Source organism: Scyliorhinus canicula, chromosome 14 (assembly GCF_902713615.1).
Source record: "Scyliorhinus canicula chromosome 14, sScyCan1.1, whole genome shotgun sequence".
Lineage (NCBI taxonomy): Eukaryota > Metazoa > Chordata > Chondrichthyes > Carcharhiniformes > Scyliorhinidae > Scyliorhinus > Scyliorhinus canicula.
In genome coordinates this window covers 115267660-115339748 of record NC_052159.1, presented here as the reverse complement: position 1 = coordinate 115339748, position 72089 = coordinate 115267660, and the positions used below count along the sequence as shown (strand labels likewise).

The 72089-nt window shown below is 46.0% G+C and overlaps 1 long non-coding RNA gene across 1 annotated transcript; it reads right to left on the bottom strand.

The window, feature by feature from the left end:
- Nucleotides 1–16788: 16788 nt before the first annotated feature.
- Nucleotides 16789–50232, bottom strand: LOC119977883. Its single transcript, XR_005463308.1, has 3 exons — nt 50198–50232; nt 17583–17646; nt 16789–16843 (listed from the first exon to the last, which is right to left on the bottom strand). It is a non-coding gene; the product is annotated as an uncharacterized LOC119977883 (long non-coding RNA).
- Between the last annotated feature and the right edge of the window lie 21857 nt (nt 50233–72089).

The following is a 72089-nucleotide window of genomic DNA, read 5'->3' as shown; positions in this document are numbered from 1 at the left end:
TTTAGGTAAGAATGCTTCTTTGATTTTTTCTTCAATTGTCCATGGTTTTTATCGTGTAGTCTCTGAGAAAGTTTGAGTTGTTCAATTTGCTGCCACCACGTTGTAGGTGTTGGGAGTAGTTGGGTGAATCTATTAAGTTGTTTATAGTCTCAGATAGTTCAACAGTAAGTGTTTATTAAGCACTAGAAATTATGTACATAGGTACAGTAATGGTCAAAGCCATGAGCTGTCTCCAAATTTGCTTCTGCATTCAACTGTGCTCAACACTAAACTGACCACGATGTGTGTGTTATGTGTTCCAGTACATCACTTAGTGGGTGGAACTGTACTCAGTCACATGTTAAGCCTTTAGGTACTAAACCATTATTCCATAGAATCTACCAGGAAACAGGTTCTTTTAGACATGCTAATGTGTAATGAGGGAAGATTAATCAATAGACTCATGGGAAAGATATTCCAGCTAAGGATGACCATAATATGACAGAAATACACATTTAGCCTAAGGATGAAAAACCTGGATCTGATACATGACTCTTAAACTTAAATAAAGGCAATTGAAATGTACAAATATAAAGTTCGCTAAAGTGGATTTGAAAAAGTTTAAGAGGTTAGACTGCAGTGAAGTAATCGTGGACATTTAATAAAATACTTCATAATTCCCAACAAAGATTTATTCCACTAGAAAGACTCTATGAGAAGGATGCAGCATCTGTGGCTAACTCAGAAAGTTAAGCCTGATATCAAATTGAATAAAAAGACATAAACAATTCTGCAAAGATTGGTGACAGTCCAGAAGACTGAGAACATTTTAGAAATGAGTAAAGGATGATTAAAAAGTAAAAAAGAGGCAGAGATTCTAGAGTGAGAAAAAAAACTAGCAAGAAATGTAAATGCAGGAAGTAAAAGTTACTGCAAATACATAAGAAGAGTTTCTAACGTGCGTGTTTGTCCTTCAGAGGGTGAGATATGAGAATTAATAATGGAAATTGAGGAAATGACAGAGACTTTGAACAAACCATAGAATCCGTCCAGTGCAGAAGAAGGCCATTCGGCCCATCGAGTCTGCACCAACCCTTGGAAAGAGCATTCTACCTAGACCCACGCCCCCACTCGATTCCAGTAAGCCCGCCTAACTTTTTGGACACTAAGGGGCAATTTATCATGATTAATCTGCCTAACCTGCACACCTTTGGTCTGTGGAAGGTATCCGGAGCACGTGGAGGAAACCGACGCAGACACGGGGAGAAAGGGCAAACTCCGCACAGTCACCTGAGGCTAAAATTGAACCCGGGTTCCTGGCGCTGTGAGGCAGCAGTGCTAACCACTGTGTCACCATGCCACCCAAATATTTTGCTTTGTCTTCGCAGTAGAAGATACAACACCACCTCTCCCCTCATCCCCCACCCCCCCCCCCACCCCACCCCACCCAAATATTAGAAAATCAAGAAGCAAAAGGGAAGGATGAACTTCAAACAATCATGATCACTGGGGAGAATGTAGGAGGAAAACCAATGCCTCTAAATGCTGCCAAGTCTGCTGGATCAGATAGATTTCATCCTGGGTGGATGCACTGGCTGTCATATCCCCAAATTCCCTATATTCTGGAAAAGTCTCAGCAGATTGGAAAGTGACAAATCTAACACCTCTATTCAAGAGAGGAGGGAGACTATTGCTATCTTTATTATCGAACCACAAGCAGCGAGTCTGTTTTGTGTATTGACCAAATGACCACACAACCAGTATGTTAGTTCAAAAGACAGTTTATTATTAAACACAAGACTTATCTCTCTGTACAATGATACAGATGGCTACGTATTAAACTACACCTATCAACTAAGATGACCTTTACTTAACTTCTGGGTGACTGGCTTGTAGATAAGGCCTTTATCTGGATTCCCACGTGTCGGCTGGATGTCGTCAGGTTCGTCTCGGCTGCAGCTCGTCTCTCTCAGGTAGCGATCGCGGTCTTGAACTTGGCTAGTCGTTATGCTGCGATTGGTATGGGTACAGGCCGGTCCCAAAAGAGACCAAACACATGGCTGCATTGTCTTTTATTCCCCTGAGCTTTTGCGCTCGTTCGGGCAGTCCTCAATCAGGATCCAATGGAACGATAGCATTTTGATCACCCGAATCGATTCTGGCCAATTAGGGGCGGGAAAATTGATGGCTGGGCGGGTCCTACCTACCATTGTTCAAATTGCGTATGCCTTTCCAAATAAGGAGTAGCGCCGCCGGTGAGTCTGCTACTGTTGCTATTGTTGGTTGTTCTGGGTTAGTGTGCTTAACACTCGCTTTGCTCTGTTTCTCGTTCTAAACTCTGGAGTCGCCAGGTGCCGTAAAGACAGGGTTCAAGGTCAAGTTCAAAGCAATAAAGCTGTACACCAATTAGTAAGTCCAAAACAATTAGAGTTTATTATAACACAATTATAATAACACTCATGCACACGCTAAAGATTAAACTTACTTCTACCACTAAACAACTAATACTTAGCTAAGAAGGAACTGCGAGGTCAGGGAACAAGGCCTTTGTTCTGTTCTGGTCTGCAGGCTTTGAATCGCTATCAGTTGGCAAGGGTGTCAGTAATGCCGGTTTCAGGTAGCGGTCGTTGTTTAGGCACTTACGTTTGGGTGGCTGCTGCTCAACGGCTGATGTAGAAGACAGGGGTCTGGAGGCTGGAGCCGGAGGCCGGAGACAGGAGACTGAACCATGTGTGGGACCTCTCTTTTATAGGTCCCAGGGGGTCCGTGCCCCTTTGGGCGGACTCCATTACCTTCTGGGGATCGATTGGGCCTCTTCCAAATCGATATGTTTTGAACCCCCCAATCATAGGACCATTCCTTGGTTGCTGGGGCGGTTCTTAGGACTTATTGTCCTGGGCTTCTCTGGCGCCACTGGGTCTGGCCTTCTATTGAATGTATCGATTGATACTTAATTTGTGTCCATTGTATCTGGGACTTGCCCGGTATCACCTCATTAGTATGCTAACGGCTTCTCATTCACAGCGCTGCCTGGTCTCTGCAGCAGTCAGAAACCGGTTTCTGCAGTTGTCCCAATACATAATTGCTCTGCAAGCTCTTTGCTTTTTAACATGTCCGTTTTCCCTGCACTCTTTGCAGTCTTCCATTTTGTGTTCATTAGTGGCCATCTCAGGTGGCTACACTATTCCTTAACTTTAGTTTATTGTCCTGGGGAAAATGGTGATTGACCTTTAACAGGTTCAAGTTTCAGTCCGGTTTGGTCTTCCTTTGCTCAATACACAGGGGCTGTGTACTGTCTGTGGCCCAACTTGACCACAATTCCCATTATCCTTTGTGGGCAGCCATTTTAGATAGCCACAAGATGGAAAGCAGGAAATTATAGGCCAGTCACCCTCACACGTGAAAACTTCGCACCAACCTAAGAAACATTATGCAGACTGCCACTGCACATGATAAATTATTGGCCAAATTTTGCACAGCAGAAGCCTATATTGGATAATTTGTTTGGGGAACTCAATAGATCTGATTTGCAGTAGTCCTGTCGGATGATAGGTTTGAATGGGCAGAAGATTAGAAATACTGGAAATTAGCAGAATCTCAAAGCTGCGTTCCCATCAAGGGACCACACTTGGTCCTTACATATGTCAGTGATAACTGCACTTTTCATTGTATAATCCTTTAATAAAACCAAAATTTCAAGTTGTCTTTGCTTTCTAGTACTTAATCATATATTCAATTGAAAGGAAACAGAGTGCATTTCCATTAATTTAATTTAATATTGAAGTGTATGTGGTAACTATGCAAGATCGAAGCAAAACTTGTGTTTTTACCTATGAAAACTACTTTTTAAAATCATATTACACCATCTGTGTTCAATACCATTGTACTCACCCTATGTGCTTTGTGCTCACTTATCTCCGTCTGTGTTGATTATATGATCTCTGTGATAACTTTGTCTTTTCTTTGGTGTAGTGGATTTACAGATAGTGGGACCCCATGCTCAGCTTTGATTTTGGGCCTCCCCGTCCCTCCCTGCCAGGACCTGAGGCTGAAGTGAAGAATATTCACAAAATGCTCAGTGCTTCTTTACTTGTAGAAAGATATCTGTCCGAATAATTACCTTGTTGAAATCCAAGCTTGCCTCATGTTTGAATGATGGTAAAGATGCAAATAATGTGACGCAAGGCACGCAAACATGGGGCGCGATTCTCCCAGACAGGGAGAAATCGTAAGGCTGGCGTCAAAACCGGGCGGGTTTGACGCCAGCCTCCCCCTCCCCGACCGGGAACCGATTCTGGTCCCCGGTCGGGGCTAGCATGCCGTGGCCGTGAACTCCGGCATCGCGGGCTTAACGAATTTCGTTAAGCCCGCTTGCCAGAGGTTGCGCCGGCTGACGCGTCACATGACGTCAGCCGCGCATGCGCGGATTGGAAGACTCCAACCCGCGCATGCACGGATGACGTCATCGCGCATTTGCGCGAAACCCGCGCATGCGTGGGCCGGGATGCACCTCAGCCGCCCCGCGAAGTGATACAGCGGGGCGGCGGAAGGACAAAGAGTGCGCGGGAATCGGACCCGCTGCCCGCGATCGGTGGACACCGATCGCGGGCCCATGGCACCCTTGGCACGGCCGTGGTACTGCCATGCCAATCGGTGCCATGGTTGACAAGATCGGGACTTTACGCCCGTTTTTACGAACGGCCAGACCAGGTGTGTTTGCCGTTCGTAAAAACGGCCGTAAAGGGCTTGGAATTCGGCCCATCGGCCAGCTGAGAATCGCTGCTGGCCGTAAAAAAACGGCGGCAGCGATTCGTGTCGGGAGTTGGGCGTGGGGGGGGGAGAATAGCGGGAGGGCGTCGGACTAGCGTGGCCGTAAAAATTTACGACCCCCGCTATTCTCCGCACCGTCGTAAGTGCGGAGAATTGCGCCCATGGTACCTCAAGTGCTACTCACAAAACCTCCTTTCTATACCCACCGGCAATACCACTTGATGAACTTCTGCCCACTTTCCATCTGCCTGCATATGTAAAGGTCTCCATTTCCTCATTAAGACATTTTTAAGGTAATAAACTTCTGGTCTACACAGATTCCTCTTCGTTTATGCTTTCTGATACATCAATTTTATTTCTAAATCTTTCTGTTGTAACTCTGCCAACTTTCCTGAACTAAAAATATCCACCTCATCCTCCACCTGTTCTTGTTATTTTCCAACTATCTGATCAAAAATTATTTCTGATAACTAAACTTCAAATTTATCTTCACTCTTTGATTTCTCTTCTTGTGTTAACCTGTGACTTTGCGACCTTGTTACTAAATAATCAGGAAAACTCCCAGGATATTTCTCCTTCAACAATTCAGTTGTTTGATTTTCCACTGGCCTATCAACCACAGTAGACATCACTCCCACCTGCGATCCAGCTATAACATTACCCAAGATAAACTGTATTCACGAACAAGATAACTTCTCTGTTACTCCGATTACCACTTCATCACTTTTCACTGGACTCTCCAACCTCACCTTATGTAACAGAACACTACTCTTTTCACCCTGAATTCCACATTTTACCACATTTTCTGGCAATATTCCTTCCAAACTACATAACTCCTCATCTCTTACCATCAAAGATTGACTTGTTCCCATATCTCTAAAAGTTTTGACTTCTTTACCTCCTGGTACACATGAGTAAACTTTACCCTCATGAGTCAACTTTTTAAAAAGATCTGGCACCTTCTTAACAGTCATCTCTTGATCAGGCTGTACATTCTTTTGCAACTTCTTCGCTTTAATTGTGCTTTCCTATCCCACTTTAACAAACCCCACTGGTGTATCCTGTTTTATCACTTCCCCAGTGCTTTTCTTAAACCCCCAACACTGTGATTTTATATTGGCCTAGTTTATTACAGTAAAAACATCTGCAACTTTTAATTTCTCTTCCACCTTTCTGGATTTCTTTTTAAATCTGACCTTATTTTCTCCCATTAGATTTCCTTTACCTTTAGCATCTGAGCATTTCTCTTTTACCCAGTTTCTATGCCTCACAGGCCGAAACTGATGTCAGAATCAAACTTTTATTTATGAACTCATTCATAATCATCTGCCATTTCTGCTGCTAATCCCGCAGTTTTAACCCTCTGCTCTTCCACATGAGTTCTCACCACATCAGGAATTGAATTTTTAAACTCCTCCAAAATTATAATTTCTCTAAAAGCTTCATACGTTTGGTCTATTTTCAAAGCCCTATCCACCTATCAAAATTACTCTGTTTAATCCTTTCAAACTCTATATATGTCTGACGAGGTTCTTTCCTTACATTTCTAAACCTTTTGTCTGTATGCCTTAGGCACTGGTTCATATATACCTCAGATGAATTTTTACACCTCCTCATACTTCCCAGATACCTCCTCTGACAGTGATGCAAACATTTCACTAGCTCTACCTACAAACTTTATTTGAATCAGTAATACCCACATGTACTGTGACCATTTCATTTGTTTAGCCACCATCTCAAATGAAATGAAAAAGGCTTCAACATCCTTCTCATCAAACCTTGGCAATGCTTGGAGGTATTTAAATAGATCCCTACCAAGTCTTCGACTATGAAGCTCTTGCTCTTTCTCACTATCCTCATCACTATCCTCAGTCTGTACTTTTCTCTTTACCTCCGCCAAGTTTAATTGATGTTTACTTTGCGTGGCTAGTTTCTGAAGTTCAAAGTTTCGCTCTTTCTCTTTTTCTTCTTTCTCCTTTTCATTTCCCCTGATCTGTACCTCGCTTTTTCTCACTCTTTATTCTGCTAGGGCTATTCTTTCTTTTTCCCTTTCCTCTCTCTAATTTTCTTTTTCCTTTTCCTCTCTCTCCTTTTCTTTTTTCCTCATTTTGAATTCAAGCTGCTTAATTCTTTTTCATGTTCAAGCTGTAATTGAATTCTTGCCATTTCCAATGATTCTGACTGTGACACAGGCAATTTTAAATGCTCAGCTACCACCCTAATTACTTCTCCTTTCCGTACTCTGTCAGGCTATGTTAACTATAATATTTTTTCCAATTCTAAAAGCCTTGTTTTAGTCACCGTGAAAGTACTTTGTGTGATCTCCTCCACCCCTAAAAACATCTGAGCCTCTGAATGCACCATTTTCCACAATGCACTCCCTATTTAAACTTGAATACAACACCTGAAAAGCAAACACAAATATGCTCACCCTTCACTATCTTTGAGATCACTAAGCCAACCCAGTCACAAAATATAGACTTTTATCCAATGAGCCCCCAATTTGTTATGGGCCAGGACTTAGAAACTCCAAAGTGTATTATGAAGCTCACCTGACCTACAACTTTTATGTTGGATTTTACTAGGATGGGCATAAGAGCCTTTAATTCATGTGTGATTCATCAGACTTCCCAGGCGCTGTTATCAAAACAATATTTCTAATAATAATGTAGTTAAGATATATAAAACAGTTAGCAAGAAGTTGTCCTCAATTACAAACATGAAAAAACACACAACAGCTACAGTAATCTATGTATATAGTCTTAATGAATCCCCCTTAGCTATTCCAATTCAATAACACAATCCAATAAAACCAAAACCCTTTTCAAGGGCATGGCCCTGCACACTTGAATCTCACTTGATTGGGACTCGTCCGTTCCCTGTGATTCTGATCCAGTTCTAACCAACAGATTCAAAACTCCTTCCGGAAAGCAACTCGATCTTTAAAGTTACCAAGGCAGTTTTCCACACTCAACGTGCTTTCTTTTCACTGGAACAGCTTTAATATAAAAACTGAGAAAACAGTGAAACGTTGGGTGGGATTTTCCCGCAATTGGCGGAATGGACCGACGGCGGTGCCAAGAATGGCGTGAACCACTCTGACGTCGGGCCAACCGAATGTTGCGGAATCCTGCGCACTAGGCCAGTGCCGGAGGGGTTGGCGCAGTGCAAACCGGTGCCGAAGGGCCAGTGCGAGATGGCGAATGCGCAGACTGGCCGCCGTGTTTCCTGCCCATGCGCAGGAGTGTTCGTCTCTGCGACGGCCACGGCGGAGCCCTACAGAGGCTGGTGCGGAAGGAAAGAGTGCCCCCACAGTACAGGCCTGCCCGCAGATCGGTGGGCCCCGATTGCGGGCCAGGCCACCGTGGGGGCCTCCCATGGAGCAGGATCCCCCCTGCGCCCCCGAGGACTTCAGTAGCCGGCCTACAAGCCACCGTGATGGACCATGTCTATTTCACGCTGGCAGGACTGGCCAGGAACCGATGGCCCCTCAGCCCATCGGGGTCCGGAGAACTTCTGGGGGGGGGGGCACTGCCAACAGGCCCTGACCGGCACGGTGTGATCCCTAACCCTGACCGAAAACCGGCGCCGGAGAATGCAGCAGCCAGCGTCGGAGTGGCGGGGCGGGATTCAAACCCCCCCCCCCTCCCCCCTCCGGGGATTCTCCGACCAAGCGGGGGGTCGGAGAATCCCACCCATTGTTTTTTTCTTCTGCAGTCCAAAGCAACAAACCAAATCTGAATCCCAAATACTAAACCCCCTCTCACCTGACACACACAGCCCTAATCCACCCACAAATAACATCACTGAAGCCGTGATACAAGCCATGTGGTAAGACCAAACCTGTCTTAAAGGAACACTAACATGACATAATTATCTACAACTCTGCTTTCACGCCTTATCCCCTTAACCCTGGAGTACCATAAAAATCTGTCTATCTCAGCCTCGAACATACTTAATGACAAAACCTCGACAGCCGTCCATGGTAAAGAATTCCACATATTCACTACATTCTGAGGAAAGAAATTGGTTACTTGATAATATTTCAATACTCACTAATTTAAGGGTGATAAACTTTCAATAAGTCACTCTCACCACTCCCTACCATTTCATGTCTATCTACTCTAAGGGCACGATCTACTGGCAACGTTTCACCTGAAAATAAGCTGAATATGGCTGGTAGATGCCAAGAGACCATGCTCCCGGGATCTATCCAGCTCGCTGCGCACAGGCAAGATCTATTGTGATCTCACGAGATGTCACAATGCGAATCCTGCCCGTTGCGGGCAGGATCGCTTTTTGGCAAATCTGTATATTGGAGTCTCACTCCAATATATAGTTCCCTGAAGTAACCAAGGCATTGGTATCTAACACCTTCGCCTTGGAGACCTCAGGCGAGCGCCATTCAGGTCTTCCATAAATGGGACCAGACAGAAGGTCACTCATGGGGGTCTCCCAGGGGATTGGAGGCCCCTAGGTGCAGGCCCTCCCTGCAGGGTGGTGCCCTGGTGAAGCCCTGGCGCTTCCACCCTGGAAGTGTAACCTTGGTGCAAGCCTGGAACTGCCAAGGTGCCTAAGTGGCACTGCCAACTGAAACGGTCACTGGCAGTATGTCAAGCTGGCACTGCCAAGTTGCAAAACTGGCATTTTTTACTGATAGGGATCAGGCCTGGGAGTGTCATATGCATGTGAGGCGAGGTTCAGTGGGGCCTGAGGAACCATTATAGGTCAGTTAGGGCTTTAGAGCAGTTTGAGGGCGGTGACGGAGGGGGGGTTAAGAGATCGGGATGACATTTAAAAATGCCATCCTGATCTCTCCCTGCACTGAGGAGTTGCTGCGAGCAAGGTTCCTCGGTGCAGGAAAGGGGACATTTCCTGCTGAGACCCCATATCTAAGCGGAGTCATATTAGATTGCGTTGCGTTTCTTGGTGCTGCAAGTGCCGTGAAACACGTGGCTAAATGCCTTCGCTATGGGACTCAGTTCCCATTTTGTTAGATCGGGCCCTCGGTGTTTTAAGACACCTCTATGCCAATCGACTAAAATGAGCGAAACCCCAATACTACAAATGAGTGACATAAAAAATTCAGACAAGTAACATGCATGCTGCTCTGCATTATACACAATTTCCCACTGTGATTGGCTTGATCTCTCAGGTGTCTCGCTCGTCTGACAACATGTATACGTATTAAAAGCTCTATTTTACAAGGAGATCTTTCTTTTTAGGAATGCATTTCCTTTCCAATTCTTTTCAGACCTAAACGTAGGGGGTGGGATTCTCTGACCCCGCGCCGGGTCGGAGAATCGGCGGGCGCCGGGAGAATTGGGCCACGCAGTCCCAACGCCTGGTCGCGATTCTCTGGGTCGCAGAGCGAAGAATCAACGCCATTGGCGTTGGCGCGGTCGGTGTGGCGCCGGTCGGGTGCCGCTCTACATGGATCCCCGCGATTCCCCGGCCTGGATGGCCGGAAAAAAAGAAAATGAGTCCCGCCGGCGCTGTTCTAACCTGCTCTGAGCCGGCGGGACCTTGGCGTTGAAGGATTGGGTGGCGGACTCTGGGGGGAGGGGAGTCCGACCCCGGGCCAGCCTCTTTGGCTGGGTGCTTCCTTTCCTACGCGCCGGCTCCTGTCGCCCTGCGCCATGTTGCGTCGGGACCGGTGCGTTGAAGGAGGCCACTGCGCATGCGCGGATCGTCGCGCATGCGCACAGTTCGCACCTGGATCGTCAGCTGGAGCAGCGTCAACTGTAGGGGCCAGAATTAGTCCCTGGCTCAGCCCGTTCATGCCGTCGTAAAATACGATGGCGTTTACGACGGCGTGGACACTCTGCCGCGTGATTAGAGAATCCCTCTCAAGGTTCCTTAATGCTCCATCCATTGAAACAACATTTTGGATTCATGTTTCTGCCGCTAGATGTAGGGCTCCCCTTAAGCTTATGAATAATGTTGATAGGCAGAACAATCCATTATGTTTGACAGATGTCTTTATGGTATAAATGATGTCAATCAAAGTAGTTAGGGTAAAAATAACACTGAAAAAGAATTCAAGTTCACGAACTGGAATCCATCTGCCAGTATTTATTCTCTGGCATTTGAGGTGATGCTCATGCCTACAGGGTAAGTAACTGTCCAAATAGCAAATGTACTGCAGGAAGTGCTTGCTGTGCTAAAACAGTGTGACCTTCAGTTATATCCCAGAGATAATGAGCTGCAATAATTTTAAAAAAAATTTAGAGTACCCAATTATTTTTTTTTTCCAATTAAGGGGCAATTTAGCATGGCCAATCCACCTATCCTGCACATTTTTGAGTTGTGGGGGTGAAACACACGCAAACACGGGGAGAATGTGCAAACTCCACAGGGACAGTGACCCAGGGCCGGGTTTCGAACCCGGGTCCTCAGCGCCGTAGGCAGCAATGCTAACCACTGTGACACGTGCCGCCCTCTGAGCTGCAATAATAACAGTTAATTAGAAAATCTGCTTCTCTCTCTGCAGAAGCTGTCTGGCCTACTATGTTTTTCCAGCTTTTTCCGTTCAGCTTTTGAATTTCCAGTCCCTACAGTATTTTAGCCAAATGATAGGTGACAAAATCAGGTTGTTGAATGTTTGTCATCCTGCTTAATCTGAATAACACGTTTTATCTTCGTGAACATTATGTCTAAGGTGAGGAACGTAAAATAATTTCAGGAATGACAAGGAACCAGCTTGAAATGTATTTGCACCATGCGCAACTTTATTTCTTCAGAGGCACTCTACATTGATGTTGTCACCCTGCCTGTCCTACATCAAGCTGTTTACAAGCCTCCATAAAACCTATCTCTCCAAAAACAACTCCTTCTGTCACTTCTAGATGTTCACAAACCCTAGTACAGATGTTTTGCAACATTAAAAGTGCTATATAAATGTGATTTTACACACTTACATTACTTTCTGCATAGATTATTTACCTATTAGTTTCACTGAGGCAGTGTTATCTTAAAGTTATAGGGCAGTATTGACCATTGCTTGATGCCGATATCGTAATCGGCGATCGGCTGGAGAATCCCTTCCGAAGCTCAAATCGGGGCGGCGTGGTTTGACTCCGGTTTTCTATCCTCAGCCCCCTCTGAATGGCATCATCGGGACGCGCGATGTACTCCATTGGAATGGTATTGGCGCTTCACCTGAAGGCCCTCCCCCTATGTTCTGCCCCTATGGGCAGAGTTCCCCGCCTCACGGGGGACGTGTGGTCTCAGCGGTCAGGAACCCGGCGGGGTGGCTGCAGACTGGGTCCAACACCTCCACAGTCGGCCGGGAGCCATGCTGCTGGCATGGAGGGTCTTCTGCAAGGGCTGGGGGGGCCGATGGGGTGTGGCCAATGAATGGCCAGGGCGTAGCCAGGGGGCCGTATTTAGTAGGTCAGGTCCACGCACGACTGGCGCCACGTTATACGGCACGACCGTTGCAGGTCATCGCCATGCACATGGCGGCCACGGACCCGGCCATTCTCCAGCCATTTATATTGTGGGAGCTGGGCATTTTACTCGGCGTGGCTGCTAGCCCCTCAAAGGTTTCAGGATCGGTGAGGGTTCGGCACCAATTTTGGCGTTATAAAATGTTCCCACGCTGGCGTCGGCATTTAGCCTCAAAAACAGTGAACCCAGCTCATGACCCTTGAATTCGCCTTAATAATTCCACATTGTTGCATCTAAACTGCTGATAGAATATCCGAGGTAAAGGAGTATACCATCATCTTCTTCATAATTAAACTAATTATAAAGTCCAGCGTTGAAAATGCCCTCTGTATTTATTTAGATATGTTATAATCTAAATCTACAAAATAAAGCTAACATGAGAAGGCAAATCCGAATTAACTTCTGGTGGTTGCAGCCTTATCAGCTTCACCATTCTGCTTTCCACTTGGTTTTCACCATCATTTTTGCATGCCTTGTGCCTGGCATTTTCAACAATCTAATATTTCTGGATGTGTGCGGGAGATTGCATGCTGTGTATCGAGAGGAATGATCAGTTGGAGCCAGTGGAACAGCTTGCCATGTCTTCTGTTATTAAGTGAACACTCAGAGGGCTGGATTTCCTGTTCATCTCTCAGCAGATGCACCTACAATCCTTCAAAGAAAAATACAATTCCCCACCTCTCCATGCATTCATTAGAGAAAAACAAATTTCAAATTAGTTTTGGAGAGAGACTGTCGACAGGATATTGTTGCCAGATCAGTGTGATACGGTTCTTCTCACAGCTGTTAGCTTGAGCAGGTAGCACGAGTGACAAAAGTTGAGAGTCATGTCAGTTGGGTGCAATGTGACTTTATTATGGCAGCCTGAGCACATATGCTGGTCATGGCACGAACATGCTGAGCACACACAGCATGTTTTATTTATTTTTTTCATTATCTTTAGTGTTGAAATTAAAATTTAGCAGCACTAGCAGTCATGGTAATGGAATAAAATTGTTAGAATCCATCAAAAACCTTGTGGGTTGTTTGAAATTTCTACGAGCAACCACCAAGCATGTCTGGGCCTCATAAATTGAAAATATGCCAATGTGATTCTCAAAGTGCAAGGTCGGTTTGTAAATTTTCATGATGCAAACTGTGGGTCATTACTGCTGGACTTGATGGGGTCATATTTTACACCCAAATGTGTAAAGGCCAATGCTTTGAATGTTCACTCCCAGCATGGGGCCTAACACTTGTAAGAGCTTGTGAGGGTTAATTATCGGATTGCTCTTTAGGTCCTTTTTGGCTAACTTGTAACTCTCAAGTGCCCTAACTGAACCTTCACATCTCATCTTTACATAAGCCTCCTTCTTCCTCTTGACAAATGTTTCAACTACTTCAGTAAACCACCGTTCCCTCGCTCGACCACTTCCTCTCTGCCTGTCAGGTACCTACTTATCAAGGCCTCGCAGTAGCTGTTCCTTGAACATGCTCCACATTTCAATTGTGCCTATCCTCTGCAGTTTCCTTCCCCATCCTATGCATCCTAAGTCTTGCCTAATCGCATCATAATTGCCTTTCCCCCAGCTATAACTCTTGCCCTGCCGTATATACCTATCCCTTTCCATCGCTAAAGTAAACGTAACCGAATTGTGGTCACTATCATCAAGGTGCTCACCTACCTCCAAATCTAACACCTGTCCTGGTTCATTACCCAGTACCAAATCCAATGCGGCCTCGCTTCTTGTTGGCCCATCTACATACTGTGTCAGGAAAGCCTCCTGCACAAATTGGACAAAAACTGACCCATCTAAAGTACTCGAACTATAACTCGAGTCTGTGGCAGGTGGAGCTGGATCAGGCAGTGAGTGTAGTGGACTGAGCTCCTTCACTTCCTCAACAAGTGCCTGAGGGTTAGGGAAAGGCTTCCAGAGGAAAACTAGTCTTCTGAGCCTCCATTTCAAATCCCAAGTCTTCAATATCGGGGGAATGACTCTTGGGTCCCTCATGGGCTGAGACTGTGTGCCGGAGAAGGCGGTGACTGGAATTGGGGAAGTAATTTACACTGGAGTGGGCTTCCTACTCCTCAGGTGGTCTAGGTGCTTTGTCATGGCTTTTCCTTGGAACTTGACTTTATAGGAGAAAGGTCCCGTCTTCTCCAACACAATTCCAATGATCCAACTGGAGCCATCCCAGAAGTTCCATACGTTTACAGCATCTCCTGTTTTAAATGTTCTCTTGTCTCCTGTGGTCGTACTTCCCCTTTTGGCTCTCCAGCTTCGACTCAACCTTCCCTGACAAATTGGGAAAGAGCAGGCTCAGCCTGGTGCGCAGTTGTCATCCCATCAATAATTCTGCCAGGGCGACACCCTTCGTGATGTGAGGCATGTTTCAGTAGTCAAACAGGAATTGAGCCAACTTTGTGTTCATGGAGTCCACAGACTGTTTCTTCATTCCATTCTTGAATGTCAGCCCCATCCGCTCTGCCAGCATGGAGGCACAATGGTGAGCACTGCTGCCTCACAGCTCCAGGGATCCGAGTTCAATTCCGGTTTCGGGTGACTGTCTGTGTGGAGTTTTCACTTTCTCCCCATGTCTGCGTGGGTTTCATCCGAGTGCTCTGGATTCCTCTCACAGTCCAAAGATGTGCAGGTTACGTGGATTGGCCATGTAAAATTTCCTCTTCGTGTCCAAAAGGTTAGGTGGGGTTACTGGGTTGCGGGGATAGGGTAGAGACGTGGCTTTAAGTAGGGTGCTCTTTCCAAGGACCTGTGCAGACTCGATGGGCCCAGTAGCCTCCTTCTGCTCTGAAAATTCTGTGATTCTATCATTGGGCAATGGATGCTACAGCACCATCTTGATATACTTGATGCCATTCGACTTCAAGAACACCTGGAAATTCCCTCTGGTAAAGGCGGTATCATTGACAGATACACGTCCTCTGATGTGCCATGGGTACAAAAGCTTTTCCTGAGTTTTTCTGTTGTTGCATGGGAAATTGTGGAGGCCAATGCAATGCACTTCCAGCCATTTAGAAGAGGTGTCGACCATAATGAGGAACATTGATCCGAAGAACCGATCAGCGAAGTCTATGTGCATGCTTGCCCATGGTCTTCTTGGCCTTTCCCATGGGTGTAAGGAAGCCAAAGGTGGGAGCCTCTGGTTCTCCTGGCACAAATAATTTTTTCTCACTAAGTCCTTGTGATCTGCATCGAATCCAGGCCACCAAACATAGCTCTTTACGCGCATCTTTATCTTGGATACTCCGGGGGGTCTGTTGGGCAACTCAGTCAGAATTGGGCATCGACTTGGGTCAGGGACGACTACTCAGGATCCTCACAGGATAATGCCATCTTCAACACTTAGTTCTTGTCTTTTCATGAGGAAGGGCTTTATGTCGTTCATGGGGTGTACTCAGCTCCAACCACTGAGGATCATATGGTGTAACTTGATTGATGTGATATCCTTTTGAGTCCAATCACAGATACTGGCAAGGTATCTAAAATGTTGAAAGTCATCACAACCTTTTCCACTGCTGCCTCACAGTGCCAGGGACCCAGGTTCAATTCTGGCCTTGGGTGACTGTGACTTTGTACATTCTCCCCATGTCTGCGTGGGTTTCATTCGGGTGCTCTTGTTTCTTCCCACAGTCTAAAGGAGGGGGGGGGGGGGGAAGGAAAGGGTTTTTACAATTGTTAATTGACAAGCTCAATGTCCAAAAGTGGCAGCTGCTGAAGTGCAGTATCCTGGCCAACATCTCCTCTGACATAATTTTGGTATGCCCTTTGGTTGTACGCTCTTAAGGTTGGATGATGGATTCGCTGCAGTACCTGTCAGACAGATAATTCACAGTAGCTTACTGGAAACATGCATATTCAGGAAATGGAACCTGGACATCAATGTCTGGGAGACCTTTGCTCAGAAGAAACCTACTTGGAGGAACTTTGTGATTGAAGGGTCATAATTCTTCGAGAATACCTGATGGCAAGAGGAAGCCCGGAAAAAGGAGTCGGAGAAAGGAATACCCAAAAATGTACAGGTTGGGTAGATTGGTCATGATAAATTGCCCTTAGTGTCCACAATTCTATGATTAACCTAGGACAAAAGTTCGGCACAACATCGTGGGCCGAAGGGCCTGTTCTGTGCTGTATTTCTCTATCTATCTACCCCTGACCGAGCATCCAAGGACCAATCCCACCTTTTGGAAACTCCTGCCAAGCGAGTGATTGAAGATGCAGCTCAAGGATCGGCTCATCAACCACGCAAGGACCCACACTACCTGTGGCCAGTAACACTGAGTGCTCAATTGTAGGATCTCTTATTTTTTAATAAGAGTCGGAGAAATAAGAAACAAAAGCCCATCAGGGAAAAAGAAAGAAAACAATAGAAAGAGAACAAAGAAGAGAGAGAGCACCATGTGCACCAAGAGCTTTTTACCTACACATTTTGGTACCGACCCCCTCTCTGCCCCCTATTGGCTTACAAGTTTTCAATTGGGACTACTGAATGGCACTTCATACCAGAACTCACACTGGTATCTACCTTACTGGCTGTGCTTACTTTGTTACATTGTCACATTTGTAGTCAGGATTCTTCTCACAGCTACAATATTTTCAAAACTTGGTTTCTGTATTTCCTCATAATTCCCCCTTTGATTCTTCTAAAAATTAAAAGAGACTGAATCAATAAAAGCAAGCAAGCGAAAAATAGCTCAGAGGAACAAATTCGCAGATGCCTTTGATGTTCCCATTGTTTAGGAACAGCCTTCAACACTGGAATGGGAAAGCCGATATACTGTTACAATCCATTAAATATAGGAAGCTTGCTTATTAGGCAAGAGGGGCTGATGGGTAGTCCTGAGCGGCATAACCTTATCAGGGGCTTCAATTAATTGTTTACAGCAACACGTAATAAGCATAAAAACACAATACATAACAAGAATGATAATGAAGAATAAGGTCAAGCCTTGAACTAAAGGGATTCCCATAAAGCCCAGCTATCCAGTTGCCCAACTCCACAAGTAGTGTATGGTTGTTGTTTGAGTTCTTTTAAATCTCCTTTTGGATGTGTTCCTCCAAATCAGCAATTTTGTCTGAGCTGTCCGGCATATAGGTGTAGCACTCTGTCCCTATCAGACACAAGTTCCTCCCTTTGCAGCAAGAACGTAGTCAAGAGCCATTCAGTTCTGTAGGACCACGGAACGAATGGCTACCATTTCTGCACTTATTTTAAAAAGGGCTTCAGCCCTAGGTATCATTGCCCATCTTTTCTAAGACAGATGCCATGTTAATGGACTCCCTTACCAACTTAGCAGTCCCATAAAAAAGGGATCAGGACGGAGAAGAAGCTTTTGCTAGACTGAAAAACATCTGTGGAAATAAAAAGGTGTAAGAACTTACCAAATATCCGGGTAAGTGGCCCAGGTTCGCGCTGCAGCTGGGCTTTTCATTCAGTAGCGCAGGGCTTCAAGCAGGGAATAAAATGGTTGTGAGTTTAAACGTTGTGCAATTTCAGCACGCATGCCTGAACGGCCGCACGTCCGTGTCATCACATCACATCACATGTGGCGCACCAGCAACTTAAAGTCGTGAAAGGAAATTATGGGCCAATGCTTCATCTTTGTGCTTAGCATAATGACTTCTTACCCACTGCTATGCAAGTGAATGAGCTGGAGAAATTCAGAATTCCTTGAAGTAAAGTCCTCAGTGGCAATGGAGCCTGAAATAATAACATCCTGCCCTAAAATAGCGTAGAATTATATTTAAATTACAGCACAAGTTTCTGAAAGTTTTCTTGTATTTGTTGCTGTTTTCCTCAACATTGGTTACATATTAAATTTGTATCCACTGTAAATTTTGAATTGTACTCCTGATGCAAATTGTTTATGTAAATGTTCCACAGTGGTCCCAGCATTGTTCCACTTCCACTTTCTACTAGCCTGTATATCTGTCTTTTGTTTAATAACCAACTTGCTAATTATGCTGTGGTTTGTTTCCTAACTCAAATGCTCTGACCTCAGTCATGAGTCTGCTGTGTAATCCCTTATCAAAGTCCTTTTGAAAATCCAAATATATTACATTACCCTTACTTACTCCATCTGCTGCACCATGAAATAGTTAAATGTTTATTCAAGGATAACCTTCAGCGGAAGTCCATGCTGACTACTTTTTTTATTACACTTCTGGGCCGGGATTCTCCCCTACCCGGTGGGGCGGGGGACCCCGGCGTGTCAGAGTGGCATGAACTACTCCGGCGTCGGGCCACCCCAAAGGTGCGGATGTCTCCGCACCTTTAGGGGCCAAGCCCTCACATTGAGGGGCTAGGCCCGCGCCGGAGTAGTTCCCACTCCGCTGGCTGGCGTCAACGGCCTTTGGCGCCACACCAGCCGTGGCCAAAAGGACTTCGGCGGCCGGCGTAATTCCACGCATGCGCCGGAGCGTCAGTGGCTGCTGACGTCATACCGGCGCATGCGCAGGGGAGGGGGTCTCTTCTGCCTCCGCCATGGTGAAGACCATGGCGAAGGTGGAAGAAAAAGAGTGCCCCCACGGCACAGGCCCGCCCGCCGATCGGTGGGCCCTGATCGCAGGCCAGACCACCGTGGGGGCACCCCCTGGGGTCAGATCCCCCGGCGCCCCCCCCAGGACCCCAGAGCCCGCACGCACCGCCAATCCCGCCGATCAGGTAGGTGGTTTAATCCACGCCAGCGGGAGAGGCCTGTCAGCAGCGGGACTTCGGCCCATCGTGGGCCGGAGAATCGCCGCGCGGGGCCCGCCGACTGGCGCGGGGGGCCCGTCACCCGGCGTGGCATGATTCCCGCCCCCTCCGAATCTCGGGGGGCGGAGAATTCGGGACATGGTGGCGGGATTGACGCCGGCCCTGGGCGATTCTCCGACCCGGCGGGGGTTCGGAGAATCCCGCACCGGCGTCTCTCGTTGTTTTTCTATTGCATATTTGAGTAAAGATATCTTTCCTACCACTGACATTAGTTTAAGTGTCTATGTTTCCATGGGTTTCCTGTTTCTCCCTTTTAAAAATTACAAATAACGTTGGCTATCTGCCAGACCTTTGGCACTATTATTTTTCTAATTAATTTTTATAAGCATACAATCGTGCCTCAGATATCTCGTTCCTTGCTTCTTGCAGTATTCTTGGATGAATCCATCCAAAGCAAGGAATTTATGTTCTCTGAGTCTGATTTGTTGATCAATAATCTCTCCCCTTTCATTTTAAATATCTTTATATCTTCTTGATCTCCTATTATAATATCATTTTCATCCTCGTAAATTTGCGACGAAAAATTATAATTTATTTATTTTATTTTTCCAATTAAGGGGCATGCCAATCCATCTACCCCGCACATCTTTGGGTTGTGGGGGTGAGATCCAAGCAGACACAGGGAGAATGTGCAAACTGCACATGGACAGCGACCCGGGGCCGAGAACGAACCTGGGTCCTCGACGCCATGAGGCAACTATGCTAACCATTGTGCCACTGTGCTGCCCAAGTAATGATTATTTATGTCTGCCATCTCTTCATCAATACCTGTGAGTTAATCTTATGACCCTTGGTGGTCTAACTCTATTTGAATTAGAATTAGAATTAGAATTAGAATTAGAACAGTACAGCACAGAACAGGCCCTTCGGCCCTCGATGTTGTGCCGAGCAATGATCACCCTACTCAAGCCCACGTATACCTATACCAGTAACCCAACAACCCCCATTAACCTTAATTTTTAGGACACTAAGGGCAATTTAGCCTGGCTAATCCACCTAACCCGCACATTTTTGGACTGTGGGAGGAAACCGGAGCACCCGGAGGAAACCCACGCACACACGGGGAGGATGTGCAGACTCCTCACAGACAGTGACCCAGCCGGGAATCGAACCTGGGGCCCTGGAGCTGTGAAGCATTTATGCTAACCACCATGCTACCGTGCTGCTTATTAAGCAAAACACGTTTGAGGGCAAAGAAAAATCGAAATTTTCCTTTACGCTGGCCTAGTTTACGTTGTCCACATTCTTATTTTTGGGAACTGTATGGTATTTACTTATCAATCTTGGAAATTTTATTCCGCTTTTGATCTTTACTTAATCTTAGGTTCTTGCTGACTGCTTTGTAAATGTAACTCCCTTGTATCATTTCACTGCCATGACCACTTTTGACATCTTTTTGTGTTGGATTTGTCACTTGTCTGAAATTTGTATTTTGGTTCTTCTGTTTTTTTGATCCAGCTTCTGTCCAATGTTTCTTCTTTGACCACTTCACTTCCCCCTCTGTTTTTGCTTTTCTTTCCCAATCCGTAATTCTGGGACGCAATTCAGTGGCTGAGTTGCACCCAGGTGATTGGAGATGAACCACATGAGAGTCCCAAAATGGGCTCTGCACCAGGCGCTGGGCCGATTGCAAGCCACCCGACTCTCTCTGCCCGGCTCAATCAGGATCTCACTCTTGCTGGATGAGATCCAGATCTGTATATTTAGGTTAATTTAAATATTCGGACGCCAGACTCATCCGCCACCTGGGTGTCAACAGCCGCACCTGTGAGACGTTGCCGTGGTGCGGTTTAGCTCTGGTCTATATAAATGTGGACCACGTGTAATGGCACCTCAGTGGGGGAGGGGTGGGCAGTCTTACAGGCCATTTGAGACCCCCAGGTGATTGGAGATAGGGCAGGTCAGTATCCTGGAACTCCCCCCGACACACAGGCACCTTGGCACTACCAGCCTGGCACCCTGGCAGTGCCAAGGTGCCCTGGTGCTAGGTTGGCACTGCCACTGGTCAGGCTGGGGGGCCTTGCCATTGGATAGTGAGTGACTGTGTTTCCCAGGGGCCTCACCAAATGCGTGTAAAAGAGGATTTTAACTTTTCTCTGCTGAACTGCACCCCTGATTTCTAATTCTAGTTCTCTGTTCCATAAAATCCTTTCTAATCAGTTCTGCTGTTTCTCTTCAAACTTTTTCTGGACTCGTACTATTCACCTAGCTAATTTGATGGTCAACTTTGCTGTCTTCTGTGACTAAGTATCTTTCTGAGATACTGGATTATTGGAATCATATTGAGGTGATTATCTGAGAGGACAAGATAGACCACATTTAATAGCAAGTTTGAGTGCAAAATAGACAAAAAGAATGCCATTGATAGTTTAAAAGTTATGGTTCTGTGGTGATTGTCACTTTAGACCAGCCTCACTGAGTAAGGGTCACGTGGTCTGAACAACCAATTAACACCGAGTGCAGGGAATCTCTCTCTCAGGGGAGGAGTTTTCTGAGCTAAAAACAACTAGCTCAATGCATGCAGCTAATGAAGCAACCTTGTAAATGAACGTGTGTTTGTTCAACTTAAGAAACTTTCAGGAGTACATCTTCGCAGGTTCACTGGAAGAATTCATGAAATATATGTCTCATTATGGCACAAAAGGCTTATTAGATGTGGCATCATTTATTCCCAGGTCACTGGTAATAGTAACTATTGGACTTTGCACTTCTACCAAGGCATTTACCTACCCCTCTCTGGGGGTTCATATTCGAACTTGGGGTCTGCATTGTAATCCAAATATTTACAAAAGCACATAGTCAGAACATCATCCTGAATATGTTACATTTTGTTCAAGTTACTTGCGATTATAGTTCTTTCTCCAATGTTTGTGGTGTTCATTTCAGGTAAATCAGAAATCACTGGTGTTGTTAAGGATTTTTGTCCATGCATGAAGTCCTTTTGCTTATTTATTTTGGATTTTTTGATTGAAGTCATCGATCATAGAATTTACCGTGCTGAAGGAGGCCATTCGGCCCATCGAGTAATTCTTATGAGCATGCAAAACAATCAGTGAGAGAGGATGGTCAATTCTGCTTGTGCTCAAACATTTTCAATGGGCTCAGACGTGCAATTGATGCACCCCACCAATAGTAGAAAGGAAGGCAAAGCTAAACAAACAAAATGGCCTTGCTTCACAGAAAAATCAGAAATGTCTCCCGAAGCGAAGTCCTTTCTTTAATCTGGCATACTTTACCTGGTGGCATAGCGGTAATGTCATTGGACTGGTAATCCAAAGGCCAAGGCCAGTGCTCTGGGTCGCATCCCACCCTGGCAGCTTGTGGTCAATGGTAACCCCCAGGGTGTCTATAGTATTTCAATTAATAAATCTATTAAAAGCTAGTCTGATGGTGACAGCTCTGATATATACCTGCATGCCATTGTAATACTTAAGGCTAATGTGTGACTGGTGAATAGCACAGCCTAAGGTTTGAAGTATAGAGTCACATGGTAAGAGACTCTGCGAAGAGCAGTATTACATAAAACATAGAACATAGAACGATACAGCACAGTACAGGCCCTTCGGCCCTCGATGTTGCACCGACATGGAAAAAAAAAACTAAAGGCCATCTAACCTACACTATGCCCTTATCATCCATATGCTTATCCAATAAACTTTTAAATGCCCTCAATGTTGGCGAGTTCACTACTGTTGCAGGTAGGGCATTCCATGGCCTCACCACTCTTTGCGTAAAAAACCCACCTCTGACCTCTGTCCTATATCTATTGCCCCTCAATTTAAGGCTATGTCCCCTCGTGCTAGCCACCTCCATCCGCGGGAGAAGGCTCTCGCTGTCCACCCTATCTAACCCTCTGATCATTTTGTATGCCTCTATTAAGTCACCTCTTAACCTTCTTCTCTCTAACGAAAACAACCTCAAGTCCATCAGCCTTTCCTCATAAGATTTTCCCTCCATACCAGGCAACATCCTGGTAAATCTCCTCTGCACCCGTTCCAAAGCTTCCACGTCCTTCCTATAATGAGGCGACCAGAACTGTACGCAATACTCCAAATGCGGCCGTACTAGAGTTTTGTACAACTGCAACATGACCTCATGGCTCCGGAACTCAATCCCTCTACCAATAAAGGCCATCACACCATAGGCCTTCTTCACAACCCTATCAACCTGGGTGGCAACTTTCAGGGATCTATGTACATGGACACCGAGATCCCTCTGCTCATCCACACTACCAAGAATTTTACCATTAGCCAAATATTCCGCATTCCTGTTATTCTTTCCAAAGTGAATCACCTCACACTTCTCCACATTAAACTCCATTTGCCACCTCTCAGCCCAGCTCTGCAGCTTATCTATGTCCCTCTGTAACCTGCAACATCCTTCCGCACTGTCTACAACTCCACCGACTTTAGTGTCGTCTGCAAATTTACTCACCCATCCTTCTGCGCCCTCCTCTAGGTCATTTATAAAAATGATAAACAGCAACGGCCCCAGAACAGATCCTTGTGGTACGCCACTCGTAACTGAACTCCATTCTGAACATTTCCCATCAACTACCACTCTCTGTCTTCTTTCAAATAGCCAATTTCTGATCCACATCTCTAAATCACCCTCAATCCCCAGCCTCCGTATTTTCTGCAATAGCCGACCGTGGGGAACCTTATCAAACGCTTTACTGAAATAAATTTATTGAAACAGAACTCTGTAAGCAGCCTACCTGCATGGAGACAGCACCATGTATGATCATCCCTTGGATCTTTGAATAGTTCAAGACTGGCAATAAATGATTCATGTTTAAATATAAAATCTCAAGCCCTCATTGTCAAGAAAAGACCATAAACAATATTAGAACTGTGACCACAAAGCAATCTGGTTGACTATTGCTCTCCCTCTTTAGGAAAAGAAATGTGCTGGCCTTACGAGCTAGTCTGTCAACCCGGTGAAGTTACAACACAAGACGACTTGCATGCCAAACAGTGGGAGCAGCATGTGATATACAGAGCGTGGCATCAAGGAACCCTCACAAAGCTGAAGTCAATGGGAATCAGGGAAAATCCCTCCACTGGTTGGAGTTGTACCTAGCACCGAAGAAGGTGGTTGTGGTTGTTGGAGGTCAATGAATCATCTCAGTCCTAGGACATCACAGCAGGAGTTCTTCAGGGCAGGGTCCTCAGCCCTACCATCTTGAGCTGCTTCATTCATCACCACAACTAGGCCACAAGATCAGAAGTGGGGATGTTTGCACAGATGATTACCCAGTGTTTAGCACCATTCACAGATCCTCAGATATTGAATCAGTCTGTATCTATATGCAGCAAAATTTGGACAACATGCAGGCTGATAAGTGACAATTAATATTTGCACTGCACAAGGGCCAGGTAACAACCATCTCCAACAAGTGGTAATCTAACCATCAGCCATTGATTTTCAATAGTGTTATCATCACTGGATTCCCATACTATAAACATCCTGGGGGTTATCATTGACCAGAAAGTGGACCAGCTACATAAATACTGTGGCTACAAGTATAGGTCAGAAACTAGGAATTCTATGACAACTAATTGACCTCCTGACTCCCGAAAGCCTGCCAACCATTGACAAGGCACAAGTCCTCAGGGCAGTGTCCTCAGCCCTACCATCTAGCACAGTGGTTAGCACTATTACTTCACAGCGCCAGGGTCCCAAGTTCGATTCCCAGCTTGGATCACTGTCTGTGTGGAGTCTGCACGTTCTCCCTGTGTCTGTTGGTTTCCTCCGGGTGCTCCGGTTTTCTCCCACAAGTCCCGAAAGACGTGCTGTCAGGTAATTTGGACATTCTGAATTCTCCCTCCATGTACCCAAACAGGCGCTGGAATGTGGCGACTAGGGGCTTTTCACAGTAACTTCATTGCAGTGTTAATGTAACACTTTTGACAATAAAGATTTTTTTAAAAAATGTTGACGCATTATTCTCCACTTTCCTGGAGGAATGCAGTTTCAACAACACTCAAGAAGCTCAACACCATTCAAGAAAAAGCAGTCTACCTGATTGGCACCCCATCCAAAACCATCAACATTCACTCCGTCCGTCACTAATGCAGTGTGGATCATCTGCAAGATGTAATGCAGCAACTCACCATAGCTCCTTTAACAGCATCATCCAAACAGAATTACAGAATCATTATAGTGCAGAAAGTTGGTCATTCTACCCGTTGTGTCTGCTCTGGTTCTCCAGATGAATTCCTCGATTTAAACTGCCTGCACCAGACAGTGCATTCCAGACTTGAACCACTTGCTACATGAAAAGCTTTTTCCACTTCACATTTGTTTCTTGTGTAAACAAACTTAAATCTGTGCCCTCTCTTTCTTGATCCTTTTACGAGCGGGAATAGTTTCTCCCTATCTACTATTCAGCCCTTTCATGATTTTGAGCATCTCTATTAAATCTCCTCTTAGCCTTCTTCTCTCCAAGGAGAAATAAAAAATGCTTATTGTCACAAATAGGCTTCAAATGAAGTTACTGTGAAAAGCCCCTAGTCGCCACATTCCGGCGCCCGTTTGGGGAGGCTGGTACGGGAATTGAGCCATGCTGCTGGCCTGCCTTGGTCTGCTATAAAAGCCGGTTCTTTAGCCCTGTGCTGAACCAGCCCCTTTAACAATCCCAAGAACAATCCCAACCTCTCCAATCTATTCTCATAACTGAAGTTTCTCATCCTAGGAACCATTTTTGTAAACCTCTTCTGCACTCTCTCCAATGTGTTCACATTCTTCCTAAAGTGTGGCACCCAGAACTGAACACAATATTCCAGTGGAGGTTTAACTAGTGTCTCAAACAAGTTCAGCATAAGCTTCTTTCTTTCATCCTCCATAACGCTATTAATAAAGCCCAGAATACTGTATGCTTTATTAACAGCTCTTTCTATCTATCCTGTCACCTTTTAAGACGAGGGAGGTTATGCTGCAATTGTATAAGGTGTTAGTGAGGCCACACCTGGAGTATTGTGTTCAGTTTTGGTCTCCTTACTTGAGAAAGGGCGTACTGGCACTGGAGGGTGTGCAGAGGAGATTCACTGGGTTAATCCCAGAGCTGAAGGGGTTGGATTATGAGGAGAGATTGAGTAGACTGGGACTGTACTCGTTGGAATTTAGAAGGATGAGGGGGGATCTTATAGAAACATATAAAATTATGCAGGGAATAGATAGGATAGATGCCGGCAGGTTGTTTCCACTGGCGGGTGAAAGCAGAACTAGGGGCATAGCCTCAAAATCAGGGGAAGTAGATTTAGGACTGAGTTTAGGAGGAACTTCTTCACCCAAATGGTTGTGAATCTATGTAATTCCTTGCCCAGTGAAGCAGTAGAGGCTCCTTCATTGAATGTTTTTAAGATAAAGATAGATAGTTTTTTGAAGAATAAAGGGATTAGGGTTATGGTGTTCGGGCCGGAAAGTGGAGCTGAGTCCATAAAAGATCAGCCATGATCTCATTGAATGGCGGAGCAGGCTCAAAGGGACAGATGGCCTATTCCTGCTCCTAGTTCTTATGTTCTTATGTCCAATGATCTTTGCACATATACACCCAGGTCCCTCTGCTCCTGGGCACACTTTAGGGTTGTAACCTTTATTTTAGACTCTCTCTCAATGTTCTTCCTACCAAAATGCATCATAATAAGAAATCGAGTCGGCAATTCAACTCCTCGAGCGCACTCCGTCATTCAATACAAACATTGCTGATGTCATCTCAGCCTCTTCTCCACCTTCTTGCCTTCCTTATTACCTGCTGTACCTGCATACTAGAATTCTGTGATTTGTGCACGAGGACACCCAGATCCCTCTGCAATGAAGCATTTTGAAGTTTCTCTTTGTAGTGATCCTGAAGACACACAGATAAAGACTAAACCAAATTTCTTTCAATTCAAAAGTAAAGCTGCATCCATAACATACAACACTAGCAGCCCAGCCCGGAACGAACATGAACGCCCAGTCTGGGTCTGGGACAGTATTTAAAAGGCTTGATAACAAGTCTCAGCTGGACAGGCCTCCACCTGTTATCATGGGAACCCGCACTCCACAAGCACCACAGGGAGATCAATGAATGATCCTCATCAGGGTTATCACTCTATTTAGATAATAAGCTGCCTTTTGATTCCTCTAACCAAAATGGATAATCTCACAATTATCAATGTGAAATTCCGTTTGCCAATGTTTGGATCACTTACCTAATCTATCCATATTTATTTGTAAATTTCTTACTTCCTCATCGCAATTTTCTTTCCCACTTATTTTAGCGTCATCTGCAAATTTGGCTCCAGTACATTATATCCCTGCATCCAAGGCATTAATATAGTTTGTAAATAGTTGGGATCTAAGGACCGAACATGTGGCACACCACTAGTTACAGCTTGTCGACCAGAAAAGGACCTATTTAACCCCACTCTTTGCTTTCTGTTGGTGAGCCAATCGTTTCTCCAAGCTAATATATTACCCCAACCCCATAGTGTGGCACCTTATCAAATGCCTTCAGGAATGCCAGGTACACAACAGCTACAGAATCCCCATTATCCATTTTACTTATTACATCTTTGAAGAACACCAGAAAATTAGTCAAACACGATTTTTCCTTTTAAAATCATGCTGACTCTGATGGATTGCATTTTGACTTTCCAAATGTCCCATTGCTACTCCCTTAATAATGAACTTCAACAGCATCCCAACAACTGACTTTAAACCTACTGGTCCAAAGTTTCCTACTCTCTGTGTTTCTCCCTTTTTCCAATCCACTGGAACCTTTTTAGAATCCAGGAAATGTTGGAATATTATAACCAATGCCTCCCCTATCTCTGCTGCCCCTCCCTTTAAGTTCCTAGGATGTAGGTCATCAGGACCTGGGGGCTTTTCTGACTTTAATTCCAATAGTTTGCTCAGTACGTTTTAGCTTATGATAACGACTGTTTTAAGTTCCTCCTTTTCAACAACGTCTGCATTTCCTGTTACTATTGGGATGGTTGTAGTGTTCTCCACCTTGAAAACTGAGGCATCATATTGATTTAGCATTCTGCCATTTCTGTGTTCCCCATTATTAACTCCCCATCTGGTCCTCTAAAGTAACAATGTTAACTTTAGCTACCCTCTTCATTTCATAAACTTACAGAATCTTTTCCTATCTGATTTTATATTTTGTGCCAGACTTTTTTCACAATTTACCTTTGCTCTTTTTATTACTTTTCAGTAACCCTCTGTTGGTCTTTAGAAGTTTACGAATCCTCCAGCATGCCACTGATGTTTGCACTATGGTATGTCTTCGTTTTTACCTTTATGTTATCTTTAAACTCCTTTCTTAGCCACAGATGCATTTCTCCCTCTCGGAATCTTTCTTCCTATCTGGAATATATTTTAGTTGGGAGGAATTGAATATCTCCTTAAATATCTGCCACTGTTTATCAACTGTCTAACCTTTTAGTATTTCTGCCCAGTTCACTGGGGCCAAATCTGGCCTCATACCTATGTAATTATTTTGGTTTAACACCAGAACACTAGTGTGGGACTGGAGTTTATTGCCCTCAAACTGAAATTGAAATTCAAACATGCAATGATCACTCTTCCCACGGGGATCCTTTACTACAAGATCATGAATTAATCCTATCTAATTGCACAATACTAAATCCAAGACAACCCACACCCTGGTTGGTTTGACAACATATTGTTCCAAGAAACAATCTCTAACACACTCAATGAACTCTCCCTCGAGGTTACCCTTGTTAGTTTGATCAATCCAGTCTAAATGCATATTAAAATCACCCATAATCATTGTCATAACTTTCTTACAATTATCATAGAATTTGCAGTGCAGAAGGAGACCATTCGGCCCATCACGTCTGCACTGGCTCTTGGAAAGAGCACCCTACCCAAGGTCAACACCTCCACCTTATCCCCATAACCCAGTAACCCCACCCAACACCAACACTAAGGGCAATTTTGGACACTAAGGCCAATTTATCATGGCCAATCCACCTAACCTGCACATCTTTGGACTGTGGGAGGAAACCGGAGCACCCGGAGGAAACCCACGCACACACGGGGAGGATGTGCAGACTCCACACAGACAGTGACCCAAGCTGGAATCGAACCTGGGACCCTGGAGCTGTGAAGCGATTGTGCTATCCACAAGGCTACCGTGCTGCCCCCAGTATTTCCTGGTTTAAACCACATCCTACTGTGGTACTATTATTACGTGACCTATAGATTACTCCTAATGGGGCTTGTGTCACTTATCATTTCTTATTTCTACGTCTTGATCTCCAGCGCCAATATCATTGCTAACCACATTCCTACTTAATTTCTCACTTCAGCACTGATCCTTCCTTTACTAATAAAGTTATACCGCCTACTTTTCCTTTCTGTCTATACTTCTGAAGCACTTAATACCCTTGCACTTCTCTGCATTGAACTTCATCCCTCCAGGGCGCAATTCTCCGGACAAAATGCCCAAGTGTGGTAGCGAGCTGGAATTGACACGAGCTTCCCGGCGTTCAGCCAGCAAGGTTGCCAATGCTAATCAACGTAAATTGGTCCACTTAACGAGGCCTCATAGGCTTCTCATCGCAAATGAAGGCTCACCATCTGATTCACTGGGAGCACCTCACCAGCTCCCTGCTAACAAGGTCGAGCAGCACTTAAGCTGCACTTGCTCAACCGATCCCCGCCAGCCTGGGGAATCTTCTGGACATGGTGGAGGCCAGGAGGGATGTTCTGTTCCCCCCAGGGTCCCAGATAGTCAGCCACAAGACAGCCAATGCTGCCTGGGATGAGGTGGTGGTAGCTGTCAGCTGGGGTGTGTGACCAGGAGAAGACTGGCCTTCAGTGCTGAAAAAGGTCAACGACCTACTCCGGGCAGCACAAGTGAGTAGACACCAACGCCCCCCACCACACAAAGGAATATCCACCCCCCCCAACTCCCCATGTGACCCCCAACCCTTCCTCCACCCCATTCCCCTTCAAGTCACCCCAACTCCTCCTTCGCATCCCCCCCCCCCCACCCCACCACCACCACTGTGAACCACGCGTGTGGCTAATGATGCCCTCTCTCTGTCTCCTCAGGAAAAGCTCTCCCATAATCATCGGGACAGGGCCCAGACTGGCGGAGGGAGGGGTGCCGGACTTAAGAATCCTCACCTCCTTCGAGTGTGCCCTGGAGGTGACTGGGGGGTCGAGGACAGATCGGTCATCCATATGGAGGCTGGCAGGCGCCACAGAGATGAGGAACCACCGGGAAAACGTGAATTGTTGTTGTCTTACTGCCTGATCCTTTCACTGGCCACATGTCCATTCTCCTGCAGGTCCTCCAGCAGACGGTGCTGGCCCATCTCGGGTGGCCACCTCTTCTGACTCCAAGGAGAACAAATCGGAGGAGAGCTCCGAGATTCAACTGTTATAGTCGCAGCAGAGCTGTCAACCCCACCCTCCACCAACGCAGATACAGCATCTCCGTTGGAAATGTTAGTGGACAGGCTTCGGGGCACAATCTGGTGAGTACCACACTGCTGATGATGCACATCAGGTGGAGACAGGAAACCCCAGGTGAGACAGCAGTTGGAGGGCTTCTGATCCCAGGATCCTGCTGGATTCCAGTCTAATGCTGAGCCTGCGGTACAGAGGCACCGGGAGTTGATGGAGACAATAGGCAGCAGGCGGGACATTCAGAGGGAGATGTCAATGTTACACCAGCAGATTCATAACCAATTGGAGGAGTCCCGGAGCCTACAGGCGCAGGAGATGGAGCCAGCAATGAGTGGCACCGAGGCCAGCACTGCTGACGTTGGCACCATGAGTGAAGGTGCCCAAAGTGTCATGCAATCGGTAACGGTCATGGCTGAGGGTCTTGGCAGAATGTCCGACTCGCTGGGGCATGTGACCCAGTACTAGGCCGACCTTGATGAGGTTTTACAGGACATGGCCCACTCTCAAATGAGCCTGGCCGAGGTGCTGCAGGCATCAGGGTATGATTGGTTGCTAGGCAATGACTCCCACATGCTACGTGGCCCACCCACCCACGGAAATTCACTTGGCTTAACCACGATTGCTAATTCTCTATTGGTAATAGCCTTCAACCGTGTGGCCAGAGGCCTCAGCAGTCAGTGGAAGTTATGGGTGGTTGTTGGGACAGATGGGCAGGAATAGAGGTTGCCCCTAGAATGGGTACACATGATCTAGGGGTGGCACCGTAGTGTCACACGTGGTTGCACCTTTCGGCCGGCGTGTGCTCCCCACCCTCCCATGGCGGTCCACCCCTGCGGAGGGTCCCCCACCCTGGCTGAGGATCCCCCAGCCTTAGTCGACGGTCGCTCACCCCCCACCAACACTGGGGTGGGAACCTCTGCTCCTCCGGGCTCAATGCCTATGAGCATAGATGGCTATTTACCTCCTCAGCTCCACTTAGAAGCTATTCCACCAGGTTCACGCTTTTCAAAAGGAGTACTAATCGGCGCCAGCTGAGCATTTGCTGGGGAAGCCGCTGAATGACAGGATGCCATTAGATATGGGGTGGCTTCCGCTAATTGCATGGAAATTGGGCTTAAGTGGTGATAATTGGTTTCTCGCCACACTATGGCAAGATCTAGATTTCGCCTATGGGAGCAGGTCGGTTGCATCGCAAACTGTTTGACATCTGGCGCGTGTCTCATTTTTGGCTTCTCCCGCTATTCACCGGCCTCCTTTTTGCTTGAGCAAGAGTGTAACAAGGCCAGAGAATCGTGCCCTAACTATCTGTCCACTCCATCAACTTGTCTATGTCCTTTTGAAGTTTAACACTGTCCTCCTTAGAGTGAAAAATACTTCCAAGTTTTGAAACACCTGCAAATTTTGAAATTGTCCCTTGCACATCAAGACCTAAATCATTAATATATATCAGGAAAAGCAAGGGCCCCAATCTCAACCCCTGGGGAACTCCACTGCACATCTTCCTCCAGCCTGAAAATATCCATTAACCATGGCTTGCGGTTTCTCCAATTACTCAGTCCATTTTGTGTTGACTTTGCTACTAAATCTTCAATTATTTTCATAAAAGCTATCACATTTCTCACAAGCCTGTTGTGTGGAACTGTCTAAAACTCATTACCTCGATCACCTAAATGGGCAAGGGCAGCAGTTGCATGAGAATACAACCATTCCAAGCCACACATTATCCTGACTTGGAATGATATCTCTGTTCGTTCACTGTCACTGGCTAAAAATCTTGGAACTCCCTCCCTAACAGCACTGTTGGTATACCTATAACACATGGATTGCAGCAGTTAAATGTTCAAATAGGTGGCTCTGAACCATCTCCACGGGGGAATTAGGAATGGGCAATAAATTGTGGTGACCAACGGTGCCTGTAGTGATATGCATAAGCAAGTGCAATTACTGAAAAAGGCTATGGACAGTCAAGATGATCTATATTTAGCACTGCTCGGCTAGCGAGTTTCTCCTTTAAGTTGTGGTTCGTCGCCATCAGAACTATTGATGAGTCGAAAGCTGTGAACAACTCTGCCATGCCATACCAAACATCGAGTAAATGAGAAGCTAAGGGATCAGTTGCAATCTCAAAAGAGGAAGCAGAAACCATACTATGACAAGTCTACCAGGACTCTGAAACCTTTTAAATCGAATGACATGTTGGGAATGGAGGATGCTGATGGCTGGTCAAAATGTGCAAAGTGCATTGCAGAAAGTAGGTACAAGATCCTAAACTATAATAACTGAGCAAGGACATGTTCTAAGGAGAAATAGACAAGCACTCCTAAAAGTGGGCACAGTAAGAAGTCTTACAACATCAGTTTAAAGTTGAACAGATTTGTTTCCAAACACTAGCTTTCGGAGAATAGCTCCTTCATCAAGTGAGTGAAGAGGTGGGTTCCACAACTACATATATAGACAAAGTCAATGATGCAAGACGATACTTTGAATGTGAGGCCTTGCAGGTTATTAAGTCTTTACAGGTCCAGACAGATCGACTGGAGAGAGGGTTAATCACAGGTTAAAGAGGTGTGAAGTGTCTCAAGCCAGGACAGTTGGTGGATTTTGCAAGCTTAGGCCAGATGGTGAGGGGTGAATGTAATGGAACATACATAGAACATACATACAGTCCAGAAAGAGGCCATTCGGCCCATCGAGTCTGCACCACTTAAGCCCTCACTTCAACCCTATCCCCGTAACCCAATAACCCCTCCTAACCTTTTTGGACACTAAAGGCAATTTATCATGGCCAATCCACCTAACCTGCACATCTTTGGACTGTGGGAGGAAACCGGAGCACCCAGAGGAAACGGACGCAGACACGGGGAGAACGTGCAGACTCTGCACAGGCAGTGACCCAAGCTGGGAATCGGACCTGGGACCCTGGAGCTGTGAAGCCATTGTGCTAACCACTGTGCTACAGTGCAGCCCACTGTATTTAGATTTAGAACAGTACAGCACAGAACAGGCCCTTCGGCCCTCGATGTTGTGCCGAGCAATGATCACCCTACTCAAACTCACGTATCCACCCTATACCCGTAACCCAACAACTCCCCCTTAACCTTACTTTTTAGGACACTACGGGCAATTTAGCATGGCCAATCCACCTAACCCGCACATCTTTGGACTGTGGGAGGAAACCGGAGCACCCGGAGGAAACCCACGCACACACGGGGGGGGGACGTGCAGACTCCGCACAAACAGTGACCCAACCGGGAACCGAACCTCGGATCCTGGAGCTGTGAAGCATTGATGCTAACTACTATGCTACCGTGCTGCCCACGAACCTATGCAATCTTTTTATATGAAATATGTTTACATTTTACATTTTACAATAAAATAAAATGTAACGGAAAGGGGATGTAGTGATAGGCATAAGCAAGTGTATTTGTAAATATGTTCAGCCTCCGACCACTAGGTGTCAGGCAAGTTATAACACATGACACTGTAGTCTGAGGGTGGAGTCGGAAGGAGCATTTGTTGTGGTTAGTTGTGTTTGTGTTTATTCCAGTCTGTTGGCATTAGGTTCCAACCCACAGTTTGTTGGACAATAATAAATCCGACTGGTCTAGAACTAGATGTTCTCTGGTACACCGACTCAGTGATTGTCTCTGTACAAGAACATAATAATGCCCACTTCCCATGAATGAATATATAAAACAAATGCTTGCTGCATTACAGGAAGTGGAAATCTTCAGATTTTCAGCAATAGCATCCTTTCAGCAAGGATTGCCTTTTTTCAGACCCAAGAGTGTCTTTGGTCTGAAAGATTCTTACGTTAATTTCATCCTTATCTTAAAAAAATAAAGAATATGAGCCCTTCAACCTTTCCTTTAAAATATATCTATTACTGTTTCTCTGTCTCTTGGCTCTGCATTTCTTATCATAGAATTTACAGTGCAGAAGGAGGCCATTCAGCCCAGTGAGTCTGCACCGGCCCTTGGAAAGATCACCATATTTAAGCTCACAACTTCATCCCAGACCCGCAACCCAGCAACCCCACCTAACCTTTTTTTTTAATTGACACTAAGGGCAATTTAACAAGGCCAACCCACCTAACCTGCACATCTTTGGACTGTTGGAGGAAACAGGAGACCCCCGGAGCAAACCCACGCAGCCACGGGAAGAACGTGCAGACTCCGCACAGACTTGGACCCAAGCCGGGATTTGAACCTGGGACCCGAGAGCTGTGAAGCAACAGTGCTAACCACTATGTTACCGTGCTGCTCTTAGTTGAGACTTCCTCCTGATTTGGTGGGGCTTCTTCCTTCGTGGTTCTTTACCAGGTCATGCAGTAATATTGAAATAACATATTTTCTGGCTGGAGTAATATTTTAAGTACTTGATGACAAAAATAGTTATACAATTTGTTTGAAATTCCATTAAGTCTCTCTCTTTCTATTTATCTCTGTATTGGTAGGCACAAGATTAAATCAGTAAATGTTATGTTTAAACTTTGAATTGCTTTCCAGATTAAATTAATTAAAACATCTTTAACTATAACATAAAACCTTCATTATATTAAAGAAGCTTACAATAACATTTTAAAAATCCTTTTAAATAAAGTAAATTACCTCATTGGGTGTATTAACTTGTTTAAACATACGAATCCCATTAACTGTGTCTTAAGCAAACAGAAGGAGACATTGCACAGGGCATGGAACAAACTCCATTTTCCATCAAAAACACAATTATATATTTTAGGCATTAGTCAGTAATGGGAAAAGACACAAACGATAGAGCAATAAAAGTTCACTAGATTGATTCCTGAGATGAGATGTTGTGCTGTGAGGAGAGACTGCGAAGATTCAGCAGACATACTCTGGAATTTGGAAGAATGAAAGGTGATCTCATTGAAACAGAAGACTCTGAGCAGGCCTGACAGTGCAGATGCTGAGAGGCTGTCTCCCCTGGCTGAAGAGTCCAGAACAAGGTGAGGGGGCAAATTCTCATGATGAGGGCACAGCCATGTGGGACTAAGATGAGGAGAAATCTCTCCACTCAGAAGGTTGTGATACTTTGAAAATCTCTAACCTAGACCAATCTGGATTTTCAGTCAAGATCTGTGTCAAAGACTGAGACCAAATAATTTTTTGAAGCCCCAGAGAATCAAGTGATATCGGGACCTGGCAGGAAGTTAAAGTTGAGGATTAACCATGAACTTAATAAATGGCGGAGCAGGTTCGTGAGTATATGGTGTACTTATGGTGACACGGTCTCACAGCAGTTAGCATTGCTTCCAGGGACCCGGGTTCAATTCCAATCTTGGGTGACTGTACACGTGGAGTTTGCACTTTCTCCCGGGTTACCTCCGGGTGCTCCGGTTTCCTCCCACAGTCCAAAGTTATGCAGGTTAGGTGGAGTGGCCATGTTAAATTGCTGCTTAGTGTCCAAAGATGTGCAGGTTAGGTGGAGTTACAGGGATAGGACGGGGGAGTGGGCCTGGGTGGGGAGGTCTTTAGGAGGATCAGTGCAGACTCGATGGGCTGAAAGGCCTCCTTCAGCACTGTAGGAATTCTATGGTCCCAAGGTTCATAAGAACATAAGAACATAAGAACATAAGAACTAGGAGCAGGAGTAGGCCATCTGGCCCCTCGAGCCTGCTCCGCCATTCAATGAGATCATGGCTGATCTTTTGTGGACTCAGCTCCACTTTCCGGCCCGAACACCATAACCCTTAATCCCTTTATTCTTCAAAAAACTATCTATCTTTACCTTAAAAACATGTAATGAAAGAGCCGCAACTGCTTCACTGGGCAAGGAATTCCATAGATTCACAACCCTTTGGGTGAAGAAGTTCCTCCTAAACTCAGTTCTAAATCTACTTCCCCTTACTTTGAGGCTATGCCCCCTAGTTCTGCTGTCACCCGCCAGTGGAAACAACCTGCCCGCATCTATCCTATCTATTCCCTTCATAATTTTAAATGTTTCTATAAGATCCCCCCTCATCCTTCTAAATTCCAACGAGTACAGTCCCAGTCTACTCAACCTCTCCTCATAATCCAACCCCTTCAGCTCTGGGATTAACCTAGTGAATCTCCTCTGCACACCCTCCAGTGCCAGTACGTCCTTTCTCAAGTAAGGAGACCAAAACTGAACACAATACTCCAGGTGTGGCCGCACTAACACCTTATACAATTGCAACATAACCTCCCTAGTCTTAAACTCCATCCCTCTAGCAATGAAGGACAAAATTCCATTTGCCTTCTTAATCACCTGTTGCACTTGTAAACCAACCTTCTGTGACTCATGCACTAGCACACCCAAGTCCCTCTGAACAGCGGCATGCTTTAATATTTTATCGTTTAAATAATAATCCCGTTTTCTGTTATTCCTACCAAAATGGATAACCTCACATTTGTCAACATTGTATTCCATCTGCCAGACCCGAGCCCATTCACTTAACCTATCCAAATCCCTCTGCAGACTTCCAGTATCCTCTGCACTTTTCGCTTTACCACTCATCTTAGTGTCATCTGCAAACTTGGACACATTGCCCTTGGTCCCCAACTCCAAATCATCAATGTAAATTGTGAACAATTATGGGCCCAACACGGATCCCTGAGGGACACCACTAGCTACTGATTGCCAACCAGAGAAACACCCATTTATCCCAACTCTTTGCTTTCTATTAATTAACCAATCCTCTATCCATGCTACTACTTTACCCTTAATGCCATGCATCTTTATCTTATGCAGCAACCTTTTGTGTGGCACCTTGTCAAAGGCTTTCTGGAAATCCAGATATACCACATCCATCGGCTCCCCGTTATCTACTGCACTGGTAATGTCCTCAAAAAATTCCACTGAATTAGTTAGGCACGACCTGCCTTTTACGAACCCATGCTGCGTCTGCCCAATGGGACAATTTCTATCCAGATGCCTCGCAATTTCTTCCTTGATGATAGATTCCAGCATCTTCCCTATTACCGAAGTTAAACTCACTGGCCTATAATTTCCTGCTTTCTGCCTACCTCCTTTTTTAAACAGTGGCGTCATGTTTGCTAATTTCCAATCCACCGGGACCACCCCAGAGTCTAGTGAATTTCGGTAAATTATCACTAGTGCATCTGCAATTTCCCTAGCCATCTCTTTTAGCACTCTGGGATGCATTCCATCAGGGCCAGGAGACTTGTCTACCTTTAGCCCCATTAGCTTGCCCATCACTCCCTCCTTAGTGATAACAATCGTCTCAAGGTCCTCACCTGTCATAGCCTCATTTCTATCAGTCACTGGCATGTTATTTGTGTCTTCCACTGTGAAGACCGACCCAAAAAACCTGTTCAGTTCCTCAGCCATTTCCTCATTTCCCATTATTAAAACTCCCTTCTCATCCTCTAAAGGACCAATACTTACCTTAGCCACTCTTTTTTGTCTTATATATTTGTAAAAACTTTTACTGTCTGTTTTTATATTCTGAGCAAGTTTACTCTCATACTCTATCTTACTCTTCTTTATAGCTTTTTTAGTAGCTTTCTGTTGCCCCCTAAAGATTTCCCAGTCCTCTAATCTCCCAGCAATCTTTGCCACTTTATATGCTTTTTCCTTCAATTTGATACTCTCCCTTATTTCCTTAGATATCCACGGTCGATTTTCCCTCTTTCTTCCGTCCTTCCTTTTTGTTGGTATAAACCTTTGCTGAGCACTGTGAAAAATCGCTTGGAAGGTTCTCCACTGTTCCTCAACTGTTCCACCATAAAGTCTTAGCTCCCAGTCTACCTTAGCTAGTTCTTCTCTCATCCCCTTGTAATCTCCTTTGTTTAAACACAAAACACTAGTATTTGATTTTACTTTCTCACCCTCCATCTGTATTTTAAATTCCACCATATTGTGATCGCTCCTTCCGAGAGGATCCCTAACTATGAGATCATGAATCAATCCTGTCTCATTACACAGGACAAGATCTAGGACCGCATGTTCCCTCGTAGGTTCCATTACATACTGTTCTAGGAAACTATCGCGGATACATTCTATAAACTCCTCCTCACGGTTGCCTTGACCGACCTGGTTAAACCAATCGACATGTAGATTAAAATCCCCCATGATAACTGCTGTACCATTTCTACATGCATCAGTTATTTCTTTGTTTATTGCCTGCCCCACCATCTCGTTACTATTTGGTGGCCGATAGACTACTCCTATCAGTGACTTTTTCGCCTTACTATTCCTGATTTCCACCCAAATGGATTCAACCTTATCCTCCATAGCACTGATGTCATCCCTTACTATTGCCCGGATGTCATCCTTAAATAACAGAGCAACACCACCTCCCTTACCATCCACTCTGTCCTTCCGAATAGTTTGATACCCTCGGATATTTAACTCCCAGTCGTGACCATCCTTTAACCATGTTTCAGTAATGGCCACTAAATCATAGTCCTTCACGATGATTTGTGCCACCAACTCATTTACTTTATTCCGAATACTACGAGCATTCAGGTAAAGTACACTTATGTTGGTTTTTTTACCTCTGTTTTGAATCTTAACATCTCCAGTTTTATTCCTTTTGTTATTACTGGGCCTATTCACTGTGCTCCCCTCAGTCACTGTACCTTGTACTGTCGCCCTTATGGATTTCTGACTATGTCTTCTCTGCCTTGCACTTTTCCCCTTACTTCCTTTTGTTTCTGTCCCTGTTTTACTACCTTCCAACTTCCAGCATTGGTTCCCATCCCCCTGCCACATTAGTTTAAACCCTGGAGTTCATACTCCAATTTCTCATATTCTTATACTTAATGAACATATGAAAGTCAGAGCATTTTCTGCTATAAGTACATTTACCATATTAGATGGTAGTAAACTAACCCATATTGTTAATACTGTAAGTAGTTACTGCATTGCCCCACCAACGACAACATTCTAAAAGTTTAAACAAAAAACTTTCAAATTAGTAAATTGGGAGGGCTACATTTCAGGATCCAATTTAAAAGAGCCTCATTCCGGAACTTCAGTAATATTCAAATGAAATAAAAATGCAAAATATGTCATCAAGTTCAGTTTGATTCATTATTTTAATAACATGCATTTCTTTGCCTGCTTTCAATTTTTCCACTATTTTATCCACTTCTTGATTTTGAGAGTGGCAAAAGAGACACACATTATTTTTTGTCTTTTTAAAAGAAATTGTTCTGAAATTGTTTTTCTTTATGTGTGCGAAATGGTTCCTTTGATTCTCTTAAAAGCCCATAATGTCCTTTAGGTCTGTATTCACTCAGTGCCCAAGCAATGTGGTTTCCATGGCGACTACTGTTTCATTTCAATATGTTTAATAAATGTCATTACTGGCACTCATCACTCCATTGCTGCTGCAATTTAGCCAAGCGATACAGATAATGGTTTATTCAGAGTGACCACATATAATCCTGGAAATGAATATCCAAAGCAGCCCTCACTATTAAAGATGGGACGGAGAACATTGAAGCAATTTCGATTTTAAGTTGTGGAGAACTGGAAGCAGTTGCTGATCTTTCGGGAAGATATTGTGACCCTAAATGGCAATATTGCCACTTGCACAATTTCAAACCAACCTATGAAGCATTTTAACCTTGGTAAAAACAAATTGACAATGCTGAAGAAGCATTAACACAGAGACTGTGCCTTGGAACATAGTTACAGCCGGCTTAGTTACTGAATAGATGATTTACAGCTGTGGGTGGGTGGGAAAACCTTGCATTTCCATCTCAGGATGTCCCAAAGTGCTCGATACGTTTTGAAGTGTAGTCAGTTTTGTAACATAGGAAACACAGTTGTCAGCCTGCGTGAAACAAGGACTCACAAACAACAATTCTTCATGATCAGATAATCTGTTGTTGGTAATGCTGGTTGAGGAATAAATATTGGTAAAGACACCGGGAACACTGCCTTGCTCTTTGATTAAATGCCTCAGTTGAAAGACTGCATCCCTGACAGTAAAGCAAACTTCTCATACTGCACTGAGGTAGCAGTCCCGATTATGTGGTGAGGTTTCTGTAGTTGGACTCTGCAGTGTTACAGTTACGACACAGGGCTAGAAACCCAGAGATTGTTGTCAGGATCTTTCTTCGACTTTCTCCTGCCCTATGAGTTTAATTTTGGCAGAGACTCAGCAGAAACACATGCAAATAACTAGCTGGATATTCACGGAGGAATCAAGGGTTGCAATATGCCTTAAAGGGGTATCAGCATGGCATCACTCGGAGGGAACTTTGTCATGCGATCCCACTTTAATTTCACTTTTGCTTTGAGTAGCTCTGATGTCTTCAAGCTTTTTACCTATGTATAACTATTCTCATGTGTCTAATCTTAATAAATGAAGCCACAATCAGTTAATCAAATCGCTCAGGAATGATTAGTGCCTTGTGTCTTGTACAGTAAATAAGCCCAAGGTACGATTTTATAAGGACATGATATGCTGAGCAGCAGTGATGAGGCAGTTGGCAGCAAGATTAAACAAATGTACAGCCTTTGATCATGTTACATGCTATGAGATACAGCTCCAGGGTCCCAGGTTCGATTCCCGGCTGGGTCACTGTCTGTGTGGAGTCTGCATGTCCTCCCCGTGTGTGCGTGGGTTTCCTCCGGGTGCTCCGGTTTCCTCCCACAGTCCAAAGATGTGCGGGTTAGGTGGATTGGCCATGCTAAATTGCCCATAGTGTAAGGTTAATGGGGGGATTGTTTGGTTACGGGTATACGGGTTACGTGGGTTTAAGTAGGGTGATCATTGCTCGGCACAACATCGAGGGCTGAAGGGCCTGTTCTGTGCTGTACTGTTCTATGTTCTATGTTCTATGTTCTAGAAGACCCTTGATACTTTAGTCAGACTGCAATGGAGTCATAACCTTAGAGCATGTTAAAACGCAGTGTGGTGACTTATCTTTTGGGGATCCTTTAGCTCTTCTTCAGTTAATCCTGATGCGTTCAGCCTGTGTAGACCTTTGCTCCCAATTGCTAGACAAATGTTTATCTGAGTTTGATTGAGACACATAAGAACCAGTGATCATGTATAGCATTGGTAAGCAGATGGATCTCTTGTGGTTAGATTGCTGTGAATAAGCTGTCAATTCCATGAGTGGAATCACACAACAAAGGACCAGCACTGGGTTAGTTCAGTTGAAAATGGCAAGTGACCAGGCTGTGGAATGGATTGATAGTACGTAAGGGAGACTCAGAAAACCCCACTGAAAGGCCCTAAACATTAGGCCAGAGAGGTCATGATTATAACCGATGTCTTCAAGAGTTGCTGGACAATAAACTGAACAAAAGGCAAAGACCTCATTACTCCATGGTGCACTTCTGCCATAAGCCATCTATGTTGGCAGAGCTTCATTAAAGTACATAAAAACAGTTACAGTGCCACTCATCCCAGGTACTACATAAGAAGGAAGGTCAAAGGGATAGTGTCAGAATGTCCACAAATTCGCAAGTTTGAATTGGGATGCAGCTGACATACTTTACAAATTCAAAATGTTTAACCAACATACAGAACTTTGGATTTCTGAGCCGGTATTCTCCCCTACCTGGCGGGGCGGGGGGTCCCGGCAGGACGGAGTGGCGTGAACCACTTCGGCACCTTTAGGGGCTAGGCCCGCGCTGGAGTGGCTCCCGCTCCGCCGGCCAGCGCGAACGGCCTTTGGTGCCCCGCCAGCCGGGGCTGAAAGGCCTTCGCCGGCTGGCGTTAGTCCGCTGATGCTCCGGTGCATCGGTGGCTGCTGACGTCATACCGGTACATGCGCAGGGGAAGGGGTGCCTTCCACCCCCGCCATGGTGAAGGCCATGGCGGGGCGGAAGAAAAAGAATGCCCCCACGGCACAGGCCCGCCCGCCGATCGGTGGGCCCCGATCACGGGGCAGGCCACCGTGGGGGCACCCCCTGTGGTCAGATCGCCCCTTGTGCCCCCCCAGGACCCCGGAGCCAGCCCGCGCCGCCAATCCCGCCCGTACCAGAGGTGGTTTAAACCACGCCGGCAGGAAAGGCCTGTCAGCGGTGGGACTTCGGCCCATTGTGGGCCGGAGAATCGCCGCGGGGGGCCCACCGACTGGCACGGCACAATTCCCGCCCCCGCCGAATCTCGGGGGGTAGCGAATTCGGGACACGGCGGGGCGGGATTGACTCAGGCCCCGGGCGATTCTCCGACCCCCCGGGGGGTCGGAGAATTCCGCCCCTGGTTCTTATGTGTCTCAATCAAACACAGATAAACATTTGTCTAGCAATTGGGAACAAAGGTCTACACAGGCTGAACGCATCAGGATTAACTGAAGAAGAGCTAAAGGATCCCCAAAAGATAAGGCCCATGCTGAAAGACCAGTTTAGAATCAAGCTAAACATCCGTACTCATGAACAAGTGTTTATGTCATTGCGACAACGACCAACAAAACCAACAGACTACTTTGTCCGCAGATGCAAAGAAAGGAGCACATAAAGTGACTTTTCAAATGCAGAGCCCAGAGACAGGATTGTTGAGTTGCTGATTGCATCCACTGCCATGGAAGTATTCCAGATAGAGCTGTAGAACAAGCCCAAAATGTATCATTGAAGAACTACCCCAGGATGGGCGTATGTGCAAAGTAATCCTTGTACAGTTGACAAAACTTACAGATCCTAAATTCAATCCCAGTTATTGATGCATTCACTAGAACACCCAAACCTCAGGTTATGGACAGGAGGAGGATTTGTTAAACAGCTGTGAGTTCTCTTCTCACTACCCATCCGTAAACAGAAAGATGTTTTGATTTTTATTTTCCCCTCTTCATAAGTGGTGGTGTATTTCCCCCAACCCTTCAGTTTGGAGTGAATTACCCCCACAGCAAACTCAAGATCAGGTCAAATAAGAGGGTTGGGTTATTTTACACACACACAAAACACAGGAAGAGGTTTTCACAATGTCTGCCCCTTTTTTGCACTTGGACAATAAAAAAAGGAATAAGGGAAAGAAAGAGGTACAAGGAAAGACCATGATAAAAATAACAGTTCTGGTTTTACGCGAGTCCAGAATGAAGGGCTGGATTCTCCGATTTTCGGGCTATGTCCGGAAGATCCGTGGTGTTTTACGTGGCAAAAATCAGTGAGGCCTCTGCACCGATCCTCCGACCGGTGAGAGGCTAGCAGTCGCGGCATTAAACGCATGGCCTTTCTGATATAAACAGCTGGAGAATTGCCGGGTCCGTGACCGCACATGTGCGCGGTGACGACCTGCAACGGCCGTGCCGTACAGCATGACGCCGGCCGTGCGTGGACCCGACCTTCCAGATAGTGCCCCCCCTGAACACCCTATCGCCACCCCTGGCCACCCCAAACCAGCCCACCCAGCCCTCGCCGAAGCCCCCAATGGCCAGCAGCACGGCTCCTGCCCGACTATGGCGGCATTTTCCAAAGGCGAAGACTTCTTGAGTGGAAAAATACACAGAGGGTGAGATTCTCTGGCCTTCCCGCAGCTTGTTTCTCGGTGGCAGGAGGCAGCCCGGTATTAGTGGGTGGCAGGATCGTCTAGTCCCATCTTTGTCAATGAGATTTCCCATTAACTCCGCCCCACACTGCCGGGAAACCCACGGCAAAGCTGCGCCAATGGTCCACAATATCCCACTGACATGAAGAGCTAGAGGATGTCACCCATATGTACAAATATGGATGTTCCAATGCTTCAGTCATGCACAGTGTAGATGAGGGCCAGGCAAATGTTCCTGGGCAGAGCTTTTCTGTTGCTACCCTGATGGTAATATGGTAGACGGTCACAGGCTGCCTGCCTGGGGTCCTGCTTATTTTCTGAGGCCAAATATTGACTGCCCACGTTCAGTTCCACACAGCAATATTACAGGTTCTAGCAACTTTGGAGACATCATGTGACATACTTCCCACTTCTCCTGGATGTTGGACAAAAGATATACTTCTCCAAGACTGGAATCTTGAGGTGTTTATAGAGGTGTCAGGGCCGTTTTGGCCTTTGCAGACTTATTGGATGGGTCTCTCAGTTTCAGAAAGTAAGTGTTGATGCCAGGACTGAATCGGTGGACTTCTACGACAACAAATTTGGCACTGATCCCAGAGCAATTCACGATCCATTAATGGGCTCGCAGCGGTGCCACATGGGACACAATCGATTGCAATGAAAAGGGGTGTCCGATTCGTCGGGGTCGGGATTGCCACTTGAGAGGCTGACAAGCTGCAGCTGCATATCAGCACTCCACTACCCAGAGACACCATTCCCAGCAAACAAAATGGCAGCATGAAGAGCGGCACCGCAGTTTGTGGACACCGAGCCGGAGACCCTGCTGAACGGTGTGGAGGAGTGGCGGGCCACCCTGTTCCCCAGAGTGGGAAGGGGGCTACCACCCGCCAGTGTACACCGGGCCTGGATGCAGGTGGCAGAGGCCATGAGTACCATGAGCCACACCGCCAGGACTGGCCAGCAGTGCAGGAAGAAGCTGCACGACCTCCTCAGGGCGGCCAGGATGAGTAGGCAGCACTATGCCCCTGGCACCAACCTCCGTCTCACACACCCACAATCCCCCCGCTCACCTGGTGGGCGACCGAACCCCACCCGCTGGCAGCGTGCATGCTCTTCACTCTGCGCCACGTGCCGCATCTGCAGCCCCTCACCGCCACGGAGCAGCAGACATTGGCCCAGGTCTTTGGGCCCGGACAGAGGGCAGTCGATACATTGCAGATTCCCAAGGCAGGCGTGGCACGATCCCTCCCACCCCACCGCCCCCACTCTCCACTCCCACACCATCCCCTCACCACCTCTATGCTACCCCCACACCACCCCCACCCCACCCCCTCACCACTCACACATCACCCCCTCACCACCCACATGCCACCCTCTCACCACCACAACCGATGATCCAATCATGCATCATATGTCTTGTGTCTTGCAGGATCACTTGACGATGAGATGGGCCCTTCTAGGTCTCCCACTCCCGACCCCAACCCCAAGCAGATTCCAGCGAAGAGGAGGCGAAGGATAGCAGAGAGAGACAGCAAAGGCCAGCCCGAGAAACCCCAGAGCACCTATTCGGGAATGTCACTGAGTTTGCTTCACAGCTGTCTCCAACACCCTCCACCATCCCAGAGGCTCTCACCTCGGTTGGGCACTTTAGTGAACAGGCGCCTGGGGCACAATCTGGTCTGCACCACACATAAGCGGTACACCAGGTAGAAGTAGGAACCCTGAGGGGGCAGATGTTTTGACGGCAGTTTGACCCCAGGAACTAGCTGCCGTCCAGGCGGGTTTCGGCCTTCTGGAAAGGGCATTGTGGAGATGCAGTCAGAGAGCCAGGGACTACATGAGGCTGTCAGAAACCATCCAGTGCTTGCAGCTGCAGTTGGAGGAGTCCAACCATGTGCAGGAGCAGGATGTGGTGCTGACAATGCGTGCTACCAATACCAACATCGAAAAGGGATGTCTGCGGTTGAGGCCTTGGGGCCGAAGGTATTGGCCATGGGTCAGGATGTCCAAGGCACTCTGTCCAGGCAGTGGCCAAGACACAGGAAAGAGCTGCCCTGTCACAGGCACCTATCTACCAGGGCCACTTGGACAACGCAGCGGCACTCCAGAGCTTTGCCCAGTCACAACGGGTTATGATTAAAGGCGTCGGCAGCGTTGCCCGGTGTTAAGGGTCAAGATTTAGAAAACTCCAAAGTATGTCATGGAGTTCACCTGAACCACAACTGTTTATAGATTTTGGTTGTGAGGAGCACACGGGCCTGCCTTTCAGGTGTTATTCAACAATGGGAGGCATTAAGCACTTTTAATTAAAAACAAAGTTATTCTACGAATTTAGTTAACATTTTTATAAATACACACAGTAAGCTTTTTATCAACTACAAACATAAATACCCCACACAGCTGCAGTAATCTACTTATAACCCTTAATGAATTTCTCTTAATTGTTTCAATTTAATAACATCCCATAAACCAGAAAACACTTTTCAAAGGTTTGGCCCAGTATATGACACTCTTCCTGTCTTTAAGACCAGCTATGAATGCTCTTTTCTTTTCAAAACATCAGGTTTGAATTCCTTCCAGAAAGCAGTTATTTATTTGAAGCTAACAGGTAATCTGGAGACACCTTTAAATATGCAGAGAGAGACAGGACTTCTCTGTCTGAATCCAGCATCCAAATGTGAAAACGAAAGCAACAGATCTCAGAGGCACAAAACAGCCCAAACCAGAACAAAAGTAAAACCCAGAGCCACAGCCCAGCTCCACCCTCACAATGATATCACTGAAGTCATTTGATAAGACAAAACCTTTCTTAAAGGGACACTCACATGACACCAGGATGGTGGCTGACTTGCACCAGTCTCAAAGGGAGTTCACACAGGCCCTCTGCTCCAGGCTTGTGAGCATTGGGATCCTGGTCGAGTCGAGAGGGGGCCTCCAGAACTGGCAGTTCCAGCTGATGGGAGAGCCCCAGGAGTTTTCTCTGGATGCATCCACGTCGCAGGGAGTAGCCCGGGTAAAATCGGGCACCTCGGGGGAAGAGGCGTGATGGGCCTGTGCCAGTGACTCCTGCAGGGGAGGTGCTGGAACACCACAGCGCCTAGGACTCCTTCCCACTTGCCTATGCTCACCCAATAGTCAGTGGGCAGAACAGGGTGGCAGCACGCCACTAGAGATACCCGAGTGACTGCCGGGCCCATCCAGGCCCAGTTGCTGCTGAGGATGGCTGCCAAACGAGACCCAGGTCACAGGGCATGATTTGCAGCAGGTTGCCTCCACTCCTGATGTACTGGGGATCCACCTAGACATGGCATTGGGGCCTGTCAGATCAGAAGGATGGACACTATTTAAGATGGCACGGTTGCAGCACATAGGACAGTGTTAGGGGCTAGGGCACCATTATGGAGATGATCATATATACTTTGTAAAATAAACACATGTGCGCAAAAGTTCATATCTGCCTTGGGCTCTTTCAGAAGGGTGTGAGGGATCGGCTTTTGACAAAGAGTCATTGGACTCGAAATGTTGGCTCTTTTCTCTCCCCACAGATGCTGCCAGACCTGCTGAGATTTTCCAGCATTTTCTCTTTTGAGGTACAGGCTGAGCTGGGCAGGCTGCAGAGGGGGCACTGTGGTGGGGGGGTGTTGGATGGGTGTACGGGGGAGGTGGCCACGTACCCAGGCCCCCAGGTCAGACTGCACATTTCCCCAGTATACCGTCCCACCCCCTCCTTCTTGCCTAACGCACGCCCCCCTCCCCCACGATCTCCGCCACCCCAATGGTTCGGTCGAGCCGTGTGATGGAGTGGCCAGCTCGCATGCAGGGAGCACCCAGGTGGACTATGGAAAGTGCTACCATGGGCAGGAGTCAGACCTTGTCACATGATGTGGAGCACTGGAGCTCATCACAGAGCGGGTCATCATCATCCTCCACCTCGTGCACCAGAACCACTGTCACTGCCAACCCAGTGCTCGCACCCATAGGTAGGAATCATGAGAGGAGGTGGCGTGGACGGTGGTGGTCATGGGAGGGGGTGGTTGGTAGTGGGTAGGGGGAGGTTTGGAGGTGGGATGGGATGTCGGTGCCGTCAGCCAGGCCCCCTAGTCGGTGAACCTGGAGGCAATAAGAGCCTCCAGTGCGTGCTGGCCGAGGCACACGTGTTGTGTGGCCTCCTGTGTCCTTCCTGGGCCCCATGTCCTGCTGATCCCTGCCCTCCTCCGCATCTTCTTCATCGGATGAGGGCTGGCGTTCATCCCCCTCCTTCAACACATTGCACTTATGCTGTGCAATGTTGTGGAGGACACAGTAGGCCTCCACGATGTGGAAGACTCTCCCAGTGCTATGCTGGGGGGCCTCTGCTGAGTCTTTCAGACAACCTGACCTGTATCTTCAACATGCCGAAGCACATCTCGATCATGCCCCGTCGGTCTGTGGCTTCCGGATGGGTGTCATCAACCATGACTGCAGCGGATAGCCCCTGTCGCCCTGGAACCAAGCCCTCACCCGGGGGTGCGCCTCGAATGTGTCAGGAACCGTTGAGTGCGCCAGGATGAAGGTGTCATGCACACTGCCCGGGTATCGGGTGCAGACATGCATGATGGGCAGCTCATGGTCACACCCCAGCTGCACGTTCATGGAGTGGAACCCCTTTTGGTTTGTGAAGATCGACCCGTCATGAGCTGGTGCTCGTAGAGGGACACGCATCCGGTCAATCACCCGGTGGACATGGAACATCCCGCGACTGTAGCGAACCCCGCTTCCCGGGCATCTGGTGGACTCGTTCCAAATTGAATTTGATATATTATGTCTCGCAGGCATATAAGGTTTCTATGACGGTGCGGAGTTTCAAAACCTGGAAGGACCCCGTGAAGATTTAGGGCGACCAACACCTTGGCGGCCATCGGGAAGTGGTGTTCTCCACTATACCCCCGTGGTTCCATGTGTGGCATAATCCAACAGATATGTGGCACTGTCCTCCTGCTCAGTCAGAGTCTTCAACAATTCCAAAGTCCTTTTTCTGCAGGGGGTGAAAGGCAGACATGTTACCATGGTGCATACCCCGTTCCCAACCAGGTCAACCGGGCTACACGGTGAGGCCATCCTGCACTGCGGCCCCTGCCCCCTCATGTCCCTCTCCCCCTTCCGCCCTCTTACATCCCCACACCTCCTACCCCTGGTCATTCCCCCTGGCACTCTGCCCTCCGTACCGCACCACCGGCCCCGTCGGTAGCTGGAACCGTGGGGGCTTTTGGCCCTGGCACCCATCCTATCCGGCAGGGGTGCTATCCATGCCAGTGGTTTGCTCTGTGGCACCTGTCCGGTGTCCTCTTGCAGGGATTTCCATGGGCATTGCCCTTGGGTGGGCATCCTGTTTAGGTGAGGGGTTGGGGGGTAAGGGGGTGCAGAGGTCGGGTGGAGAGAGGGGTTGAGGGTGGGAGTGGGGGTGGGGGCTGGGTGCACCCATGTGACTGGTGTAACTCTGCGCAACCACGGGCGATGGTGCCCGGCATGATGGCTGCCCTGCGCAGCAATGGTCGTCTGTGCCAGGACACCCCCAGTCCTGGGGGTCACCCCAATGCCACAACCCATCCCCTGGTCACCCCCTGTCACCACCCCCCCTCCCCCAACCACACACACACAGACACACACACCCACACCCAGCCTCGGAATTGTTGAGGAAGGATATGCCTTTCTGGTGGCCCGAAGATCACCAATACCTCTTTGAAGGACTGAAACTCATTATAGAAGCATCGTCGTTATAATTTTATAATCCTAGAGAGACAACTAACCTGGAGATAAATGCCTCATTTAAAGGTCTGGCAGAATGCATACTACAAAAAAGGCAACAACAATTCCATTTGCTTCAAAATCTCTCTCTGTAATGTAATCCAACTCCATCCATTCAGAGCAGTAAACATTAGCTTTATGTTTGCAATCATGTGTTTTGATAACTATCTCGTTGGTAAAATACTTGCGTTAGAGACTGACTATAAGCCACTGGAGATGATTTGGTGGAAGCCATTATCCAGTGCACTACCAAGACTGCAAAATTTCTTGATAAAGGTTTAAGGTTACGACTGTCAGATTGGGTACAAGAGAGATTATTTGATGGTCGCGGCGGATACACTTCGCAACCTGATACCCTTCAACAACTTCATCACTCACACATGGGCATAGATCAGAAGAGTCCATTGGCCGGGTATGAACAATGACAAAATCGGCATCATGAAGTATGAGGTATGGCAAGAGAGTATGCAACGTCAGTTCAAAGAACCCCATTAATTCCACTTGAAGATCTTAGCCCACCTTGGATCCAAAATCACAGTCAACCTCTTTCATGTCCATGGCACTCACTTTAACATTGATTCAGGTTTGATGGTCCCTCTCACTTCTATTCCTTCCTGTTATGTGTCACTCTGTCCTGTTAGGAAGAGAGGAAAAATGTCAATGTTTATACATTGCGATTTCTGAGCCCAAAATTATGCTGAAGTAAATGTATTCCCCGAAGGGTTTTAATTTCAGGTTCTTTTGTGTTAAGGCGTTTTAGTACTTTCCGGATGGTTTGGTCCTGGAACTTGATTCAAACTGAGCAGAGAAAAGGCTGACCACTTGGACGCGATTCTCCGATGCCGCGTGGCATCGGGAAAGCCATTGTGAACTCGGCCGAGTTTCACGACCGTGTCGGAGGCTGCTCCTCGCCCCCTATTCTCCTCCCCCCCCCCCCCGAGGGGCTAGGAGCGGCGTTTCGTGAAACTCGGCCACCGGGCCTTGACGCTGGCATCAAGGCGGCGCGCCGAGAATGACGCGGCGGCGCCGCCTAAGTGACGTCATCCGCGCATGTGCAGGTTGGCCGGCTCCAATCCATGCATGCGCGGTTGCCGTCTTCCCCTCCGCTGCCCCGCAAGACGTGGCGGCTTGATCTTGTGGGGTGCGGAGGGGAAAGAGTGCATCTCTTAGAGATGCCGGCCCGACGATCGGTGGGCACCAGTCTCCTCCCGGGCACGCCCATGGTGCTCGATCCCCTCTCCGTCCCCCACAGGTCCCACACTCACCTGTTGCGCGCGGCAGCAACAGGTGTGGATGGCGCCGGCGTGACCTGGTCAGATTCGTCAGGCTGCTTGGCCCATCCGGGCCAGAGAATCGCTGGTCGCCGGGAAAAACGGCGAGTGGCGATTCCGCGACACGCCATTTTGGGGGGGGTGGGAGAATCGCGGGGGGTGCCAGGGCGGCGTGTCGTGATTCGTCCGGCCCTCCCGCGATTCTCCCACCCGGCGTGGGGGGGCGGAGAATTGCGCCCCTTGTATTTGTTACTTATAAGCATGCCATGCCAGAAATATTATGAGAGTGTAAAGGGAAGAATGCAAGTTCCTTTTAATAAACAGCTTCTCTATGTTTGATTTCTTTTAACATAATCCTACAGTAATTTAGACAGTTCATACAAGAGCAACATGGGCCGACTGGACTGAATGATCTGTCTTTGAGTTGGCATTACAATAGAACAAGGAAATGTAACTGGAACTTTGTGCTATTTTAGCAAATGAGTTAGCATTTTGCATTAAATTCCTGTCTGTGCTATTTTTAAGTAGCCATGGCTCTAAAATGGACTGAGATCTGTGCTCTCAGAAATTTAAAACAAATATGCTAAAAGTAGCATTTGGAGGAAGTGAATTCCCACAGTGTCAAACAAGCATGCCTTCTCGCTTCAGGTTCAAATTTAAATTGAAGCTGCACAGATTAACTTGTCAGCTTCAAAACTAACTGGCAAAATATTGTTTTTTTTTCACAAGACGCAGTGGTGACAAATGGATTGCTGAAGTAAAATGTGGATACTGCCATTTTAATAGAAAACGAAAAGGACAAAATGATTACAGGTATTCAAAAATGGAACAATAAGGTAGAAATTACTGTCAGGAATATTATCGTGCGAGCGTGTAATAGGCAAGAACCAAATTCTGCTCTGCTATTTCAGTAGAGCTGCTAAGATATTTAAAAGGAATGGTTAATGGCTCAGTTTAAATAGCACAGAGGAGAAATTGATACAAGTGTATTTAACATTTGTATAATAGCATCACTGACAGTTGTTTATATCCACATTTTCTTACTTTAATTACGGTACGAGTGAATATTTTCACTGCACAAACAACCCATAGAGAATCATCTGTAAGTGTCATGGATTATGGTAAGAAGTTTCGATATAAAAGCGTTCAAAAGTGCTAATTCTATTTTATCCTTATTAAGTAACTTTACCTTGATGGATAAGCCGTGCATTTCTACAAACATCAAACATGCTCCATATAGTTCCAATGCCCTTTCCATAAAGATATAAGCCCGGTCCCGCCTGGAGCAATGTAAGGATGAGAGGGGAACTAACCGAGGAATATAAAATACTAAAAGGTGTTGATAAAGTAAGTGTAGACCAAATGTTCCCCTTTGTGGGGCAATCGAGAACAAGAGGTCATAGATGTACGTTGAGAGGCAGTCGATTTAAAACTGACATTAGGAGGCACTACTTCTCGCAGAGAATTTGTGGAACTCACTGCCCCATAGTGCGGTGGAGTCCGAATCATTAAATGGTTTCAAGAGGTAGATAGATATACAAAGAACAAAGAAAATTACAGCACAGGAACAGGCCCTTCGGCCCTCCCAGCCTGCGTCGATCCAGATCCTTTATCTAAACCTGTCTCCTATTTTCCAAGGTCTACTTCCCTCTGTTCCCCGCCCGTTCATATATCTGTCTAGATGCATCTTAAATGATGCTATCGTGCCCGCCTCTACCACCTCCGCTGGCAAAGCGCTCCAGGCACCCACCACCCTCTGCGTAAAACACTTTCCATGCAGATCTCCCTTAAACTTTCCCTCTCTCACCTTGAAATTGTGACCCCCAATCTTGGAAAAAGCTTGTTGCTATCCTCCCTGTCAATACCTCTCAGAATTTTGTAGACCTCAATCAGGTCCCCCCTCAACCTCCGTCTTTCCAACGAAAACAATCCTAATCTACTCAATTTTTCTTCATAGCTAGCACCCTCCATACCAGGCAACATCCTGGTGAACCTCCTCTGCACCTTCTCTAAAGCATCCACATCCTTCTGGTAATGTGGCGACCAGAACTGCACTCAGTATTCCAAATGTGGCCTAACCAAAGTCCTATACAACTGTAACATGACCTGCCAACTCTTGTACTCAATACCCCGTCCAATGAAGGCAAGCATTCTGTATGCCTTCTTGACCACTCTCTCAACCTGCGTTGCCACCTTCAGGGTACAATGGACTTGAACTCCCAGATCTCTCTGTACATCAATTTTCCCCAGGACTCTTCCATTGACCATATAGTCCGCTCTTGAATTAGATCTTCCAAAATGCATCACCTCGCATTTGCCTGGATTGAACTCCATCTGCCATTTCTCTGCCCAACTCTCCAATCTATCTGTATTTTGCTGTATTCTCTGACAGTCGTCCTCGCTATCTGCAACTCCACCAATCTTAGTATCATCTGCAAACTTGCTCATCAGACCACCTATACCTTCCTCCAGATCATTTATGTATATCACAAACACCAGTGATCCGAGAACGGATCCCTGTGGAACACCACTAGTCACCCTTCTCCATTTTGAGACACTCCCTTCCACCACTACTCTCTGTCTCCTGTTGCCCAGCTAGTTCTTTATCCATCTAGCCAGTACACCCTGAACCCCATACGACTTCACTTTTTCCATCAACCTGCCATGGGAAACTTTATCAAACGCCTTTCTGAAGTCCATGTATATGACATCTACAGCCCTTCCCTCATCAATTAACTTTGTCACTTCCTCAAAGAATTCTATTAGGTTTGTAAGACATGACCTTCCCTGCACAAAATCATGCTGCCTATCACTGATAAGTCTATTTTCTTCCAAATGTGAATGGATCCTATCCCTCAGTATCTTCTCCACAGTTTGGCTACCACAGCGTCAAGCTCACAGGTCTATAATTCCCTGGATTATCCCTGCTACCCTTCTTAAACAAAGGGACTACATTAGCAATTCTCCAGTCCTCCGGGACCTCACCCGTGCTCAAGAATGCTGCAAAGATATCTATTAAGGCCCCAGCTATTTCGACCCTTGCTTCCCTCAGTAACCTGGGATAGATCCCATCCGGTCCTGGGGGCTTGTCCACCTTAATGTCTTTTAGAATACCCAAAACCTCCCCCTTCCGTATGACAACTTGACCTAGAGAATTTAAACATCCATCCCTAGCCTCAACATCCGTCATGTCCCTCTCCTTGGTGAAAACCGATGCAAAGTATTCATTAAGAATCTCACCCATTTCCTCTGACTCTACGCATAAATTCCCTCTTTTGTCTTTGAGTGGGCCAATCCTTTCTCTAGTTACCCTCTTGCTCCTTATATACGAATAAAATGCTTTGGGATTTTCCTTAACCCTGTTATATTTCTGATTTTTAAAAAATGGTTAAAAGGATATGGGGAACAGGTGGCTTTGAGACCGGGAAGAAATCAGTCATGACCTGATTCAATGTCAGGACCGGTTCGATGGGCTGAATTGCCTATTTCTGCTCTTAATTTCTATGTTCCTATCTCCTAGGATGCCTGAAAGACCAACTAAAAATCCCAGCCAATTATGAAACAAAATTAGACCATTCCTCTCCAATTCCTTTGGGTGATCAAAATCCATCCATCCAAGGGGTATTATAGAATATCTACCTGAATTGATCTCTGTCCCAACCAGAACAGGTCTAGTTCTTGCATTTTAAAGAATTCAGTAAATCATGCATCCATTGGGATGACACTCAATCATTCTGTCTGTCTGCAGGACAGCCAGAAGGAATGGGTCAAGGGAAGTTGCAGCATCTTGGAAATCAGAGTGCTCAGCAGCTTGGAAGAGGTTGAGATGCTTAATTTTTGAAACAAGCCCCCGGACAGTCCGGCATCTTTCTCCGGACACCTGCCTGCCCTTTCATATTGAGCCTCCCTCCCTTCCCCAGCCTTCCTCCACCCTCTCCCACTGGGCCTGCAAGCTACTTGCAAAACCCTTTTCAGGGATCTGCTGCTGTCTTTCCTTTTGTGCACATACCCAGCACTAGGCAGCACTGACCACGTTTTACAACATAGAACATACAGTGCAGAAGGAGGCCATTCGGCCCATCGAGTCTGCACCGACCCACTTAAGCCCTCACGTCCACCCTATCCCCTCAACCCAATAACCCCTCCTAACCTTTCTGGTCAATAAGGGCAATATATTATGGCCAATCCACCTAACCGCAGGTCTTTGGACTATGGGAGGAAATTGGAGGACCCGGAAGAAACCCACGCAGACACGGGGGGAACATGCAGACTCCGCACAGACAGTGACCCAGCGGGGAATCGAACCTGGGACGCTAGCGCTGTGAAACCACAGTGCTATCCACTTGTGCAACCGTGCTACCCAATGCAGAAAGCATTTATCCCAGTCTTTGTATATTCCTGGTCTGGGATATTGCTCACAGGATATTGGTCCTGCTGAGACCTTAATCATCTCCCATTATTTCCATGGGAGATAACAATTAGTTGTGTATGGCTTTCCTGCTTTTGATCTATCGCTGTCTGGAAACGGGTGTGATTCCATTGTCTCTCTCTGAGCAACAATTCAGCAGTAACTGCATTTACATCCTCAACCATTTCCAGCTTGTATGCCCATTTTTAAAACCATAGGTCTTATTTAAAAGTTCAGTATTTCTGAATGTAATTCAGGGCTTTCCTCCATCGTCATGACAAAAGGTTAAAGAATAAAATATCCAATCTATGAAGACCTGAGCTGGGACTGGGGAGAGATGATTTGAACCTTCACTCAGGTATCATCGACTACATCGGCGTCTGCTGTGGCCTGGCCCGCAATCGGGGCTTACCGATCGGCAGACCAGCCTCTCGGGGTGGGGGCCTCCTTTTTTCTGTACCGGCCCCTGTAGCCTTATATCATGATGTGTCGGGGCCGGTGCGGAGAAGGGAGCCACAGCGCATGCGCGGTAATTGCGCTGGTCCCACTGCGCATGCGCAGACCCATGGCGCCCATCTGACGCCGGGATCGGTCCCTGTAGGGGTCAGAATTGCTCCTCCTGAGGTCATGTTGATGCCGTGGAGAAACGCAACGGCGTTTACGACGGCGTCAACACTTAGCCTCAGGATCAGAGAATCTCGCCCAGGTTTCCAGTGGTGCAAATCTGTGGTGTGTTGCAGTAAAAGCAAGTTGACAAGATACAAGCATATTATCTTACACTTACATATTACCTTAACACTTACCTTCTGGCAGCAGAGAGAAGCGGACCTGCACGGGACACTGCTGCAGGGGAGAGTATAAAGACAGAGCCAGGCTCGGGCCCTTCACTTACCTTCCGCAGGTAGGACAGCGGCAAAATTTTTAAAAAACACGGTAAAGTGACATCGCAGGAGACTGTGACCTGATTGGCTGAAAGGCAGACTGGGCTAAATTTGAATATTAGTGGAGTTACTAGTTTTAATTTGATTCAAATTACGATTACTATTTTTAAGTTGATTTGAATTACTATTTTTAAAAATTTGACTTGGATTACTATTTTTAAGTTGATTTGAATTCCTATTTCTTAAATTTTAAATCTCATTTCAATACCTTTTGGGTTGATATAAATTACTATTTTTAAGTTGATTTAAATAATTTATTTAATTTTAATTAAATAACTTTTTAATTTTCAATTAAATAGCTATTTAATTTGTTGTAAGATCAAGCAAGGTGAATACTCAGTGATAAAGCTAATTAAATAGTACACAGGGATTGGATTTAATCTGACACAAAAACATCTTAAGTTTAATTTTAAAGTTTTCATTTAAAGGAAAAATGCATGGCAGGACAGCTCCAAGTCGTGGTCTGCTCCTCTTGCTCCATGTGGCAGGCTGGGGACAGTTCCAGTCCCCAGGGTCAGCATGTGTGCAGGAAGTGCCTTCAGTTACAGCTCCTGGAAGCTCGAGTTTCAGAGCTGGAGCGGCGGCTGGAGACACTGTGGAGCATTCGCAAATTGGAGAGCATCGTGGTAGCATGTATAGAGAGGTGGTCACACTGCAGGCTCAGGCAGGAAGGGAATGGGTGACCACCAGACAGAGCGACAGAGCGAGGCAGGTAGTGCAGGATTCTCCTGTGGCCATTCCCCTGCAGAACAGATATACCGCTTTGGATACTGTTGAGGGAATGGCCTCTCAGGGGAAAACAGCAACAGCCAAACTTGTGGCACCACAGTTGGTTCTGCTGCAGATGGGAAGGGTGATAAGTGTGACAGTACAATAGTTATAGGGGATTCAATTGTAAGGGGAATAGACAAGCATTTCTGTGGTCGCAAACAAGACTCCAAGATGTTATGTTGCCCCTCTGGTGCTAGGGTCAAGGATGTCTCGGAGCAGGTACAGGACATTCTGGAGGGGGAGGGTGAACAGCCAGTGGTCGTGGTACACATCGGTACAAACGACATCGGTAAAAAAAAAGGGATGAGGGCCTATAGGAATACAGGGGGCTGGGAATGAAGTTAAGAAATCGGACCTCAAAGGTAGTCGGATCACAGGATTACTACCAGTGCCACGCGCTAGGCAGAGTAGAAATGACAGATTATATAGGATGAATACATGGCTGAAGGGATGGTGTCAGGGGGAGGGTTTCAGATTCCTGGGGCATTGGGACCGTTCCTGGGGGAGGTGGGACTTGTACAAACTGGACGGGTTACACCTGGGGAGGACTGGTACTGATGTCCTATTTGCGAGAGCAGTTGGGGAGTGTTTAAACAAATATGGCAGGGGGATGGGAAATGATGCAGGAAGCCAGAAGGTAGTAAACCAAGGGCAGAAACAAAAAGCAGTAAGGGGGAAAATGTAAGGCAGAGAAGCCACAGTCAAAAATCAAAAAGGGCAACAGTACAAGGTACAGTGACTGAGGGGAGCTCAGTGAATAGGCCCAGTAATACTAAAAGGAATAAAACGGGAAGTAAAAACATAAATGGAAAGTGACAAGGCAGGTTGTTACATGAAGATATGGGTTCAACGACAAGAAAAATTAAGAGAAACGTTAAGAGGAAAAATAACTTAGGAGAGGTTACTGATCAGGGTGTTAAGATTCAAAACAGAGGTATAAAAGCCAACATAAGTGTACTTTACCTGAATGCTCGTAGTATCCGGAACAAGGTATCAAACTATTCGGAAGGACAGAGTGGATGGTAAGGGAGGTGGTGTTGCTCTGTTATTTAAGGATGACATCCGGGCAATAGTAAGGGATGACATCGGTGCTATGGAGGATAAGGTTGAATCCATTTGGGTGGAAATCAGGAATAGTAAGGCGAAAAAGTCACTGATAGGAGTAGTCTATCGGCCACCAAATAGTAACGTTATGGTGGGGCAGGCAATAAACAAAGAAATAACTGATGCATGTAGAAATGGTACAGCAGTTATCATGGGGGATTTTAATCTACATGTCGATTGGTTTAACCAGGTCGGTCAAGGCAACCGTGAGGAGGAGTTTATAGAATGTATCCGCGATAGTTTCCTAGAACAGTATGTAATGGAACCTACGAGGGAACAAGCGGTCCTAGATCTTGTCCTGTGTAATGAGACAGGATTGATTCATGATCTCATAGTTAGGGATCCTCTCGGAAGGAGCGATCACAATATGGTGGAATTTAAAATACAGACGGAGGGTGAGAAAGTAAAATCAAATACTAGTGTTTTGTGTTTAAACAAAGGAGATTACAAGGGGATGAGAGAAGAACTAGCTAAGGTAGACTGGGAGCTAAGACTTTATGGTGGAACAGTTGAGGAACAGTGGAGAACCTTCCAAGCGATTTTTCACAGTGCTCAGCAAAGGTTTATACCAACAAAAAGGAAGGACGGAAGAAAGAGGGAAAATCGACCGTGGATATCTAAGGAAATAAGGGAGAGTATCAAATTGAAGGAAAAAGCATATAAAGTGGCAAAGATTGCTGGGAGATTAGAGGACTGGGAAATCTTTAGGGGGCAACAGAAAGCTACTAAAAAAGCTATAAAGAAGAGTAAGATAGAGTATGAGAGTAAACTTGCTCAGAATATAAAAACAGACAGTAAAAGTTTTTACAAATATATAAGACAAAAAAGAGTGGCTAAGGTAAATATTGGTCCTTTAGAGGATGAGAAGGGAGTTTTAATAATGGGAAATGAGGAAATGGCTGAGGAACTGAACAGGTTTTTTGGGTCGGTCTTCACAGTGGAAGACACAAATAACATGCCAGTGACTGATAGAAATGAGGCTATGACAGGTGAGGACCTTGAGACGATTGTTATCACTAAGGAGGGAGTGATGGGCAAGCTAATGGGGCTAAAGGTAGACAAGTCTCCTGGCCCTGATGGAATGCATCCCAGAGTGCTAAAAGAGATGGCTAGGGAAATTGCAGATGCACTAGTGATAATTTACCGAAATTCACTAGACTCTGGGGTGGTCCCGGTGGATTGGAAATTAGCAAACGTGACGCCACTGTTTAAAAAAGGAGGTAGGCAGAAAGCAGGAAATTATAGGCCAGTGAGTTTAACTTCGGTAATAGGGAAGATGCTGGAATCTATCATCAAGGAAGAAATTGCGAGGCATCTGGATAGAAATTGTCCCATTGGGCAGACGCAGCATGGGTTCGTAAAAGGCAGGTCGTGCCTAACTAATTTAGTGGAATTTTTTGAGGACATTACCAGTGCAGTAGATAACGGGGAGCCGATGGATGTGGTATATCTGGATTTCCAGAAAGCCTTTGACAAGGTGCCACACAAAAGGTTGCTGCATAAGATAGAGATGCATGGCATTAAGGGTAAAGTAGTAGCATGGATAGAGGATTGGTTAATTAATAGAAAGCAAAGAGTGGGGATTAATGGGTGTTTCTCTGGTTGGCAATCAGTAGCTAGTGGTGTCCCTCAGGGATCCGTGTTGGGCCCACAATTGTTCACAATTTACATTGATGATTTGGAGTTGGGGACCAAGGGCAATGTGTCCAAGTTTGCAGATGACACTAAGATGAGTGGTAAAGCGAAAAGTGCAGAGGATACTGGAAGTCTGCAGAGGGATTTGGATAGGTTAAGTGAATGGGCTCGGGTCTGGCAGATGGAATACAATGTTGACAAATGTGAGGTTATCCATTTTGGTAGGAATAACAGCAAACGGGATTATTATTTAAACGATAAAATATTAAAGCATGCCGCTGTTCAGAGAGACTTGGGTGTGCTAGTGCATGAGTCACAGAAGGTTGGCTTACAAGTGCAACAGGTGATTAAGAAGGCAAATGGAATTTTGTCCTTCATTGCTAGAGGGATGGAGTTTAAGACTAGGGAGGTTATGTTGCAATTGTATAAGGTGTTAGTGAGGCCACACCTGGAGTATTGTGTTCAGTTTTGGTCTCCTTACTTGAGAAAGGACGTACTGGCGCTGGAGGGTGTGCAGAGGAGATTCACTAGGTTAATCCCAGAGCTGAAGGGGTTGGATTATGAGGAGAGGTTGAGTAGACTGGGACTGTACTCGTTGGAATTTTGAAGGATGAGGGGGGGATCTTATAGAAACATTTAAAATTATGAAGGGAATAGATAGGATAGATGCGGGCAGGTTGTTTCCACTGGCGGGTGACAGCAGAACTAGGGGGCATAGCCTCAAAATAAGGGGAAGTAGATTTAGAACTGAGTTTAGGAGGAACTTCTTCACCCAAAGGGTTGTGAATCTATGGAATTCCTTGCCCAGTGAAGCAGTTGAGGCTCCTTCATTACATGTTTTTAAGGTAAAGATAGATAGTTTTTTGAAGAATAAAGGGATTAAGGGTTATGGTGTTCGGGCCGGAAAGTGGAGCTGAGTCCACAAAAGGTCAGCCATGATCTCATTGAATGGCGGAGCAGGATCGAGGGGCCAGATGGCCTACTCCTGCTCCTAGTTCTTATGTTCTTATGTTCTTATGTTCTTATGTTCTTAATGTAAATGAGTTGATGGCGCAAATCATCGTGAATGACTATGATTCAGTGTCCATTACTGAAAAATGGTTAAAGGATGGTCACGACTGGGAGTTAAATAACCAAGGGTATCAAACTATTCGGAAGAACAGAGTGGATGGTAAGGGAGGTGGTGTTGCTCTGTTATTTAAGGATTACTTCCGGGCAATAGAAAGGAATGAAATCGGTGCTATGGAGGATAAGGTTGTATTCATTTGGGTGGAAATCAGGAATAGTAAGGTGAAAAAGTCACTGATAGGAGTAGTCTATAGGCCAGCAAATAGTAACATTATGGAATAGTAATGTGAAAAAGTCACTGATAGGAGTAGTCTATAGGCCAGCAAATAGTAAAATTATGGTGGGGCAGGCAATAAACAAAGAAATAACTGATGCATGTAGAAATGGTACAACAGTTATCGAGGGGGATTTTAATCTGCATGTCGATTAGTTTAACCAGGTCGGTCAAGGCAGCCTTGAGGAGGAGTTATAGAATGTAATGGAACCTACGAGGGAACAAGCGGTCCTAGATCTGATCCTGTGCAATGAGACAGGATTGATTAATGATCTCATAGTTAGGGATCCTCTCGGAAGGAGTGATCATAATATGGTGGAATTTAAAATACAGACGGAGGGTGAGAAGGTAAAATAAAACACTAGCGTTTTGTGCTGAAACAAAGGAGATTACAATGGGATGAGAGAAGAGCTAGCTAAGGTAGACTGGGAGCAAAGACTTTATGGTGAAACAGTTGAGGAACAGTGGAGAACCCTCCAAGCGATTTTTCACAGTGCTCAGCAAAGGTTTATACCAACAAAAAGGAAGGATGGTAGAAAGAGGGAAAATCGACCCTGGATATCTAAGGAAATAAGGAAGAGCATCAAATTGAAGGAAAAAGCATATAAAGTGGCAAATATTAGTGGGAGACTGGAGGACTGGGAAATCTTTAGGGGTAATAGAAAACTACTAAAAAAGCTATAAAGTAGGGTAAGACAGATTATGAGAGTAAACTTGCTCAGAATATAAAAACAGACAGTAAAAGTTTCAACAACTATATAAAACAAAAGAGACAGGTTCAGGTAAATATTGGTCCTTTAGAGGATGAGAAGGGAGATTTAATAATGGGAGATGAAGAAATGGCTGAGGAACTGAACAGGTTTTTTGGATCGGTCTTCACAGTGGAAGAAACAAATAGTGACTGATGGAAATGAGGCTATGACAGGTGAGGACATTAAGATGATTGTTATCACGAAGGAAGTAGTGATGGGCAAGCTAATGGGGCTAAAGGTAGACAAGTCTCCTGGCCCTGATGGAATGCATCCCAGAGTGCTAAAAGAAATGGCTAGGGAAATTTCAAATGCACTGGTGATAATTTACCGAAGTTCACTCGACTCTGGGGTAGTCCCGGCGTATTGGAAATTAGCAAACGTGACACCACTGTTTAAAAAAGGAGGTAGGCAGAAAGCAGGTAATTATAGGCCAGTGAGCTTAACTTCAGCGGTAAGGAAGATGCTGGAATCTATCATCAAGGAAGAAATAGTGAGGTATCTGGATGGAAATTGTCCCATTGGGCAGACGCAGCATGGGTTCATAAAGGGCAGGTCGGCCAAACTAATTTAGTGGAATTTGTTGAGGGCATTACCATTGTGATAGATAACGGGGAGCCAATGGATGTGGTATATCTGTATTTCCAGAAAGCTTTTGACAAGGTGCCACACAAAAGGTTGCTCCATAAGATAAAGATGCATGGCATTAATGGCAAAGTAGTAGCATGGATAGAGGATTGGTTAATTAATAGAAAGCAAAGAGTGGGGATTAATGGGTGTTTCCCAGATTGGCAATCAGTAGCTAGAGGTGTCCCTCAGGGATCAGTGTTGGGCCCACAATTGTTCACAATTTACATAGATGATTTGGAGTTGGGGACCAAGTACAATGTGTCCAAGTTTGCAGACAACACTAAGATGAGTGGTAAAGCAAAAAGTACAGAGGATATTGGAAGTCTGCAGAGGGGTTTGAATTGATTAAGTGAAATGGCTAGGGTCTGGCAAATGGAATACAATGTTGACAAATGTGAGGTTTTCCATTTTGGTAGGAATAATATCAAAATAGATTATTCTTTACATGATAAAATATTAAAACATGCTGCTGTGCTGTGAGACCTGGGTGTGCTAGTGCATGAGTCGCAAAAAGTTTGTTTACAGGTGCAACAGGTGATTAAGAAGGCAAATGGAATTTTGTCCTTCATTGCTAGAGGGATGGAGTTTAAGACTAGGGAAGTTATGCTGCAATTGTATAAGGTGTTAGTGAGGCCACACCTGGAGTATTGTGTTTAGTTTTGTTCTCCTTACCTGAGAAAGGATGTACTGGCGCTGGAGGGTGTGCAGAGGAGATTCACTAGGTTAATCCCAGAGCTGATGGGGTTGGATTATGAGGAGAGGTTGAGCAGACTGGGACTGTACTCGTTAGAATTTAGAAGGATGAGGGGGGATCTTATAGAAACGTATAAAATTATGAAGGGAAGAGATAGGATAGATGCGGGCAGGTTGTTTCTAGTTTAGAAACTAAATCGCTGGCTTTTAAAGCAGACCAAGCAGGCCAGCAGCACGGTTCAATTCCCGTACCAGCCTCCCCGGACAGGCACCAGAATGTGGCGACTAGGGGCTTTTCACAGTAACTTCATTGAAGCCTACTCGTGACAATAAGCGATTTTCATTTTCATTTCATTCATTCCACTGGTGGGTGAAAGCAGAACTAGAGGGCATAGCCTCAAAATAAGGGGAAGTAGATTTACGACCTTAGGATGAACTTCTTCACCCAAAGGGTTGTGAATCTATGGAATTCCTTGCCCAGTGAAGCAGTTGATGCTCCTTCATTAAATGTTTTTATGATAAAGATAGATAATTTTTTGAAGAATAAAGGGATTAAGGGTTATGGTGTTCGGGCCGGAAAGTGGAGCTGAGTTCAAAAAAGATCAGCCATGATGTCATTGAATGGCGGAGCAGGCTCGAGGGGCCATGTGGCCGACTCCTGCTCCTAGTTCTTATGTTCTTCTATGAAAAAAAAGCAGGAGTAGGCCATTCAGCCACTTGATCCTGCTCTGCCAATTAATCATGGCTGATCTGATAGTGAACTCAAATCTGATTTCCAATGACTATCATCCCCTTGCTTACTACAAATCTATCCACTTCTGCATCAACCACCTTTTCTGGAAGAGAGGCCTCAAGCCTCACGACTCTCTGAGAGAAAAAATATTACCTCATCACTGACTCCATATTTTTGGACTCAAGATCCCTTGTGTTTCAATCAGGCCTCCTCTTACTCTTCTAAACTTCAGAAGAAACAAGCCTGGCCTGACCAACCTTTTCTCATAACACAAGCTGCCATTCCAGCTATTAGTCTGGTAAAACTTCTCTGAACTGCTTCCAACACATTTATATCCTTCCATAAATAAGGTTACCAATACTGTACACAGCACTACAAATGTAGTCTCACTACTGCCCTGTACAACTGAAACATAATCTCCCTACTTTTTGTAATCAATTTCCCTTGCAGTAAATGATAACATTCTGTGAGCTTTCCCAATTATTTTCTATGCCTGCAAAATGCCTTTTGTGGTTCATGTACCAGGACCTTTAGATCCCTCTGCACCTCAAAGCACTATATAGAATTTACAGTGCAAAAGGAGGCCATTTGGCCCATCAAGTCAGCACTGATACTTGGAAAGAGCACCCTATCTAAGTCCAAGTCACCACCCTATCCCTGTAACCCAGTAACCCCAGCTAACCTTTTGAACACTGTGGCAATTTAGCATGGCCTATCTACCTAACCCGCACACCTTTGGACTGTGGGTGGAAACCGGAGCACCCGGGGAAACCCATGCAGACACGGGAGAAAGTGCAAACTCTACACAGGCAGTCTCCCAAGGCTGGAATTGAAAACGAGACCCTGGAGCAGTGAGGCAGCTGTGTTAACCACTGTGCCACTGTGCTGCAATCTCTTACCATTGAGATAATATGCTTATTTTTTATTCTTCCTGCCATTATACTCCATTAGCCAGATTTTGTCCACTCAACGTAACTAAACCTTTTTGTCGCCTTATTATGTCCTGTTCACAACTACATTCTTAGCTATTTATGTGTAATCAGCAAATTTGGTAACCATCCCTTTCCCCAAGTCATTTATACAAATTGCAAACTGTTGAAGCCCTCACACTGATCCCTGTGGCACACCACATATTACACCTTGCCAACCTGAAAAAGATCAATTTTTACCTACTCTCTGCTTCCTGTGAGCCAGTCTATCTTCTATCCATGCCAATATGTTACCATAAGCTTTTATTTTCTGTAATAACCTTTGATGTGGCACTTTGTCAAATGCCTTCTGGAAATCAAAGTACAGGACATCCATTGGTCCCTCTTTATCTACAGCACATGTTACTTCCTCAAAGAACTTCAATAAGTTGGTTATACGTGATTTCCCTTTCGCAAAACTATTTTGACTGCCTGATTACCATGAGTTTACAAAATACCCTGCTATAACTTATTGTGGTAGTATGACGAGGGGTATTACGGTACCTCAGAGGTGAGCTGCCATTGGTGCAGAGGACTCGCTGCCCATTGGCCCGGGTAAGTCATGTGCCTCTCAGCCGATTGGCTGAGAGGTAGGTAGCTCCGCCTACAGAGCGGGATATAAGAACCCATGTTCCCTGGCAGTTGGCCATTCTTCTGTACATCTGCTGCCCTGCACACATCTTGTGCATTAAAGCCTTTTGTTTGGATCACATCTTTGCCTCGTGTCCAATTGATGGTGCATCACTTATTTAATAATAGCCTCTAATATTTTCTCTAAGACAGTTGTTAATCTAACTGGCCCTATAGTTTCACACTTTCTGTCTTCCTCCCATTTTGAATACTTGCTACCTTCCAATCTAATGGGACTTCCTGAATTTAGGGAGATTTGAAAAATTAAAACCAATGCATTAGCTAACTCACTAGACACTTGTTTTCAGATTAAATGCATCTGAACCCAGGCATTTGACTGTCCGTAGCTCCAACAATTTACTCAGTACCACTTCAGTAGTTTCTGTTGTTTAAAGTTATCTAATAACAGGTTACCACCAACAGGTATTCTTCATTTGTTTTAATCTTTCTCACATCCATTTGCTTCTCAGCCGAAACAGGCATGGATGTTCCATTCAAATTTCCTTGGCTGCTCCAACATTGTGGTGCCTCCATCAATACTAGTCTTCTGTCTCAGTTTGTGTAGTATTTAAGATGAACACATTAAGGAATAGGATAGCCACTACCTGACGATTTCTGCTTTTCCAAACAACTCATTCGCAGAACTAAGCAAAACCATCACCACCTGTTGTGCGAAAAGCGATGTAGGATAGACATTTTTCCACTTGAACTGTATCTTTTCAAGGATTCAAGGAGCAAACAGAAATATAAAGGAATGTAGCCTTAAGATTGGACAGGGCTCAAAATGGGGACACAGACCTTAACTGGGACAACTCCATGCCTATTTCTTCTGATGCATGTGCTGCCACTAATTTAAATAAATAATAGGCTGTGTGCTTCCAGTGCTAAGTGTGCTACTGAATGCTGCACACCTGAGTAGTGAGTACAATATCAGAAAAGGTGAGCACAGTTAAAGGCAGCCTCCTAAAGAGGCATTGCAATTGGAGCAAATGCTGGAAGATATTCAACAACTGATTCTGCCCCAGAAAACACTGAAGAATGCCAAAGCATGGCAGAGAGTGGACTCCAAGATTGTATGACACTGCAGTGTAGGCCTCGGTGAAAGAGGTGGAGAGGAGGATACATGTCGCCATAATCAGGGACCAGGGCAGCCTACAGAGAAACCTTGTGAAGTCAGCAGTACTCCAGATAACTGTGGTGGTCAATGCCGATACTCCAGCTTAAAGATTTGGATGCAGCACCACAAAAAGTTCAATTACCTTATACAAGTAGTCAAGGTCAATGATCTTTAAATGTCATGTCCTACTACCTTCACCATTAGCCTCATGAACTGCTTAATGTACACAAACCCCAAAATTCAAAACTCATCTACCAACACTCTCTAACAATCTGGACCTATAGCTAAAATGTATAGCTTCACGACACCCTCTCACTCTTCGCACCACTACAAGTTTTACACATGCATCTCACAGCTTGCACAAAACATCAGTTATTCAACCATCACACAAACACATTGAATCACACTTACATACTGGGAGGGAGTGGCGCAGTATTAGAATTAGAATTAGAACAGTACAGCACAGAACAGGCCCTTCGGCCCTCGATGTTGTGCCGAGCAATGATCACCCTACTTAGACCCACGTAACCCGTATACCCGTAACCCAACAATCCCCCCATTAACCTTACACTACGGGCAATTTAGCATGGCCAATCCACCTAACCCGCACATCTTTGGACTGTGGGAGGAAACCGGAGCACCCGGAGGAAACCCACGCACACACGGGGAGGACGTGCAGACTCCACACAGACAGTGACCCAGCCGGGAATCAAACCTGGGACCCTGGAGCTGTGAAGCATTGATGCTAACCACCATGCTACCGTGAGGCCCCTAGAGTAGTCTAGGGGCCTCACGGTAGTGAGTAGTCACTGGACACGGTAGTGAGTAGTCACTGGACTAGGAATCCAGCCACCCAAGGTAATGCTCTGGCGAACCAGGCTCGAATCCTGCCATGGCAGATGGTTACATTTTTTAAAATTTCAACAAAAATCTGGAATTAAAAGTCTAATGATAACCATGAATCTATTGCTGATTGTCGTAAAAACTCATCAGGTTCATTAATGTCCTTCAGGGTAGGAAATCTGCTGTCCTTACCCTGTTTGGCCCACATGTGATACCAGATCACAGCAATATAAAATGGCACTCAGTTCAAGGGTAATTAGGGATGGGGAACAAATGCTGGCCTTGCCTGTAATGCCCACACCCCATGAAAGAATAAAGAAAAAAAAACAACTTATTCTAACTTATCGCTCAAGGTGGGCCAGACATGGAGACAGCAGGATGTGACAAGTAGGGGACAAGTATGGATTCACATTCTTATCCTGATGTTATGCATCCAAATGATCTAACTATAGGTCTTGTTATAAATAAACAGTAATTGCGTTTACATTTACAAACCTGGTTACTGTCATTATTGGGCAGCCAGGGGCCAAAGACTTTCAGTATTTGTATAAGAATTGTTGGTTAATTCACTTGTGTTGTGACTCCGGGACATGTGGAGCTGGAATTGACCGTGCACTAGCCCAGGATATTGTAACACAATAGCAACACTGGCAGAAGCCACACAAAGCCAGAGTGCTATGAAGTTCAGACTGAAGATGCATGAGGTCAGCTTGCTGTCGCACAAACTCAGATTGCTGGATCGTAGCTGTGGATACCATTGTTCAAAGAGGATTACACGGCATCATTGCAGTCCAGAAATCTGTCCTCCTCCTTGGATTGCTAAAGCTATGACAATATCTGCATGAGACAGGAACGTACTGTCCTCTCTCAGCATGATAGCATTCGTCTTCCAGTCGCTACCACTCAAAACTACCCTTATTGTTGCCTGTCAGATTTCTGCCTCCATGTTAAGGTAGTGCAATCTGAGGCTGGGCCAAGACTACTCAAGGTTGTCTGGGAAGGCAACTCTCTCCACTGAAAGTCAATCACCTTCATTCTGCAGTTACTAGAGGAATGCTGTGTCAGAACACCAGCACAGGCAAAGGGACCTATAAAGCAGGATTGATAAGGATACGCAGGGATGATTAATGGGTATTTGTTTGCAACGTAGCATTACATAATATATATATAACTTTGTGGTAATATTCATCAAGATTTGTTGGAGAAGGTCAATATTATTAAATGTATTGTTAATAATCTATTGACTTGAACTCTGAGGCTGCAGTTGGTACAATAAAAAAAGTAAATCACTATAAATTGTGTGTTTGTCACATCCATCACAGGCATTAATGATGTTGTTGGAGGTTGTTCTTGGATGCATGACATCAGCACCAGTCAAATGAAACCAGTTCAAACGAATGTGAATCATGTTCTCCCCACCTCCTGTCATGAAAATGCCAAGGTACTGGTTTGCTGGGGAAGGCTGCAAAGCATTGCCTTGATGTGCATTTTGTTGCATGATTTATATCCTCAATTTAGAGCTTTGTGTTTATGCTTGTGTCTGTAATTGACTATGTGTGTGTATCTGTGCATCAGTGCAATTATGTAGCATACACAATAAGAATATGTAAGTATGCAATGGAAATGTCTAATATTTCTGACTCTGTTCATTCTATAACATGTTATCTCAGTCATAATGAACAGTAAGAAGTCTTACAACACCAGGTTAAAGTCCAACAGGTTTGTTTCAAACACGAGCTTTCGGAGCACGGCTCCTTCTTCAGGTGAAGGAGGAGCCGTGCTCCGAAAGCTCGTGTTTGAAACAAACCTGTTGGACTTTAACCTGGTGTTGTAAGACTTCTTACTGTGCTCACCCCAGTCCAACGCCGGCATCTCCACATCATAATGAACAGTGGAATTCAATCTTAAAGGACATCACATGTAATTGAGTATGCATTGTAGGAATCTGCAAGTACATAGAGTGCATCATATATTTCATAGAATCATGGAATCCCTACAGTTCAGAAAGAGGCCATTCAGCCCATCGAGTCTGCACCGATCCTATGAAAGAGCCTCCCACTTTGTCCCCTTCCCTCACCCTATCCCCGTAACCCCACCTAACGTGCACATCTTTGGACATCTTTAGCAATCTGGTCACTTCTTTTCATAAAATAGTGTCAAATTTGGCTTAAATGTTTTTCTCTGGCCACTGAGCTGATGGATATTAAGAAATTTAACCCAATAGACTCCAAATCCCTTTTTTCAAATCAATAAGCCACATGATTTGTTCAATTTGCATAATCTCCGTGATTTGATTCTCTGCTGTCATCGCAATGGCTTTGCAATGGCGTGGGTTTCCTCCGGGTGCTCCGGTTTCCTCCCACAGTCCAAAGATGTGCGGGTTCGGTGGATGGCCATGCTAAACTGCCCTTAGTGTCCTAAAAAAATAAGGTTAATGGGGGGGGGGGGTTGTTGGGTTACTGGTATAGGGTGGATACGTTGGCTTGAGTAGGGTGATCATTGCTCGGCACAAATTCAGGGCCGAAGGGCCTGTTCTGTGCTGTACTGTTCTATGTTCTATATGTCCATATTGAATTGTATATCAACTACTGTTTCCAAAATGTTCCAAATTCCTGATGATTTGCTTTGCCTTTAAATTTAATGTGACCATTAAATCTGGAGATGCGCTTCATGAGGCCCTCTTAATGATTGAAAGTATTCCCAATAGGAGAAAACAGTTCAGACCAGTATTCTATTTCCCCGTTTTTGCATGTGTTCCATTTTAAGATATGCAGGACCATTTCGGAGCAGTATATCCATGTTTTTACAGCTTTTATCCTTCTGGGTAAAATTTAATCACTTAAAGGACTGAATAAAGGAATGCTGGTCTCCACCTGCAATTTTTCTCCTGACTTTGATAAGCTGGAATCATAGGGCGGGATTTTCTGGCCGTTCTTGACCTTATGGTCCCGCCAAATGTGCACCTCCTCAGCGGGCCTCGCAGCGGTGAGGGGGGCATTCAACAGGAAAGCCCATTGATAACAGTGGGACTAGAAGATCCCACCACTGGCAAGTTACCCTCCACCACTGCAGAATACACCGCAGAGGGGGAGGAAAATCCAGCCTAAAGACATTTCGGGACCAACAGACTTATTTCCTCAAAGGAAGTTCCTGAGCCTTGAAGAGACTGACCAAGTAGCAATGGAACATCACCATAGTTTTCCAGATCTCGGGCGGGATTCTCCCCTACCCGGCGTGACGGGGGGTTCCGGCATAGGGGAGTGGCGCCAACCACTCCGGGGTCGGGCCTCCCCAAAGGTGGGGAATTCTCCGCACCTTTGGGGGCTAGCCCCGCGCCGGAGCGGTTGGCACCAGAAGACTGGCGCAAAAAACCGGCGCCAGCGGCCTTTCAGGCCCGCCACCTGGCAGCGGGGCTGGCCAAAAGGCTTTCGTCGGTCGGCGCATGCGCCGGCGGTGATGTCAGCGGCCAGCTGCCGCTGATGTCACCACCGGCGCATGGGCGATGTGGGTTTCTCTTCCTCTTCCGCCATGGCGGAGGCCGTGGTGGCGGCGGAGGAGAAAGAGTGCACCCAGGGCACTGGCCCGGAGTCTGAGCGGGGGGCCCCGATCGCGGACCTGGTCACCGTGGGGGCACCCCCCCGGGGTCCGATCACCCCCCCCCCCCCCCCCCCCGGACACCAGGGGCCCGGTCGCGGCGCCGATCCCGCCGCCACCAGAGGTGGTGCAAACCTCGGCGGCGGGAGCAGCCTCCCAGCGGCGGGACTTCAGCCCATCTGGGCCGGAGAATCGCCGCAGGTGCCTCGCCAATCGGGGTGGCGTGATTCCCGCCCCCATCAATTCCCGGGTGGCGGAGAATCTCTGCCACGGCGGGGGCGGGAATTTCGACGGTCCCAGGCGATTCTCAGACCCTGCAGGTGGTCGGAGAATTTTGCCCCTCATGAGTAAATGCCATAGCCGATCATGTTGAATATAACAATTCTCCCATCACCAAGGAGAGGGATAGTTCATTGATAAATCCTTTTTTAAACGTTTGCTGCTTGCTGCTGTTACTTCCTCAACAAACTTTTTGCCCTGTGTTTTTACATTTTCTTTATTTATTAATCTTATTCATCAATCTGAATCTGCTGAACTTTTAAAATGTTTTCACCATTTATTTAAAATTTGTAGACATGGGCAGCAAGGTGGCGCACTGGTTAGCACTGCTGTCTCACGTCACCGAGGTCCTTGGTTCAATCCCGGCCCTGGGTCACTGTCCGCGTGGAATTTGCACATTCTCCCCGTGTCTGCATGGGTTTGGCCCCCACAACCCAAAGATGTGCAGGGTAGGTGAATTTGCCACACTAAATTGCCCCTTAAGTTGAAAAAATGAACTGGGTACTCTAAATATATATATTTTTTTAAATTTGGAGACACACCTTAGTTAGATCCAGAAATTTGGGATGTTCAAAGATACGTTTTGCAAATTTGTGCCTGTCCAGATATGTTTCAATTTAAATTAAAATGATTTTCCCATCTGAAACTTTATTCACAAGGCATACAAATCAATCAAATTCATCCTCAAATTCATTGGGCAGCACGGTAGCATGGTGGTTAGAAGAAATGCTTCACAGCTCCAGGGTCCCAG